This window comes from Rhinoraja longicauda, chromosome 1, assembly GCF_053455715.1.
Source record: "Rhinoraja longicauda isolate Sanriku21f chromosome 1, sRhiLon1.1, whole genome shotgun sequence".
Taxonomy (NCBI): domain Eukaryota; kingdom Metazoa; phylum Chordata; class Chondrichthyes; order Rajiformes; family Arhynchobatidae; genus Rhinoraja; species Rhinoraja longicauda.
In genome coordinates, this window is record NC_135953.1 from 14,467,981 (window position 1) to 14,540,069 (window position 72,089).

General features: G+C 48.0%; 1 protein-coding gene across 1 annotated transcript; it reads left to right on the forward strand.

Annotated features, from left to right (window-relative positions):
• The first annotated feature begins 5,286 nt into the window (after positions 1–5,286).
• On the forward strand, positions 5,287–40,573 carry adra1d (adrenoceptor alpha 1D). The gene is made up of 2 exons (XM_078407932.1): positions 5,287–6,301; positions 34,752–40,573. Exons 1-2 carry the CDS (start codon positions 5,347–5,349, stop codon positions 35,339–35,341), a joined length of 1,545 nt encoding a protein of 514 aa, XP_078264058.1. The 5' UTR covers positions 5,287–5,346; the 3' UTR covers positions 35,342–40,573.
• The last annotated feature ends 31,516 nt before the right edge of the window (positions 40,574–72,089 follow it).

Here is a 72,089-nt window from a genome sequence, read left to right on the forward strand (position 1 = left end):
GAGAGAGGGAGAGGAGAGAGGGGAGAGAGAGAGAGGGAGAGGGAATGAGAGAGGGAGAGGGAGGGAGGGAGAGAGAGAGGGAGAGGGAGAGGGAATGAGAGGAGGGAGAGGGAGAGGGAGGGAGAGGGAGGGGGAGAGGGATAGGGAGAGGGAACGAGAGAGGGAGAGGAGAGAGGGGGGGAGAGAGAGGGAGAGGGAGAGGGAGAGGGAGAGGGAGAGGGAGAGGGAGAGGGAGAGGGAGAGGGAGAGGGAGAGGGAGAGGGAGAGGGAACGAGAGAGGGAGAGGAGAGAGGGGGAGAGAGGGAGAGGGAGAGGGCGAGGGAATGAGAGAGGGAGAGGGAGGGAGGAGAGATAGAGGAGAGGGAGAGGGAATGAGAGAGGGAGAGGAGAGAGGGGGAGAAAGGGAGAGGGAGAGGGAGAGGGCGAGGGAATGAGAGAGGGAGAGGGAGGGAGGGAGAGGGAGAGGGAGAGGGAGAGGAATGAGAGAGGGAGAGAGGGAGAGGGAGAGGGCGAGGGCGAGGGAACGAGAGGGAGAAGGGGAGGGGGAGAGGAGAGAGGGAGAGGGGAGAGGGCGAGAGGGAGAGAGAGAGGGAGAGGGAGAGAGAGAAGGGAGAGAGGGGGCGGAGGGAGGAGAGAGAGAGAGAGAGAGAGAGAAAGACAGAAAATGTTCACACAAAGACGATGAGGAGGAATTTCTTTAGTCAGAGGATGGTGAGTCTGTGGAATTCATTGCCACAGACGGCTGTGGCTGCCAAGTCACTGGCGTTTTGTTTTAAACGGAGATTGATAGGTTCTTAATTAATAAGGGCGTCAAAGGTGACGTGGAGAAGGCAGGAGGGTGGGGTTGAGAAGGGAAATCGATCAGGTGTGATTGAATGGCGGAGTAAATTCGATGGGCCCAAATGGCTTAATTCTGCTCCTATGTCTTACGGTAACGCGGGCAGATGGGACTGGTCAGCATGGGAAAGTTTGGCCGAAAGTCCTGGTTCCTTCCTGTGTGACTATAAATAGGCAGGAGACTACTAAACACAATGTGCTGGTTTGGGGAGGGGATGAACAAGGCGACGTTACGGGTCGGGACGCTCACCTGTCTGAGACGCCGTCCGAAACATCTTCTGCCCACTCCCTGCACAGATGCTGCCTGACCCGCTGAGTTCCTCCAGCGCTTTGAATTTTGCTCAAGGTTCCAGCACCTGCAGTTCCTTGGGTCAGCAGGTTGCAAATCGCCGGGGTTGAGGCTGGGACAGGGGATAGAACAGAAAGAGCGGGTTAAACACTTGGAGAGGCGGCAGAGAGAAAAGCAGAGTAGAGAATCTCAGAAAGAAATCAAAGAGAAAACGCAGTCAAAGGAGGAGTATATTAAACAAAGATATAAAATTTCAACGAGATGATGGAAATACGGGGGGGGGGGGGGAGAAAGAAAGAAGGGGAGGACAAGCCAAATCGGTAGAGAAAATACAATTTTAGCAGGGCTATTTTATTACAAAGTTGGCACATTTTATCACTTGTTGCTATTAGCCCAATTGAAAGCACACGTACACATCGTTTTAAACAGTAAAGCTCCTCCGATTAAAAATACTGACCATGTGTTTCAGTTGGCGGGTGAGAATCTGTATTCCCCTAGTACACCGTTGCATTGAACATGGAACAGTACAGCACAGGAACGGGCCCTTCGGCCCACAATATTTGTGCTGAACATGATGCTGATCGGTCTCATCTGTCAGCAAGTGATCCGTATCCCCCCCATTCCAGGCAAATGAATGTGCCTCGGTAAAAGCTTCTTAAACGCCACTCTCGTACCTGCCTGCACCATCCCCGCCTCTGGCAATGCGATCCAGGCCTCCATCAACCTGTGTGTAAAAGAAAAACGCCCGCACATCTCCATTACATGTTCTCCCCTTTCACCATCTACCTGTGCCCTCTAGGGTTGAAGATTTCCACCCTGGAAATAAAAGGTTCTGACTGTCTGTCTTATCTACGCCTCTCATCATGTCTTGTGGTTATTGGTGATAGACAATAGACAATAGGTGCAGGAGGAGGCCATTCGGCCCTTCGAGCCAGCACCGCCATTCAATGTGATCATGGCTGATCATTCTCAATCAGTACCCCGTTGCTGCCTTCTCCCCATACCCCCTGACTCCGCTATCCTTAAGAGCTCTATCTCGCTCTCTCTTGAATGCGATATGGTCAAATCACATGTCGGAAAATAACTGCAGATGTTGGTACAAATCGAAGGTATCACAAAATGCTGGAGTAACTCAGCAGGTCAGGCAGCAATCTCAGGAGAGATGCCCTCTCTATCCTGAGATGCTGCCTGACCCGCTGAGTTACTCCAGCATTTTGTGATACCTTCGATATGGTCAAATCACATGATGCACAAGGAAATGCAGATTCTGGTTTACAAAAAAACACACACAAACTGCTGGGAGTGACTCAGCGGGTGAATGCTGCCCGAGTCGCTGACTTACTCCAGTACTTTGTGTGTTTTATTTCCTTTTCATCTTTGTAACGAGAGTCAGGCGTGTTTAGTTGTCATACATTACGGTAGCGCAGCGGTAGAGTTGCTGCTTTACAGCGAATGCAGCGCCGGAGACACAGGTTCGATCCTGACTACGGGTGCTGCACTGTAAGGAGTTTGTACGTTCTCCCCGTGACCTACGTGGGTTTTCTCCGAGATCTTCGGTTTCCTCCCACACTCCAAAGACGTACAGGTATGTAGGTTAATTGGCTGGGTAAATGTAAAAATTGTCCCTAGTGGGTGTAGGATAGTGTTAATGTGCGGGGATCACTGGGCGGCACGGACTTGGAGGGCCGAAAAGGCCTGTTTCCGGCTGTAGATATATGATATATGATATGATGATGATTTGCCATACAGTTGTCATACGTTTAATTGTCGACAAGGGAGCGATGGAATTCTTACCTGCATCAGCGCAACAGGTCTGTGAACGCAACACACGCACATTATATTATAATAAACGGAAACATATAATAACCTAATACTACAATATTAGTGCCAAAAAATCCGAAACTCTTAGTGTGTCCATCGAAGTTCATAGTTGAGGTTAGAATAATAGAAGGACGCGGGTGTTTCATGTTAACGTGTCACCATAGAAACTATCTGGTCGTCAACGTTTGACTGATACTTCACATTTTTTTAAATCAACGATTTTGTTTCCGCAATGTGTAAGAAGGAACCGCAGTTGATGGTTCACACCGAGATAAGACACAGAAATGCTGGAGTAACTCAGCGGGACAGGCAGCATCTCTGGAAAAAGGTCTGAAGAAGGGTCTCGACCCGAAACATCGCCCCCCATTCCCTCTATCATAGAAACATAGAAACATAGACAATAGGTGCAGGAGTAGGCCATTCGCCCCTTCGAGCCTGCACCGCCATTCAATATGATCATGGCTGATCATCCAACTCAGTATCCCGTACCTGCCTTCTCTCCATACCCCCTGATCCCTTTAGCCACAAGGGCCACATCTAACTCCCTCTTAAATATAGCCAATGAACTGGCCTCAACTACCTTCTGTGGCAGAGAATTCCACAGATTCGCCACTCTCTGTGTGAAAAAAACTTTTCTCATCTCGGTCCTAAAAGACCTTATCCTTAAACTGTGACCCCTTGTTCTGGACTTCCCCAACATCGGGAACAATCTTCCTGCATCTAGCCTGCCCAACCTCCTTAAGAATTTTGTAAGTTTCTATAAGATCCCCCCTCAATCTTCTAAATTCCAGCGAGTACAAGCCGAGTCTATCCAGTCTTTCTTCATATGAAAGTCCTGCCATCCCAGGGATCAATCTGGTGAACCTTCTCTGTACTCCCTCCATGCCAAGAATGTCTTTCCTCAGATTAGAAGACCAAAACTGTACGCAATACTCCAGGTGTGGTCTCACCAATGCCCGGGGATGCTTCCTGAGTCATATCTGTAAACAGGATCCCTTACTTCAGAGGGATTTTAACTATCCAATGGGGGAACCGAGGAATTGGGAGACACATGGAACTGCAGACGCTGGAATATTGAACTAAAGTGCTGGAGGAACTCAGTGGGTCAGGAAAATGGACGGACGGCGGTGCGGATATGAAGAAGGGTCCGGACTCGAAACGTCGCCTGTCCGTCCTCCCCCACAGATGCTGCCTGACCCTCTGAGTTCCTCCAGCCCGCTGTGTATTGATGAGTTTGATCATTCGCTTGTGAATTGCAGGGCGCTGAGTTGAACCCACTCGGGGCCAAACAGTTACAGCAACGCGTTTACAGTTGCTTCACACGATGAAAGAGTGAGCTGGCGAGTTAGCAAATAAACCACGAGCGGCAGAATAAAACAAAAGTCAATTTAACATCCTGAGAATGTATTAGAAACTCCAATAAGGAGGCGTCAGGTGTGAGGTGCGGGGGGGGGGGGGGGGAGGAGGAGGAGGGGGGGGAGGAGGGGGGGGGTCCAGTTACAGAAAGACAGGGGGGGGGGGGACAAATTATAGATAATACGAGGGGTTAATGATAAAAATAGAAACAAAAATAAATAAAATGAATGGAGTTGGTGGAAGAATTGAAATATGAGGACGTTTATAGACACCCAGAGATAGACATAGTGGTCAAATTTAAGTTGCTGATTTCCATTGGTCAGTTAAGTGCTGCAAGTGGGATACGTTCGCTGTGGCTTATTTATAATGCTCAATGCAATATACTTCTATAAATAAGATCAACTTCCATCTGATGTGGTTGACTGACCAGGGTCTCTCCACAGTCGGCTCTCTGCTGCCCTCTGACGGTGGCCGCCGCAAGCGCAAGGAGTCGGTGACGCGAGGACCATCCCGAGGAGGCGAGGTTTTGCAAGTGATTGAAAAGTGATCTTGGAGCTTCAGCACCCAACTAACTGCCTGAAGAGATTGTCAGCGGTGGTCAGCTTCGGCGGCACTTCTTGCCGGTGCATGAAATCGTGTGTGTGTGTAGTTGTGTGTGTGTGTGTGTGTGTTGGAGAGAGACAGAGAGAGAGAGAGAGGGGAATGATATTATCCCTGGACTCTGCAGATGCTGGGGATTGAAACTGCAGGGAGGGAAAGTTGCAAACGCGGTTGGATGGGAGCCGGCGAAGGACAGGGATGTCACCAGGGCGGAGGTGTCTAACGATGGAGCTGGAAATGCTGCGGAGGGGATATGATGTCCTGTCCCGGTCACCCCACCAGGCTGGGCCATGGGATTTGAATGTCCACCGCTGGGGCACCGGCAGCATCCGCGGCGTTGCACGGGAGTCTTTTTGACACATTGGCACGAAGCGAGGGCTCGAAGCGGCTGAAGTTGGCAAAAGCCCTTACTCGCATGGAGACTCGCAGACAGCCCTTCCACGATGACTTTTGCGGAGTTTACCAATGAGAGCTTGGACGGGAACTGTTCCAACTCATCGGTTCTGAGCTACGCCGTGTCCCCCAACGACTCGGTCACCTCCAACAGGTCTGGCCACTCGGTGGAGTTGGATGTCAGCCAGGCGGTGGCCGTGGGCGTTATCCTCGGCGCCTTCATCCTGTTCGCCATCGTGGGCAACATCATGGTCATTCTGTCTGTGGCTTGCAACCGGCACCTGCAGACTGTCACCAACTACTTCATCATCAACCTGGCCATCGCCGACCTCCTGCTCAGCACCATCATCTTGCCATTCTCGGCCAGCCTGGAGATCCTCGGCTACTGGGCTTTCGGGAGGATCTTCTGCGACGTGTGGGCTGCCGTGGACGTCTTGTGCTGCACGGCCTCCATCATGAGCCTCTGTGTCATCTCCATCGACCGCTACATCGGCGTGCGCTACTCTTTACGCTACCCGACCATCATGACCGAGGTGAAGGCTGTGTGGATCCTCATTGTGCTCTGGGTCACCTCCATCGTGGTTTCGGTGGGTCCTCTCCTGGGCTGGAAGGAGCCCGCCCCGGACGACGAGACCATGTGTAACATTACCGAGGAGCCGGGATACACCTTGTTCTCCTCTCTCTTCTCCTTCTACCTGCCTCTCATGGTCATCCTGGTCATGTACTTCCGAATCTACGTGGTAGCCAGGCGGACCACCAAGAGCCTGGAGGCCGGGGTGAAGAGGGAGAGGAGTAAGACCATGGAGGTGGTCCTGAGGATTCATTGCAAGAGTGTGTTGGGAGATTCCAACTCCAACTTCAAGAACAAGGGGCATCATTTGCGCAGCTCCCTCTCCATGAGGCTCCTCAAGTTCTCCCGGGAGAAGAAAGCAGCCCAAACTCTGGGCATCGTGGTCGGCGTCTTCATCCTTTGCTGGCTGCCATTTTTCACCATCTTACCACTGGGTAGGTAGACCAACACAGTGCATCGTGTCGTGTCGCTGTTAGCCTGGAACCCATGCACGGTCTCGTCCCTCTCAGCCCCAACCCTGTGGTTTGCGTTCAGTTTAATCCACATTGCTCTTAGCAGGGAAGAGTTAATCTAAACCTCAGCTGTTTATGTGGGATCTCACTGTGCGCGGTTCCAAATCCATTCCGTTCTTGGGTAGTTTTCTCAGCTTGTTTTCTATGGAATGCTGAAAGTTGAGCCTGTGGGAAGTATCTACAATTTGTGGGAGGCATAGATAGGGTAGATAGCCAGAACCTTGTGCTTAGATTGGAGAGGGTTGGAGAGGTCTAACGACAGGGTTGTGTTTTGGCGGCTGACAAAAGTATAAAGAATCATAAGAGGAATGGGAAGAGTAAACAGCCAAAACTTTTTTTCCCCGCCAGGGTGGAAATAACAAAGACTAGAGGGTATAGCTTTAAGGTGAAAGAGACAAAGTTTAGAGGCGATGTGCAGGCTAGGGTTTCACGTAAAGGATGGTGGGGGACTGGAACGCACTGCCAGGGGTGATGGTGGAGGCAGATACCGTAGTGGCATTTATGAGTTGTTTAGATAGGCGCATGTATATGGGGGGAATGGGTGTGGGGTGGGGGGTGGGGGGGTTATGGATCACACGCAGGCACATGAGATTAGTTTATCTTGACATCATGTTCGGCACAAACATTGGGGGCCGACGTGACTGTTCCCGTGCTGTACTGTTCTAGGCTCTATGCGCCCACCATACTTGAGTTTTGTGGCCAAATATTCCAGAGTTTGCCACCAGACGAGCTAGAAAAGGGCGCAGAGAGGATTTACGAGGAGGTTGCCAGGTGTCGGTGGCCTGCGCTCCAGGGAGAGTTGAGCAGGCGAGCATTTTATTCATTGGAAGGGCAGAGGGACGAGGAGTGATCTTACAGAGGTGATCTTACAGAACCTGAGGGGTATCGTTTTTTACACAAAGGGTGGTGGGTGTACGATCGAGCTGCGGGTGAGGTAGGTACTATCATAACGTTTAATAGATATTTGGGCAGGTACTTGTATACCACATGTTTAAAGGGTTGTGGTCCAAGCGCGGGCAGTGGAACGACTGTAGATGGGGCATTTTGGTCAACATGGGCAAGTTGGGCTGAAGGGCCTGTTTTCGCGCTGTCTGACTATGACTGGTCATTCGCTATCCAATCATTACTCTTGTAAGTTAATAAGTCCATAAGTCTCAGGAGCGGAATTCGGCCATTCGGACCATCGAGTCGTGGTTGGTCTACTTTCCCTCTCAACCCCATTCTCCTGCCTCCTTCCCATAACCGTTGGCACCATTACTCATCAAGAATCTGTCAATCCCCACTTGAAACATATCCAATGACTTGAACCCCATAACCTCTGTGACAGTGCATTCCCCCACGTTTCTGCTCGGTGTGCGCTCAGTTCCTTATTGTGACTCTGCAACTATTTGTTGTTTGTTAACTCTGCGGGACAGGCAGCATCTCTGGATAGAAAGGGATGGGTGACGTTTCGGGTGGAGGCTCTTCTTCAGACTAAAAAAAATACCCAAGATCGACACAAAACGCTGGGGTAACTCAGGGGGACAGGCAGCATCTCTGGAGAGGAGGAACGGGTGGCGTTTCAATAGACAATAGGTGCAGGAGGAGGCCATTCGGCCCTTCGAGCCAGCACCGCCATTCAATGTGATCATGGCTGATCATTCTCAATCAGTACCCCGTTCCTGCCTTCTCCCCATACCCCCTGACTCCGCTATCCTTAAGAGCTCTATCTAGCTCTCTCTTGAATGCATTCAGAGGATTGGCCTCCACTGCCTTCTGAGGCAGAGAATTCCACAGATTCACAACTCTCTGACTGAAAAAGTTTTTCCTCATCTCAGTTTCGGGTCGAGACCCTACTTCGGACCCAGAAAATACCCAGATCAAACTACCAGCGCAAGACACCTCTGCAGACAGGTGTATATATCCCGTCCATTCACGCGGCCACTCCCGCCCTCTCACCGCTACTATTATCGCCAGATCGCACCCTCTGGGTTTGGGACACGGATAGGCGGCTTAGGAGTTTCTGCCTGGCTATTTAGTTTTAATGGACTGGACTTCGGTTAATGCGGTTCTCAAGCAGGAGATGAAAGTGCCCCAGCAAGTACTGGCCTTCCAACTTTCCAAAACCACCCCCCCCTCCCCTCCCTTGCTCGACTTTCCCACACAAATCAAACGTTGGGAAATGTCTGACTTAGTGCTCTGGCGCTCGATGGACATGTTTTCGCCGCGGCGATGATCGGCGCTTCTTGAAATGGACAAGATAATGAGGCCATTCGCTTGAGAGGTCCTGCCGCCAAACTGTTAAATATACAACTGTACACAGCGCATGAAAGGGTTCATTAACCCACCGCTGCGCTGATCATAATGTTAGACGGATTAGTTAAACAAATCTATAAGAAAATAACTACAGATGCTGGTACAAATCGAAGGTATTTATTCACAAAATGCTGGAGTAGCTCAGCAGGTCAGGCAGCATCTCAGGAGAGAAGGAATGGGTTGCTGGTACAAATTGAAGGTATTTATTCACAAAATGCTGGGGTAACTCAGCAGGTAATCTCCTCTGTCTGTGAGTGGTCCATCTCCTTCCATTCCCTGCCTGTCCATGCGTCTGTGTAAAAGCATCATAAATATGATTCGCTATCATATATACTTTATCAGCTGTGTAAGAAGGAACTGCAGATGCTGGTTTACACCGAAGATAGACACAAAAGTGCTGGAGTAACTCAGCGGGTCAGGCAGCATCTCTGGAGAGAAGGAATGGGCGACGTTTCGGGTCGAGACCCTTCATCAGATTCGAATGAGTCTCGACCCGAAACGTCGCCTATTCCTTTTCTCCAGAGATGCTGACTGACCTGCTGAGTTACTCCAGCATTTTGTGTCTACATACTTCATCATTTGCCCTGCTAACTCTTACAGACAGCTATCGCTCTCTGTGTAAAAGAACTTGCCCGGTAAATCTTTACATTCTAAGCGTGTAGGAAGGAACCGCAGATGCTGGTTTAAACCGAAGACACGCACAAAATGCTGGAGTAACTCAGCGGGGCAGGCAGTATCTCTGGAGGGAAGGAATGGGTGACGATTCGCGTCGAGACTCTTTACATTCTAAGCGTCCGCCCTTTACCTTAAAGCTTTGCTCTTTTGCATTTGATATTTTCACCTTGGGAAAACTACCCTATCTATGCCTCTCGTAGTTTATAAACATCTATTAGGTATCCCCTCAGCCTCGGATCATCCAGAGAAAGGCAAGTTAGTCCAGCCTCTATTTACAGCTAGTATTCTCGACGCCCGGAACCGTCCTGATAAAATGTGTAGAAAGGAACCGCCGATATTGGTTTACACCGAAGATAGACACAAAGTGCCGGAGTAATGTTTTCAGTCAGAGAGTTGTGAATCTGTGGAATTCTCTGCCTCAGAAGGCAGTGGATGCCAATTCTCTGAATGCATTCAAGAGAGAGCTAGATAGAGCTCTTAAGGATAGCGGAGTCAGGGGGTATGGGGAGAAGGCAGGAACGGGGTACTGATTGAGAATGATCAGCCATGATCACATTGAATGGCGGTGCTGGCTCGAAGGGCCGCATGACCTCCTCCTGCACCTATTGTCTATTGAGTAACTCAGCGGTATAAGAAAATAACTGCAGATGCTGGTACAAATCGAAGGTATTTATTCACAAAATGCTGGAGTAACTCAGCAGGTCAGGCAGCATCTCTGGAGAAAAAGGATGGATGACATTTCGGGTCGAGACCCTTCTTCAGACTGAAAGTGGAAGGGGAGTGGAACTGGAGTAAGAAAAAGCCAGAACTAATCAGGGCCAGCGACAGATGACCAGGGAAGCGTGGAGCCCTGAATGACCGGTTGTTGGCGGGGGAAGAGGTGATAACGAATGGATACGGATGTAAATGCTGTCTAACCCGCCGAGTTACTCCAGCACTTTGTGTCTATCCATAGACAATAGACAACAGGTGCAGGAGGAGGCCATTCGGCCCTTCGAGCCAGCACCGCCATTCAATGTGACCATGGCTGATCATTCTCAATCAGTACCCCGTTCCTGCCTTCTCCTCATACCCCCTGACTCCGCTATCCTTAAGAGCTCTATCCACTATCTACTGTCCTGACAAGTCTCTTTTGCAGCCTCTCTCTCCAAAGCCTCCACAACCCGTCCCTGAACGCGGTGACCAAAACTGCACACAATTCTCCAAATGCGGCAGATCTAGATCTGTGCACTGAAACATGAGTTGAATGCAGCTGCACGATTTGGCACTCGCCGACCGACCCCCGTCGATTCTTCCCCCACAGTGAAGCGACAGACGACAGCGATGCAGTTTCGCTGTGACCTGGGTTCAATCCCGGGCTCCGACGCTGTGTGACAGACTTGCACGTCCCCTCTCTCTGGTCTTCTGTGTTTTCTCGCACGACGCAAGGAATTGGGCGGATCGTTAGGTTAATTGATCGCTGCCTCGAGTATGTTAGTGAGTGTTAGAATCTGGAGCGAGTTGAAGGGAATGCGAAGGATATTGATTACACAGTGAAAAGACGGTAAGTGGAGGGCACGGGGCTTGAAAGAGCATAAACTCGCTGGCCTTTTCTTTGGCAAAATGAAATAAACTAAAATATTTAAAACCGCAACTGAAAATTCAGCCTCTCTTTATTTGGCACCTTTTCAACATGAGAGGATAATCTTCCCCACCACTGATGTCAGACTAACTGGTCTATAATTTCCCGTTTTCTCTCTCCCTCCTTTCTTAAAAAGTGGGATAACATTAGCTACCCCCCAATCCACAGGAACTGATCCTGAATCTATAGAACATTGGAAAATGATCACCAATGCGGCCACAATTTCTAGAGCCACCTCCTTAAGTACCCTGGGATGCAGACCATCAGGCCCTGTGGATTTATCAGCCTTCAGTCCCATCAGTCTACCCAACACCATTTCCTGCCTAATGTGAATTTAATTGGCTTCTTTAGTCAGAGTGTGGCGAATCTGTGGAAGGCTGAGGAGGCCAAGTCAAGAGAGGTAGAGATAGATAGATTCTTGATTAGCACGGGTAACAGGGGGTTATGGGGAGAAGGCAGGAGAATGGCGTTAGGAGGGTGAGATAGATCAGCCATGATTGAATGGCGGAGTAGAATTGATGGGCTGAATGGCCTAATTCCCCTCCCATTATATATGAATTCCGGACTTACACTAAGGAAATGCCCAGCATCCACTGTCTCTTATCTCTCAACAATCCACCCATCCTATTTTGACTGTACAACATTGGAGTCTGTAGAAGGGTCTCTACCCGAAATGTTATCTACTCCCTTTTCTCCAGAGATGCTGCCTGACCCACTGAGTCACTTTAGCATTGTGTGTCCATCTTTGCTGCATTGGACCTGCTCTGTTTATGTGACTCCAGATCCACAACATCTTTACTGGAGGACAATAAGTTCATAAGATCATAAGATCAAAAGTGATAGGAACAGGATTGGGCCATTCGGCCCATCTAGTCTACTCCATCATTAATTCTTGGCTGATCTATCTGTCCCTCCTAACCCCATTCTCCTGCCTTCTCCCCATAACATTGCAGGTCTTCTCCAGGATACAATGGGGCTCTGTTCCTGAGAACTGTTGGTAACCCCATTTTTTTAAATGATCAAAAAATACTTCATTCGAGAAATAAATATATACAAACATGTTCCTTCCAAAACTCCACCCGACATCCAGAACAAGGGGCCACAGTTCCAGAACCAGGGGCCACAGTTTAAGAATAAGGGGTAGGCCATTTAGAACTGAGATGAGGAAAAACTTTATCAGTCAGAGAGTTGTGAATCTGTGGAATTCTCTGCCTCAGAAGGCAGTGGAGGCCAATTCTCTGAATGCATTCAAGAGAGAGCTAGATAGAGCTCTTAAGGATAGCGGAGTCAGGGGGTATGGGGAGAAGGCAGGAACGGGGTACTGATTGAGAATGATCAGCCATGATCACATTGAATGGCGGTGCTGGCTCGAAGGGCCGAATGGCCTCCTCCTGCACCTATTGTCTATTGTCTATTATCTATTCTCAGAGGCTGTACATACAACACCAACAAGCACCAAGACCAGGCTTGGCTGGTGGTGCAGGGATCCCTCCTAGTCTGATCCTTTCTGCACCGTCGGAACCTCACTACCAGCGCACGCTGCCCTCGGGACGGCTGCTATGGAGAGGAGATGGTTGCCCACCTCTTCACAGAGTGTGTGGATTTGCAAAGAGAGCCTGGAGAGGTTTGCAAGGGCCCCCGTCACGATTTATTCCAAACAGCTCCGTCACAGAGGACTCTGTGATTTACGGACTGTCCCCAGGGACGCATTCAGAGACTGGCATCGAGTGCTGCTGGAAGGTCATCAACTCGGTGAAAGATGCTCTTTGGCCTGCCGGAGCTTTGTTGACCTCCCAGCGGAGCGAGCTGTCCGTCAAGGAATGTTGCCGACTGGCCCGCTGCAGACTGCAGGAGTACGTGCTGAGGGACACACTGAAGCTCGGTACAGCCAACGCCAAGGCCCTGTGGGGGAGGACCACAGTCTAGGGGCCTTCCACTGCTGGACATGGGGGGCAGGGTGTGATGGAGAGAGACGCCCCTCAAAATAAGGGAAGGGATTCCACGCCAGAGGGCCACATTATTGGCAAGGGTGGGGGGTACATTTTTTGTAACTGGTGTATTCAATATCTGTTGGTAACCCATTACATATATAAGTTGGGAAATGTGGCAGACCTGTAGTGCTTTTTAAAAAAAATAATCACAATCCAACTATTGGCAATATACTGTTAAACTAAGGTGTTTAATTCACCATTCGGTTTTCTTTGCAAGATGTAATGATGTTGTAGTTTAGTTTAGAGATGCAGCAAGGAATTCCGAGTCCATGTCAGCCATATATCACCCGTTCACACTAGTTCCATGGTATCCCATTTTCCAATCCACTCCCTACACACTACTGATTGCAACGTTAAGAAACAATTGGACAGGTACATGGATAGGTCAGGTTTGGAGGGACATGTAAGAGGGTGGTGAATCTGTGGAATTTTTTGCCACGGAAAGCTGTGGAACCAAAGTCAGTGGATATTTTTAGAAACATAGAAACATAGAAAATAGGTGCAGGATGAGCCCATTCGGCCCTTCGAGCCAGCACCGCCATTCATTGTGATCATGGCTGATCGTCCCCAATCAATAACCCGTGCCTGCCTTCTCCCCATATCCCTTGATTCCACTAGCCCCTAGAGTATCTAACTCTCTCTTAAACCCATCTGGTGATTTGGCTTCCACTGCCCTCTGTGGCAGAGAATTCCACAAATTCACAACTCTCTGGGTGAAAAGATTTTTTCTCACCTCAGTTTTAAATGGCCTCCCCTTTATTCTAAGACTGTGGCCCTTGGTTCTGGACTCGCCCAACATTGGGAACATTTTTCCTGCATCTAGCTTGTCCAGTCTTTTCAATCTTTCCTCATATGTCAGTCCCGCCATCCCAGGGATCAATTTCGTGAACCTACGCTGCACTGCCTCAATTACAAGGATGTGCTTCCTCAAATTAGGAGACCAAAACTGTACACAATACTCCAGATGTGGTCTCACCAAGGCCCTATACAACTGCAGAAGGACTTCTTTGCTCCTATTCTCAAATCCTCTCGTTATGAAGGCCAACATGCCATTAGCTTTCTGCACTGCCTGCTGTACCTGCATGCTCACTTTCAGTGACTGGTGTTCAAGGACACCAAGGTCTCATTGCGTTTCCCCTTTACCTAATCTGACATCATTGAGATAATAATCTGCCTCCTTATTTTTGCCGCCAAAGTGGATAACCTCACATTTATATACATTATACTGCATCTGCCATGCATCTGCCCACTCACTCAACCTGTCCAGATCACCCTGCAACCTCCTAACATCCTCTTTGCAGTTCACACTGCCACCCAGCTTTGTGTCATCCGCAAACTTGCTGGTGTTACTTCTAATTCCATCATCCAAATCATTAATATATATTGTAAATAGTTGCGGCCCCAGCACCGAGCCTTGCGGCACTCCACTCGCCACTGCCTGCCATTCTGAAAAGGACCCGTTTATTCCTACTCTTTGCTTCCTGTCTGCCAATCAATTCTCTATCCATGTCAGCACCCTACCCCCAATACCATGTGCTCTAATTTTGCTCACCAACCTCCCGTGTGGGACCTTATCAAAGGCTTTCTGAAAGTCTAGATACACTACATCCACTGGCTTCCCTTCATCCATTTTACTTGTCACATCCTCAAAAAATTCCTGAAGATTAGTCAAGCAGGATTTCCCTTTCATAAATCCATGCTGACTTGGACCAATCCTTTTACCGCTATCCAAATGCGCTGTTATTACCTCTTTAATAATTGACTCCAGCATCTTCCCCACCACCGATGTCAGGCTAACTGGTCTATAATGCCCTGTTTTCTCTCTAGCTCCTTTCTTGAAAAGTGGGATAACATTAGCTACCCTCCAATATCACACAAGCAGTTAAAACACAAAGAATTTTATTGGAACAGGAGCAGGGCAGGAGTTGTGTTGTAAATTATGGCTGGTCTGTGTTCTATCTCCATCGACCTGTTTGATATCTCAATGGTTCAATGATTTCTTCATTAACAGTATTATTATTACTAACGTACAGTGGAATGTCTGCATACAGATCAGCATGACTATCACTATACAAAGGCACCATCCCCCAGTTGGTAGGGAATGTGTAGAACAGCGCACAGTCCACATGTACTGAGGTACAGTGACAAGCTTTTGTTGCATGCTTATCCAGTCAGCAGAAAGAGAGTTTGCTGCCTTACAGCGCCAGGGACCCGGGTTCGATCCTGACTACGGGTGCTTGTCTGTATGGAATTTGTACGTTCTCTCTGTGACCTCATGGGTTCTCTCCGGGAGCTCCGGTTTCCTCCCACACTCCGAAGACGTAGGTTTGTAGGCTAATTGGCTTGGTAAAACTGTAAATTGTCGGTGGTGTGCGTAGGATAGTGTTAGTGAGTGGGGATCGCTGGTTGACATGGACTCGGTGGGCCGAAGGGATAAACTAAACCAAACTAAAATACTGGAGTAACTCAGGTGGTATTTCGGGTCACCACCCTTCTTTAGACTGAAGAAGGGTCATGACCCAAAATCACACCTGAGTTACTCCAGTATTTTAGTTTAGTTTAGTTTAGTTTATCCCTTCAGACTGAAGGGATAAACTTAGCTTATCTTCTTCAGAGGCAAGAAGGGTCCCGACATGAAACATTATCCGTCTCCTTTACTCCAGAGATGCTGCCTGAACCCCTGAGTTACACCAGCACTTGGTGTCTTACCTCGTACACTGCTGGATTGTGGGTGTCAGAGGTTATGGTGTGAAGGTAGGAGAATGGGGTTAGGAGGGAGAGATGGATCAGCCATGATTGAATCGCAGAGTAGACTTGATGGGCCGAATGGCCTCATTCTGCTGCTATTACTTATGATCTTATGGATTCAGTTAACGCTGTTCTGCCAAGCTGATTAATCCTGTGGTGTAAATTGTTACTTTCCTCTCACTGTTAACCACACAGAACACTTCTATGCCATCTGCAAACTTCTTTGGTAAGCATATATTACAACAGCTCCATGAAACACATGGGGGACAAAAAAAATTTCACTGTGCGTTTGCAGATGTAACAATACAGCACCATTGACCATAAAGCACCATTGGACCAGCCATTCTGTTGCAGAAACAACACAAAACATCAAACAACACAAAGCATCAAACCTTACACAAAATGCTGGAGTAACTCAGCGGAACAGGCAGCATCTCTGGAGAGAAGGAACGGATGACGTTTTAGGTCGGGACCCTTCTTCAGAATGAGCGTTCAGGGTCTCGACCCAAAATGTCACCCATTCCTTCTCTCTAGAGGTGCTGCCTGTCCCGTTGAGTTGCTCCAGCTTTTTGTGTCTATCTTCGGTTAAACCAAGTCAAGTCAAGTCAAGTCAAATTTATTTGTCACATACACATACTCGATGTGCAGTGAAATGAAAGTGGCAATGCCTGCGGGTTGTGCACAAAAAGAATTACAGTTACAGCATATAAATAAAGTTAATAAGTTACTAAACATAGCACAAAAAGTGTCGACAAAAATTTAGTCTCTGGGGTTATCAAAGTTGACAGTCCTGATGGCCTGTGGGAAGAAGCTCCGTCTCATCCTCTCCGTTTTCACAGCGTGACAGCGGAGGCGTTTGCCTGACCGTAGCATCTGGAACAGTCCGTTACTGGGGTGGCAGGGGTCCCTCATGATCTTGCTTGCTCTGGATCTGCACCTCCTGATGTATAGGTCCTGCAGGGGGACGAGTGTAGTTCCCATGGTGCGTTCTGCCGAATGCACTACTCTCTGCAGGGCCATCCTGTCCTGGGCAGAGCTGTTCCCAAACCAGACTGTAATGTTGCCGGACAGGATGCTCTCTACAGCCCCAGAGTAGAAGCAATGAAGGATCCTCAGCGACACTCTGAATTTCCTCAGTTGTCTAAGGTGGTAAAGGCGCTGCTTAGCCTTACCCACCAGTGCGGCAATGTGCGTTGCCCACGTCAGATCCTCTGCGATCGGACTCCCAAGTATTTGAAACTGCTCACCCTATCCACAATAGACCCATTTATCTCCAGTGGCGTGTACGTCCTTGGATGTTTAGCCCTTCTGAAGTCCACAATCAGCTCCTTTGTTTTAGTGACATTCAAGAGGAGGCTATTGTCCTGACACCAGAGTGCCAGATCAGCCACCTCCTCCCGGTAGGCCTTCTCATCGTTGTTGGAGATCCGGCCCACCACCACAGTGTCATCAGCAAACTTGATGATGGAGTTTGAGCTGAACCTGGCCACACAGTCATGTGTGTACAGGGAGTACAGTAGGGGGCTAAGGACGCAGCCCTGTGGGGATCCTATGTTCAGGGTGAGGGAGCTAGATGTGTGTTCCCCCATCCTGACCACTTGGGGCCTGGCAGTGAGAAAGTCCAGGACCCAGGCACACAGAGGGGTGCTAAGCCCCAGTTCCAGCAGCTTCTCAACCAGTCTGCTGGGGACTATTGTGTTGAATGCTGAACTAAAGTCAATGAACAGCATCCTCACATAGCCCCCCTGGCTGTCCAGATGAGAGAGAGCGGTGTGTAGAACCTGGGAGACCGCATCATCCGTGGACCTGTTCGGACGGTATGCGAACTGTAGTGGGTCCATGTTGCGAGGAAGGAGGGCGCAGATGTGCTTCTTAACTAGCCTCTCCAAGCATTTCATGACAACCGAGGTGAGGGCCACCGGTCGGTAGTCATTTAAACACGCTGGAGAGGCATTCTTTGGCACCGGTACAATGATGGATCTTTTGAAGCATGCAGGGACCACGGACTTTGCCAAGGAGAGGTTGAATATTGTGGTGAGCACTGGAGCAATCTGAGTAGCACAAGACTTTAGTACTCGCCCAGATATACCATCTGGGCCTCCAGCTTTCCTCGTGTTCACACGCGTCAGAGCCCACCTCACCTCATGCTCGGACACCGAGAATGTGTGCACATCCCCGGCGGTGAATCCCCCTCCAGCCTCGCTAGCCAGCGCCCCTTCGGTGCTGTTTTTAGACGGCGAGCTGGTGGTGTTACCCGTCTCAAACCGTGCGTAAAAAGAGTTCAGGTCATCAGCTAAGGAGGAGCCGGCACTTCCGGTTGAGGGGGTGCTGGACCTGTAGCTAGTTATAGTCCGTAGCCCCTGCCAAAGGCGCCTGGTGTCCTGCTGCTCCATCTGTGACTCCATCTTGTCCCGGTACCTCTTTTTTGCATCCTTCACTGCCCTTCGCAGTCGGTAGGACTCTCCCTTGTAGTCGTCCATGTTGCCGGATGCCAGGCCGGAGTTGTAAGCAGCGGTGCGAGCATTCAAGGCCACGCGAATAGACCTGTCCACCCAGGGTTTTTGGTTAGGGAAGATACTGACCCTTACCGTGGGGATGATGGTATCGGCTATTGTGGCAATGAAGTCCGTAACCGCTTCCGCAAACTCATTTACGTCTCTGGAACTTTCTTGGAACATGTTCCAGTCGACTTTGCTCAGTGCATCCTGCAGCATGGCCTCTGAATGGTCAGCCCACCGCTTTACGTCCCTCGTCACTGTCGCTTCCCGTACTATCCGTTGTTTGTACTCCGGCAGCAGGAAAATGGCAGCGTGGTCAGATTTCCCAAAAGGAGGGAGAGAAACGGCCTTGTAGCCTTTCCTGAACGGCGTGTAGCAGTGGTCCAAAGTTCTTTCCCCCCTGGTGACACACGTGATGTGTTGGTAGAAGTTGGGCATGACCTTTTTGAGATTTCCCCTATTGAAGTCTCCAGCCACCAGCACGGCCGCATCAGGGTTCTTGTTTTGGTGTTGACACAACACATCGTGTAGGGTGGACAGTGCCACGTCGGTGTCCGCATGCGGTGGGATATAGACGGCTGTGATGATCACCGAGCTGAACTCCCGGGGTAGGTAGAATGGTCGGCATAGGATAGTTAGATGTTCCAGGTCCGGCGAGCAGGAACGAGAAAGCGTCTTAATATTCCCAGGATTACACCAGTTATTATTGGTCAAGAAGCAGACTCCTCTACCCTTGGATTTCCCGGATTCTTCCGTTCTGTCCGCCCGGAAACCAGCATCTGCAGTTCCTTCCTACATCAAACCTGACACTCCGCTACCTACTGCAGTCAGGTTTGGATCCAATTTTCCTTTCTTCCTTGCAGCACATGGACTTTTATTTTTCAATTAGTCTATCATGTGGAATGTGTTAAAAAGCGTTGCTAGAATCCATACATAGCCTTGAGCTGGACTCCTTGTAATGAATGCCCTCAATGAACTCAGTTAAGTTGGTCAGACTTCCCCAAACAAACCCATGCTGACTATCCCTAATTAATGTGTGCTTTTCTACATGAAAGTTTACATCGATTTTCGGTATCGATTCCAATAATTTGCCCATTAAAATTAACCAGCTAGTAATTATTAAAATTCAAGACTCCGCGGGTCAGGCAGCATCTCTGGAGAAAAGGAGTAGGAGACATTTCGGGTCCAGACTCTTCTTCAGAAACGTCACCTATTCCTTCTCTCCAGAGATGCTGACCTGTAGAGCTACTCTAGGTTTTTGTGTCTATCTCCGGAGTAAACCAGCATCTGTAGTTCCTTCCTACACATTATTAAATCCGTCTTTTTTTAAACAATGAGACAACAAAAGCAGTCCTTCAATTCTCCTTTAGCTGCCAAGAACAAGCTCAGAAACTATGATTACAATGTCCACAATTTCCTTCCTTGCTTCTTGTGGTATATCTCATTTAGCCTGACAATTTATCAACCTTCAAAGGTATGAACCCCTTAATACTCCCTCTGTTCCAATGCTTATCCCATGCATATTTCACATACCCTCCTCAACTACAGGAAGTATCAACCCCCATCTCATTTGTAATTATAGCTGTAATATATTTCACAAGAAATTTACCCACATCCTTCAGCACAACAGATAGATTACGTTTGTGGTCTTTAATGGGCATTATTCTTTCCTTGGTGATCGTCCCTCTTTAAAACATGTTTTGATTTTAATTGTTTGGCAGTTTTAGCATCTTCTCGTTTGTGTTTCCATAAAGTTCATAAATTCATGTTATAGGAGCCTCATCCTCCCACTGCCTTCTGTGGCAACGAATTCCACAGATTCACCACCCTCTGACTAATGAAATTCCTTGTCTTCTCTCTGGAAGTCCTTTTATTCTGAGGCGATGGCCTCTGGTCCAGAACTCTCCCACTAGTGGAAACATCCTCTCCATATCCACACTATCCAGGCCTTTCATTATTCAGTAAGTTTCAAAGAGGACCCCCCCCCCACGACCTTCTAAACTCCAGGGAGTACAAGCTCAGTGCTGTCCAACTCTTATCATTTGTTAACCCAATCATTCCTGCGGATTGTATAGTTTTCAAACCCTTCAATCATCAGCCGATACAAGCTAATGTATGTTGCCCTGCCTTCTATTTTACTTTGTCTTCCAGAAAGCTTAGATATGACAGTTCCTTCCTTCTTTGTGGGAACATTGTTACCGTGAACCCCTGGACTGCCTCGCGTTACCCTGATGCTGATTTATCTTCAATTAGACATTTCTGATTAACTTTTGCAAAATCAATTCTCAGCTTAGTAAAACTTAGAAAATAGGTGCAGGAGGAGACAATTTGGCCCTTCGAGCCAGCACCGCCATTCTTTTTGATAATGGCTGACCATCCACAATCATTAACCCGTGCCTGCCTTCTCCCCATATCCCTTGATTCCACTGGCCCCTAGAGCTCTATCTAATTCTCTTTTAAATTCATCAAGTGAATTGATTTTTCTACTGCCTTCCGTGGCAGAGAATTCCGCAAATTCACAACTCTCTGGGTGAAAAAGGTTTTTTCTCATTTCAATTTTAAATGGCCTCCCCTTTATTCTTAGACTGTGGCCCCTGGTTCTGGACTCCCCCAACATTGGGAACATTTTTCCTGCATCTAGCTTGTCCAGTCCTTTTATAATGTTATATGTTTCTATAAGATCCCCTCTCATCCTTCTAAATTCCAGTGAATACAAGCCCAGTCTTTCCAATCTTTCCCCATATGACTGTCCCGCCATTCCGGGGATTAACCTTGTGAACCTAAGCTGCACTGCCTCAATTACAAGGATGTCCTTCCTCATATTAGGAGACCAAAACTGCACACAATACTCCAGGGTCCTGTACAACTGCAGAAGGACCTCTTTATTCCTATACTCAAATCCTCTCGTTATGAAGGCCAACATGCCATTAGCGTTCTTCACTGCCTGCTGTATCTGCATGTTTACTTTCAGTGACTGGTGTGCAAGGACACCCAGGTCTCGTTGCACTTCCCTTTTTCCTAATCTGACACCATTGAGATAATAATCTGCATCCTTGTTCTTGCTGCCAAAGTGGATAACCTCACATTTATCTACATTATACTGCATCTGCCCACTCACTCAACCTGTCCAAGTCACCCTGCAACCTCCTGGCAACTTCTTCGGAGTTCACACTGCCACCCAGCTTTGTGTCATTTGCCAATTTGCTAGTGTTACTTTTAATCCCATCATCTAATATATATTGTAAATATATATTATCCACCCAGGCCCCAGCACCGAGCCTTGCGGCACTCCACTCACCGCCGCTTGCCATTCTGACAGGGACCCATTTATTCCTACTCTTTGTTTCATGTCTGCCAACCAATTCTCTTTCCATGTCAATACCCTACCCCCAATACCATGTGCTCTAATTTTGCCCACTAATCTCCTGTGTGGGACCTTGTCGAAGGCTTTCTGAAAGTCCAGATACACCACATCCACTGGCTCTCCTTCATCCATTTTACTTGTCACGTCTCAAAAATCCTGCCATGTCCTAGCTCAGAACCTTTGGGATGGCACAGTGGCGCAGTGGTACCTTTGTTGCCTGACAGCACCAGAGACGTGGGTTCGATCCTGACTATGGGTGCTGTCTGTATGGAGTTTGTACGATCTCCCTGTGACCTTGTAGGTTTTCCCAGACTGCTCCAGTTCCCTCCCACACTCCAAAGACACACAGGTTTGTAGGTTAATTGGCTGCAGTAAAATTGTAAATTATCCCTGGTCTGCAGGATAGTGCTATTGTACGGGGATTGTTGGTCAGTGCGGACTTGGTGGGCTGAAGGACCTGTTTCTGTGCTGGATCACTAAACAGAAACTAAACGAAACCTCAGCTAAATCGACCTGAATTGTTATTCACCCCCACGGTACCCTCCCACTGACACTCCTTCTACTTGCCTGGTTTCATTCAGTAAAACTAAATCCAGAAAATAAATTGCACACCCCTACTTCTTGCTAAACATTTGCTAAAGAGAAGTTCTCCTAAATGCAGTAAATGAATCCTGCATGCACTGTAACATTCACCCTGATTATCATGGTGGCACAGTGGCGCAGCGGTAGAGTTGCTGCCTTACAGCGCCAAAGACCCGAGTTCGATCCTGACTATGGGTGCTGTCTGTACGCAGTTTGTACTTTCTACCCTGACCTGCGTGGGTTTTCTCCGAGATCTTCCGTTCGGGAAAGGGGAAGTACAACGAGATCTGGGTAGCCTTGTACATCAGTCACTGAAAGTAAGCATGCAGGTACAGCAGGCTGTGAAGAAAGCTAATGGCATGTTGGCCTTTATAACAAGAGGAGTTGAGTATAGGAGCAAAGAGGTCCTTCTGCGGTTGCACAGGGCCCTAGTGAGACCGCACCTGGAGTACTGTGTGCAGTTTTGGTCTCCAAATTTGAGGAAGGACATTCTTGCTATCGAGGGCGTGCAGCGTAGGTTCACTAGGTTAATTCCCGGGATGACTGGGCTGTCATATGTTGAAAGAATGGAGCGCCTGGGCTTGTATACACTGGAACTTAGGATGAGAGGGGATCTTATTGAAACATAAAAGATTATTAAGGGATTGGACACGCTAGAGGCAGGAACATGTTCCCGATATTGGGGGAGTTCAGAACCAGGGGCCACAGTTTAAGAATAAGGGGTCGGCCATTTAGAACAGAGATGAGGAAAAACATTTTCACCCAGAGAGTTGAGAATCTGTGGAATACTCTGCCTCAGAAGGCAGTGGAGGCCAATTCTCTGGATGCTTTCAAGAGAGAGTTAGATAGAGCTCTTAAAGATAGCAGAGTCAAGGGATATGGGGAGAAGGCAGGAACGGGGTACTGATTGTGGATGATCAGCCATGATCACAGTGAATGGCGGTGCTGGCTCAAAGGGCCGAATGGCCGACTCCTGCACCTATTGTCTATTGTTTATTGTCTATTGTTTATTGTCTATTGCCTCCCACGCACCAAAGGCGTACAGGTTTATAGGTTAATTGGCTTGGTGTATGTGTAAATTGTCTCTAGTGTGTGTAGGACAGTGTTAATACGCAGGGATCGCTGGTCGGTGCAGACTCGGTTGGTCGAAGGGCCTGTTTCCGCGCTGTATCGCTAAACTAAACTAAACTATCACAGAATCATAGAGTTGCACAGCACAGCACAGAAACAGGTCCTTCTGCCCAACATATCCATGCTGGCCTTTTTCCTCCACTACCCTAATCCCACCCGTCCCATTTCCTTCTATGCCTTGCCAATTTAAGTGCCTGCCTAAATTTCTCATGAATGTAGTGATTGTCTCTGGCTCTACCTCCTCTGACAGCAACCACTCTTTACATAACCCCCTCAATTCCCCATTAAAACAACTTGCTCTCACCTTAACCCCATGTCTTCTTGGTTTTTATTCCCAGAGATAATGATTCTGACCTTTATCCCTATTTATCTATGCCTCTTCAGGAGTTATGGAATGAGCGTACCAGCTAGTTAATTCAAAAGGCCTCCAGTCTTCAAAGATTCTTAAGGTCTAGGAGCAGAATTTGGCCATTCAGCCCATCAGGTCTACTACGCCATTCAATCATGGCTGATCTATCTCTCCCTCCTCACCCCATTCTCCTGCCTTCTCCCCATTACCCCTGACACCCGTACTAATCAAGAATCTTCCAAGAGCGTAGAGCCCTCCAAGCATGCATCCAATTCTCCTCCGGGACTTAAAATCACATCTCCTTCCATCATCCTTTCAGGCCATGCATTCCGGTGCACTAAAGTATTATGTAGAAAATCTTTACTGCTTCGGGTGTACGGAATACCACTTTGGCAGAGGTCGAGCTTTGACAATAACAGGTGTGAAATCCCATAACACTGGAGAAGAGTAAAGTCCGAGGATGGTCAGTTGTTTGCACCACCCATGGAAAATGTTGACTGACTTTATTTTAGACTTTAGACTTTAGAGATACTGCGCTGAAACTGGCCCACCAAGTCCACGCCAACCAGTTCTCATTCCGTACACTAACACTATCCTACACACTAGGGACAATTTTTACAAGTTAAAATTCTCTGAGTGCCCAGAGAAACCCCACGTGGTCACAGGGGGAACATACAAACTCTGTACAGACAGCAACCGTAGTCAGGATCAAACCAGGGTCCCTGGTGCTATAAGGCAGCAACTCTATCGCTGTGTCACCGTACCAACTGTATTATGGAATATTGGAAAATACCTTTGTTAATTTATACTGAAATGTGTATCTATGTAGAACAATAGGGCTTTGATTCTTCCTCCCTGACGTGCACTTTCCCTAATGCTTCTACATTCAACTCTATGTACTTCCGTAGCTTCTCCCTCTTCGTCCCTCCCCCACCCAAGTGGTTCTACTAGGTTCAAAGTCGTCTTGCTGAGTCTCATTGTCTCTAACTCATTTTCACCTAGCCCTTAGCTAACAATGGCCTGTTTCATTTATCATCGTTGCTTTTGTGCATATCTTTCATTAATTTGTTCTATATCTCTCTACATCACCGTCTGTATCTCTCGTTTCCCTTTCCCCTGACTCTCAGTCTGAAGAAGGGTCTTGACCTGAAAGGTCACCTATTCCATTTCTCCAGAGATGCTGTCTGACCGCTGAGTTACTCCTGCGTTTTGTGTCTATCCTCTGTGGCACACACGGGTCGGGATGTTTTACGGTGTTCAAGGCACTATATAAATGATTTCGTTATTATCATATCATATCATATCATATATATATACAGCGCGGAAACAGGCCTTTTCGGCCCTCCAAGTCCGCGCCGCCCAGCGATCCCCGCACATTAACACTATCCTACACCCACTAGGGACAATTTTTACATTTACCCAGCCAATTAACCTACATACCTGTTGTTGACATCTGTTGCCATTCATGCTAAATCATGGTGAGAAATATCACCAAATTCTATATTTACCACAAAATCTCTACAAGCAATGAATAACTTCAAAAATTGCAATGGCAAATCCTGGACATATACTTTCCTGTATAAATTGAATCTATGGGCAACTGTAAAAATATATTTGCAGTCATCTTTCATACAGAACTAGTTTATTAAAATTGTTTTTATCTCGCTTGCTGTTTAGATTTAAAAAAAAAGATTTTAGAGACAGCGCAGAAACAGGCCCTTCGGCCCACCGGGTCCGCGCCGCCCAGCGATCCCCGCACACTAACACTATCCTACACCCACTAGGGACAATTTTTACATTTGCCCAGCCAATTAACCTACATACCTGTACGTCTTTGGAATTGTCGTGGATAATGGGACCATGCAAGGATAGGATATAGAACATAAAATAAAACAGCACAGGAACAAGCCCTTCGGCCCACAATGTCCATGGTGATCAGGATGTCAATTTAAACTCATCTCTGCCTGCATGTGATCCACATCCCTCCATTCCCTGCCAATCCATGTGCCCATCTAAAAGCCTCTTAAATGTCACAGTCACATCTGCCTCCATTACCACCCCTGGCACAATGTTCCAGGCTTCCATCACTCCCTATGTAAAATAACTTTGTCCCTCAGATCTTGTTTATACTTTGCCTGCCTCACCTTAAACCTATGTCCTTATGTCTTGAATATTTCAACCCTGGGTAAAAAATGACCTGACTGTCTTCCCTATCAAAGCCTCTCATAATTATATACACTTCCAACAGGTCTCCGCTCAACCTTTGGCATTGCAGAGAAAACAATCTCTCTTTCTTGTTAATACCCTCTAATCCAGGAAGCATTCTGGTAAACCTCTTCAATTTCTTCTCCAAAACCTCCGCGTCCTTCCTGTAATGGGGCGACCAGAACTGTACACAATACTCCACATGCAGCCGAACCAAAATCCTAAAAACCTGCAATGTAACTTCCTGACTCATATCCTCAGTGTTCCAACCATTGAAGCCAAGCATACCATAGCATAGAATATACCAAGGCTCGAGCCCAGGGGCCCTGGTGGAAGGTGGTGCAGTGGTAGAGATGCTGCCTTACGACGCTTCCAGCACCAGAGACTCGGGTTCGATCCTGACTATGGGTGCTGTCTGGACGGAGTTTGTACGTTCTCCCCGTGACCGCGTTGGTTAATTGGGTTGGTATAAATGTAAATTGTCCCCCATGTGTGCAGAGTAGTGTTAATGTGCGGGGATCATTGGTCGGTGCGGACTTGATGGGCCCACCTGTTTCCGTGCTGTATCTCTAATCTAAACTAATTAGATTAGATAAGATCAATTTATTATCATATACACTAAGGTGCAATGCAATTCCTCTTCCACACAAAGCACATGGAGTAAACTGTATACATACTGTACAGTGACTTTAGACTGTAGACTTTGGACTTTCGAGATACTGTGCAGAAACAGGCCCTTCGGTCCCCTGAGTACACATCACCCAGTTATCTTCCACATTAGGACACTAGCACTATCCAACACACTAGGGACAATTTACAATTTACTGAAGCCAATTAAACCTACAAACCGGAACATCTTTGGAGTGTGGGAAGAAACCAAAGCACCCGGAGGAAACCCACGTGGTCACTGGGAGAACGTACTAACACCATGCGTATAGTAGCTGCAGTCAGGATCAAACAGGGGTCTCTGGCGCTGTAAGGCAGCAACTCTACCGTGCCGCCCACGTGATGATAAATATAACAGGATGCAAAACGGAAGAATGGTGCAAGATTGTTCTGCAAAATCAGAGTAGTGCAAACAAATATGAAAGTAGAATAAGGGAATAACCTAACGTGGTAAAGTTAAGAGCGAGAACAAGTGGCAGTACCTCTGGGAAGGGGGGGGGGGGGGGGGGGTGTGAAAGAGGTGACTGGTTCAGAACTAGGCTAACATGGGAAATAAGATGTCCTTAAGTTTGGATGCACAATTTTCAGTGTGTCCTGCATCTTCTCCCGGAAGGTAGAAAAGAAATAAAAAGGGAACAGCCAGGGTGGCAGACATCCCTGACAATACATCCAGCCTTCCTGATGCAAAGCACCCTGAAGTTAGGCTGGATGAATGGGTGAGGAGCCGATGATGGGACTTCGCTGTGTCCACCACCCTCTGTGGGTTCAGGTGGTCAGAAGCAGTGCGGTTGCCATGCCAGGTTGAGATACATCCCATCAGAATACGTTCTCTGGCGCATCTGCAGAGGTGGTCTTTCTGAATCCTCTCAGATGCTTAAGAAAGTAAATACGCTCTTGATAGACAATAGACAATAGGTGCAGGAGTCGGCCATTCGGCCCCTCGAGCCAGCACCGCCATTCATGGCTGATCATTCTCAATCAGTACCCCGTTCCTGCCTTCTCCCCATACCCCCTGACTCCACTACCCTTAAGAGCTCTATCTAGCTCTCTCTCTCTCCCGAACTCTCTCTCTCTCTCTCTCTCTCTCTCTCTCGCACACTCTCCCTCTCTCAATAGACAATAGGTGCAGGAGGAGGCCATTCGGCCCTTTGTGCCAGCACCGCCATTCAATGTGATCATGGCTGATCATTCTCAATCAGTACCCCGTTCCTGCCTTCTCCCCATACCCCCTGACTCCACTATCCTTAAGAGCTCTATCTAGCTCTCTCTTGAATGCATTCAGAGAATTGGCCTCCACTGCCTTCTGAGGCAGAGAATTCCACAGATTCACAACTCTCTGACTGAAAAAGTTTTTCCTCATCTCAGTTCTAAATGGCCTGCCCCTTATTCTTAAACTGTGGCCCCTGGTTCTGGACTCCCCCAACATTGGGAACATGTTTCCTGCCTCTAACGTGTCCAACCCCTTAATAATCTTATACGTTTCGATAAGATCCCCTCTCATCCTTCTCAGTGCGATAACCTTATCAGTGCGAAGGGACCAGTTTAGTTTGCTGCTGATATGGATGCCTCGGAACTGGAAGCCGTCGACCATCACTACAGCAGCTTCGTCGATGCATCGTGGTAGTGCTCTGCTCCTCACCTCCTTGCCCAGTCCAGGCTAGGGCTCGTCCAGTCCAAATTCATGGTGCATTGCATCAGGAAGGCTGAAAATATTGTCAATGATGCCTGTGACGTTGATAGGCCAGAAATAGATGACATGCGGGCAAGATCTCTGTCCACTACAGTTTAGTTTAGTTTCCTTTAGCTTAGAGATACAGCGTGGAAACCAGCCATTTGGCCTAGCGAGTCCGCGCCGACCAGCGATCCCCGTACACTTGCACTATCCTACACGCACCAGTGACAATTTGCAATTATACCAAGCCAATTAGCCGACAAACCTGTATGTCCTGGGAGGGTATGGGGAGAAGGCAGGAACGGGGTACTGATTGAGAATGATCAACCATGATCACATTGAATGGCGGTGCTGGCTCGAAGGGCCGAATGGCCTCCTCCTGCACCTATTGTCTATTGTCTATTGAAACCGGGGATCCCAGAGAAAACCCACACAGTCACAGGGAGAACATACAAATCCATACAGACTGCATGCATAGTCCGCACTGTACCCAGATCTTTGGCGCTGTAAGGCAGCAACGCTACAGTTGCACCACCTGTAGTTGAAGGGAAGCAACAGTTCAGCAAGAAGGAAGATAGATCAGAGGTAAAAGGACAGGAGCATCTCAGCGGGTCAGGCAGCATCTCTGGATAACATGGAGGGGTGATGTTTCGGGCCAGAACCCTTCTTCAGATCTTTGTGTCCTTTTGTGTAAACCAGCTTCTGCTGTTCCTTGTCTCTACGTAAAACAGAAGCACTTGCGTGGGAAATTCAATGAACGGAGCAAAATGGGTCAGAAAGGAAGAAGGGTCCCGACCCGAAACGTTCCCGATGTTGGGAGAGTCCAGACACGGCGACACAGTTTAAGGATAAGGGGTAGGCCATTTAGAACTGAGATGAGGAAAAACTTTTTCACCCAGAGTGTTGTGAATCTGTGGAATTCTCTGCCACAGAAGGCAGTGGAGGCCAAATCATTGGATGTTTTCAAGAGAGAGTTAGATAGAGCTCTTAGGGGTAAAGGAATCAAGGCATATGAGGAAGAAGCAGGAACGGGGTAAGAAAATAACTGCAGATGCTGGTACGAATCGAAGGTATTTATTCACAAAATGCTGGAGTAACTCAGCAGGTCAGGCAGCATCTCAGGAGAGAAGGAATGGGTGACGTTTCGGGTCGAGACCCTTCTTCAGACTGATGTCAGGGGGGCGGGACAAAGGAAGGATATAGGTGGAGACAGGAAGATAGAGGGAGATCTGGGAAGGGGGAGGGGAAGAGAGGGACAGAGGAACTATCTAAAGTTGGAGAAGTCAATGTTCATACCGCTGGGCTGCAAGCTGCCCAGGCGAAATATGAGGTGCTGTTCCTCCAATTTCCAGTGGGCCTCACTATGGCACTGGAGGAGGCACTTTGTGCCTTTTTTTCCTGTCGATCAACATCTACTGTTCTGTGTTTTCTAAAAGATTTTCTCTCTTGAATCAGCTTAGAATAGTTATTCGACCTCATCCTCCCAGGTGAATGCTTGGCAGAACAAATGGTAAATCAACTGCAGAAATAAAATTTGCTCACTATTCATCCGTAGCCTGTATCCCGCAAAGTGATTGCAAGCCAAGAACTTAGACAAGACTTCAGCTCAGATTGCAAATTGCAATTGTGTCCAGGCAACCCAATTTTGTTGCTCCATTCACAATAAATCAATGTCAGTGGTGTCCATGCTGCCCATCAGCAATAATCAATGGTCGATTGCTGGGCTTTCCATCTGTGAAATATAACAGAAAACTAAAAGAACTGACAGGCAGTGTTGTGGTCTGAGGGCTAAAGGGGGGTGTGGAACATGTCACAAATAAACTGGCTTTCAAATTGTCATCACTCCCTCTCCTCCCCTCTCCCATCGGGCAAAAGGTAGAGAAGTGTGAAAACGCACACCTCCATATTTCAGGGACAGTTTCTTCCCAGCTGTTATCAGGCAACTGAGTCATCCTACAAAATGCTGTAGTAATTCAGTGGATCAGGCATCATTCCTGAAGAATATAGATACATCGAAAATAGGTGCAGGAGGAGGCCATTCGGCCCTTCGAGCCAGCACCGCCATTCATTGTGATCATGGTTGATCGTCCACAATCAATAACCCGTGCCTGCCTTCTCCCCATATCCCTTGATTCCACCAGCCCCTAGAGCTCTATCTAACTCTCTCTTCAATCCATCCAGTGATTTGGCCTCCACTGCCCTCTGTGGCAGAGAATTCCACAAATTCACAACTCTGGGTGAAAAAGTTCCTTCTCACCTCAGTTTTAAATGGCCTCCCCTTGATTCTAAGACCAAGAATATGGATAGATGATATTTCAGGTTCTTCAGACTGATCCCAACCTGAAGGGTCCTGATCATAAATGGTGCTATCCATGTTCTCCGGGGATGCTACATCCCCGGATTACTCCAGCACACAATACACCAGAGCAACAATAATACTATTGTATGTCAAGCTTTGCAGGTTCCATCACTTGACCTGGACGTGGTGACCACTGGTTGTCAGTGGTTAAAATGGCAGAGAAGTTTAAAGGGCCGAAGCAGAAGCATAAGCATCAAGGTCATCAATTATTGAAAAGCCGCAAGCTAAATGACTGTGTAGGAAGGAACTGCAGATGCTGATTTACACTGAAGAGACACAAAATACTGGAGTAACTCAATGAATGAGTGATACTTTATTGTCACACGTACCTCGGTGAAAAGGTTTGTTTTGCAAACAACCTGGGCGCATGTCGCCGAACATAAGTGCCGCCACATGTTGGCTCTGCCAAGGTTACAAAAGTACCGGACAGTCCTATCTACTGCCTGCCACCGCACATGGCAGCAGGCCCCCCAACTTCCCCCCACCCCCCGCCAGTTCCCCCATTGTTTTCGGCCGCCCCCTGACGACGCCGGTAACTCGAGGACGATTCAGTGATGGGTGAGTCGGGCCTGCTGGCCGGGAGTATCCCTCGGCTTGTATCTCTGGAGAAAAGGAATAGGTGACATTTCGGGTCAGAACCCTTCTTCAGCCTGAAAGATAGAGGTGACGGGGGCGGGGGATGGGGGGGAGGGGGGGTTGGGATGGAGGGGGGGTTGGGGGGGAGGGGGGAATAACCCCTAACTAAACAACCAAATAAATCCCCTAACTAAATAACTAAAGAAACATCCTCCTAACTAAATAACGAAAGAAACATCCCCTAACTAAATAACTGTGGTCATTTGGCAATTTCGGAATTATTAATGGTTGCCCTCTACTGCTCTCTAAGTTGATTGAAATATCTAATTGGTTCAAATTTTAAAAGTCTTTAAGCATAATTCAAACCAATTACTTATTACCAATTCAGTGTGATTTTCTAATTATTACAAATAATTTATCATGCAGTAATATTAATTTCATACACAGCTTAATTCCTTCCAACTGCACAGTGGTCAATAGAAAATGAAAATTAATTAAGCTTAAGTTGCTGGAGATTTGAAATATCAACAGAAGGTGCTGGAAACACTCAGTGGGTCAGTCAGGCCTTGTGAACAAAGACCATAGAAACAAAGAAAATAGGTGCAGGAGTAGGCCATTCGGCCCTTCGAGCCAGCACCGTTATTCAATACGATCATGGCTGATCATCCAAAATCAGTACCCCGCACACTAACACTATCCTACACCTACTAGTAAAATTACAATTATACCAAGCCAATTAACCTACAAACCTGTACGTCTTTAGAGTGTGGGAGGAAACGAGATCGCAGGTAATGGGGAGAACATACAAACTCCATACAGACAGCACCAGTGGTCAGGATTGAACCCGAGTCCTGTAAGGCAGCAACTCTACCGCTGCCCCTCTCCTGTTGTCACTCATGTGATCAATTTCCTTCTTGTTACTTTTGCAATTCTTGGCTAAATGCAGGCCAAGTCAAGATTAGAGGGCATGAAAGGCTACAGCTCTAATGCGGGTAAATAGGAGTAGCGGATGAAAGGTAGAATGGGTAGCGTGGACATGATGGGCCGAAGGGCCTGCTTCTGCGTTGTATGATTCTAAGATTCAGCTCCAAGGGAGGGCATCTAACTCTGCTCGTTTTGTTTCAGTAGTTCATGAAACCAGTCACAGCATTTGGAGCTCAAATATCATTCAATCTCCCAGGGTTTCTCTTGATTACGGGGTTGCAATGGAATTGTCTAATTCTCGCAGTTTGTTTTGGGCACACAGAAACCATGAGTTCAATAGAGTGGAAGTTTTCACTTACAAGGATCACACACGCAAGCGCGCCGACTATGATAATTTATTGACGTGTAACAGAGCAGTGCATCCCATAATTAGAAACCGTAAAGTTAATGAATCCTTCGATAGACCATCAATTAGTGCTTTAATTGAGAAACTGGTGAAGATCCAACACACAAACTGCTGGTTAAATTTGAAAAGAGAGTCTTGCTAAATGACACAATGAACTGGAATGGACATGATTGGCGGTGTGGGCAAGTTGGGCCGAAGGCCCTGTTTCCACACAGTATGAGTCTAACTCTGTGACTAAGTGCCCAGGAAATGCAAGGAACTGCATATGCATATCTTACATGGAGCATAAAGTCCTGGGATAGTTCAACGGGTCAGGCAGCATCTAGGGAGGATATGGATAGGCAAATAGACAACGTTTCGGGTTGGGACCCGACTTCAGATCCAAAACATCGCCTATCCATGTCCTCCAGACATGCAGCCTGACGCGTTGAGTTACTCCAGCACTTTTTGTCGACTGAGGTTTACTGAGATATTTTACAGCCACCTGAAGGAACAGACAGGAACTAGTCTGACACCTCACCTGAAAGACAACACCTCCCATCAGAGCAGCCTCCCCTCAATAGACAATAGACAATAGGTGCAGGAGGAGGCCATTCGGCCCTTCGAGCCAGCACCGCCATTCAATGTGATCATGGCTGATCATTCTCAATCAGTACCCCGTTCCTGCCTTCTCCCCATACCCCCTGACTCCGCTATCCTTAAGAGCTCTATCCAGCTCTCTCTCGAATGCATTCAGAGAGTTGGCCTCCACCGCCTTCTGAGGCAGAGAATTCCACAGATTCATGACTCTCTGACTGAAAAAGTTTTTCCTCATCTCAGTTCTAAATGGCCTACCCCTTATTCTTAAACCATGGCCCCTTGTTCTGGACTCCCCCAACATTGGGAACATGTTTCCTGCCTCTAACGTGTCCAACCCCTTAATAATCTTATACGTTTCGATAAGATACGTACAGCAGTACAGCAATGGATGAACCTGAGATTCCTCCACAGATGCTGCCTGATCCGAGACCCTCCAGCATTTTATGTTCTTATTTCAGACAAAGTCAGAGAAAGTTCACGTCGGGGATAAGCTTTAAACTCTAGGTTAAATGCTTTACCTTTCACCGTTTACATCCCTTAATCCCCTGTCTATATGTATTGTATTGTATTGCACTGTCTAATTGTATTGTACTGTATCGTATTGCACTGCACTGTCATCCCCTGTCTATATGTATTGCATCTGTATTGCACTATGGCCCCCGGAGGCACTCTGTTTCATCCCATTCGTTGCATGATCTGTAAGGAGTGGAATGACAAATAAACTCAACTAACTAACTAACTAAACTAACTAAGCACCATCGTAACTCAGCCTCGCCTTTCCCTGTGCAGAAACTTCCAGGAGAGGGAAACAGGCCCTTCAGTCCGACTTGCCCACACCGACCAACATGTCTCATCTACCCTAGTCCCACCTGCCTGCATTTGGCCCATACCCCACTAAACCTATCCCAAACATGCACCTGTCTAAATGTTTCTTAAATGTTGTGATAGTGCCTGCCTCAACTACCTTACCTGGCAGCCCATTCAATACATCCACCACCTTTTGTGTACAAAGGTCACCCCTCACATTCCTATTAGAGCTAGATAGAGCTCTTAAGGATAGCGGAGTCAGGGGGTATGGGGAGAAGGCAGGAATGAGGTACTGATTGAGAATGATCAGCCATGATCACATTGAATGGCGGTGCTGGCTCGAAAGGCCGAATGGCCTCCTCCTGCAACTATTGTCTATTGTCTATATTAAAATTTTGCCCACATACCTTAAACCTATGTCCTGTGATTCTCAATTCCCCAACTCTGGGTAGAAGACTCTGAGCATTTCCCCGATCTATTCCTCTCATTGTTTTGTACCCCTCTACAAGAGGCCTGAATTCCTAGCAACATCCTCGTAGCAGGCAGCACGTTGGCGCAACGGTAGAGTTGCTGCCTTGCAGCGCCAGAGACCCAGGTTCGATCCTGACCACGGGTGCCGTCTGTACGAGGTTTGTACGTTCTCCCTGGGACTTGCGTGGGTTTTCTCCGAGATCTTCGGTTTCCTCCCACGCTCCAAAGACGTACAGGTTTGCAGGTTAATTGGGTTGGAATAAATGTAAATGGTCCCTCGTTTGTGCAAGGTGGTGTTAATGTGCGGGGATCGCTGGTCGGTGCGGACCCGGTGGGCCAAAGAGCCTGTTCCCGCGCTGTATCTCTAAACTAAACTAAACCTTTTCTGTACCTTTTCCAGCTTGACAACGTCAAATGTTGATGAGATCCTTCCTTCCTTCCTTTGTCTTCCAGGTGCGTTCTTCCCATCGATCAAGCCCCCGGACGTGGTTTTCAAGGTGATTTTCTGGCTGGGCTACTTCAACAGCTGCATAAACCCCATCATCTACCCGTGCTTCAGCAAAGAGTTCAAGCGGGCCTTCACCAGGCTGCTGAAGTGCCAATGCCGCCGGAGGCGCCATCCTCCCTGGCGGGACTGGCAGGCCTCCTTCAACAGCTCCGAGCGCGGCTTCAACGGGGAGGCCAGCTGCCGCTCCATCGTCAGCCAGAAGACTCTGTCCGCCAACAGCCCCTCCGCGATGAGCCGCGGGCAGTGGGGGAGCAGCGAGCGAGCCGGCGTGGGCGGAGGGGCCAACCACGGTCACGGCTGGAGACTCTTCCCCTCCTTGTCCAACTCGCCCTTCCAACTCAGAGAGAAGATGAACAACCTCTCCAACAAGTTCAGGATGGGGCAGCACCAGCCGTGCGCTCCAGGCCAACCCAAGGTGGAGGCCACGCCAGTGGAGTCCATCTCCATCGGCCTGTGCCACGAGTTCAAGGAGCAAGCTGCTTATCAAATTTTCGACGTGACTGACTCCTTCGGGCTGAAAGAGACCGATATTTAAGGTGAAGGCCGCAGGACTTCTCCAGGACTGAGATGCATGTTCTGTAAACGTGTTCGTTCAAGGATCGTTGATGTTTTTCCGCATTTCCAATTTTGACCTGAGAAAGGATAATGGGTATAAAAAAAAACAAATGCACATGCCAGGAAATCCCTCAGGAGCTCTTCCGACGGTGTTCCCTGTAGGTTCCTTGGGATTTCTCCGGCTCATACTTCCACCCGTTTAGCATCATAGAGCCATGGACCATGGAAACAGGCCCCTCAGCCCAACTCAGCTGTGACCAAGATGCCCCATTTATGCTGGTCCCATTTGCTTTGCTTTGACCCATAGCCCTCTAAACCGCTCACAGAACATAGAGCATAGAACAGTACAAAACAGGAATGAGCCATTTGCCCCCCAATGCCCTGTTAAACGGTTGTCATCTGCCGGTGCATGGTCCATATCTTTCTATTCCCCACACATCCATTGCCTAACTAAAAGCCTCTCAAACGTCACCATCATATCTGCCTCCAATACCACCCCTGGCAATCCATTCCAGGCCCCCACTACTCCCTGTGTACCACACACGTGCGCCACGCATTGACATGTCCACCCTGGTAGAGGTGAGGGGAGGACTGCATGAATTGCCCCATTATTTTTTTTACCTGTTATTTGAATAGCTTTGTCAGCATTCGTTTACCTTCAAGGGCATGGAATCAAACCTAGCTCAGGAACGAGCTGGCATGGTGGCGCAGGGGTAGAGTTGCTGCCTGACAGCGCCAGAGACCCGGGTTCAATCCTGACTAAGCGTGCTGTCTGCACGGAGTTTGCACGTTCTCCCCGTGACCGCGTGGGTTTTCTCCGGGTCCAACGGGGTTTTCCTCCCACATTCCAAAGACGTGCAAGTTCGTAGCTTAATTGGCTTTTGTAAATTGTTCCTCGAGCGTAGGATAGAACGATGGCACGGGTGGGCGGCGGTCAGCGTGGGTCTCGGAGGGCCAAAGGACCTGTTTCCATGCTAGTATCTCTAAACACAACTAAAATAGCCCCACTGCTGATTGTGAGAGTTAAACCAAATAGAACTAGTTCAGGTCCATACAGCCGGGGAACATGGTTTGTTATCACTCCCACAGTGGGGACCGACCGGGTGTTTGGGGAACTGGAATGTCCTCGCACTGGGGTAGTAGTGCACTGCATTCCCAAAGGGAAATGACTGAGACAAGTTGTAGAGAGTCGGGATTCAAATTCGGAGAGTGGGTGTGGGGGAAGAGCTAGTCACTGGGCAGTGGACCTGGGAGAAAGATCCTGTCCACAGAACAGCCACAGAATGGCATCGAGAGGGAAAGATCGATCAGCCAAGATCGATTGGTGGAGTAGACCTGATGGGCCAAATGGCCTACCTCTTGCGCCTAGAACGTATGAAACTCCGCCCTGAAAATCATGAAAGGAACCAAGCAAAGATTTGTCCGTTGGATCATTGTGTTATGGGAGCTGAAAACCAGGTCTGGAGTGCCACATCCGGGCAACAGCCCAGAAATAAGGGTGTAGATAGGAACTGCAGGTGCTGTTTATACCGAGAAGGTAGACACAAAGTGCTGGAGTAACTCAGCGGGTCAGGCAGCATCTCTGGAGAAAAAGGATGTGTGACAATAGACAATAGACAATAGGCAATAGGTGCAGGAGTAGGCCATTCGGCCCTTCGTGACGTTTCGGGTCCTGACGCTTCTTCGTACTTGGGTCCCGGCTCACCCCTCCTTTTTCCCCAGAGATGCTGTCTGACCCACTGAGCTACCCCAGCTCAGAAATAAGAATGGTTTTGTTGTAAAAAAAAATGGTCTTTCAGGATTTTCACGGTATCAGATCGAAATTGTTCCCATTGTCAATAGCAGGTGTACTTTCAAAGTCTTGATGAACTATCTGCTAGCTTTAACTATTCAGTCAATAACACAGTCTGTCTAGATTTTCACACTGTAATGGGTAACACTAAACCGCATTCTCCTTTGGCAAGGAAATGAGCAGGAATTTTGTTAGCTTCGAAAGGAGATGAGAAGGAATTTCTTTAGTCAGATGGCGGTGAATGTATGGAATTCATTGCCACAGAGGCCAGTGGAGGCCAAGTCATTGGGTATTTTTAAGGCAGAGATTGAAAGATTCTTGGTTAGTAAGGGTGTCAGGGGTTATGGGCAGAAGAATGGGGTTGAGAGGGAAAGATGTGAAAGCCGTGAACAAGTTACCCCTGACAAGGCTCGGTCATGCAGTGCACAGAGCTGCTGCCTCACAGCATCAGTGACCCGGGTTCAATCCTCACCTCCGGTGCTGCCTGTGTGGAGATTGCATGCTCCCCCTGCCACTGTGACTGCGTGGGTTTGCTCCAGGGGCTACAGTATCCTCCCACTGTGACTGCGTGGGTTTGCTCCAGGGGCTACAGTATCCTCCCACTGTGACTGCGTGGGTTTGCTCCAGGGGCTACAGTATCCTCCCACATGCCAAAGGCATGCTGATTTATAGATTAGATGGCCACGATAAATTGCCCCATGGTGAGAGTGGGTGGAAGGACAGTCGAGGGGAGTTGATGAGTGTGCAAGAGAGCACCAGCATACGTAGGATGGGCCAAATGGCCTACATCTATGAGATAAAAGATGAGACATACACATACTCTGAAAAGCTCAAGGAGGCTGTTTATCCATTAACAGTCATTATTTGGGACCTAAATAATATTGGGAACACTTGGCATTATAGACACCGAGCGAACTGCCTGGACAATCCCAGAACTTAACTTTAAGAAGAGTTAGAATTGCATCTGCTTCAGACGATTCAAGTCCAAATCTTCCTGACATGTCCCTTTAGAACATAGAACATGGAACTGTGTAGCACAGGAACGGGCCCTTCGGCCCACAATGTTTGTGCCGAACATGATGCCAAATTAAAAGGATCTCATCTGCCTGCACATGATCCCTCTCCCTCAGTTCCCTGCACTTCCATGTGCCTGTCTAAAAGCCTCTTAAACACCACTTCGATGCCACTGATGGGAGTTGGTGGCAGGAGCAAGTTTATGATACTCAGACCATGTTTTCTCATTGACGGAGAACGGTAAATGCAATGTTCCAGTGGGCCCCAGTGGAAGTAACTCTGCAACAATATGCTGCAAAAGTTGGGCATTGCTTAGTTTTGGTGTGATTGTCAAATGGGAGCAGGGAGGTTCTGCTGCAGTTGTACAGGGCATTGGTGAGACCACACCTGGAGTATTGCGTACAGTTTTGGACTCCTAATCTGAGGAAAGACATTCTTGCCATAGAGGGAGTACAGAGAAGGTTCACCAGATTGATTCCTGGGATGGCAGGACTTTCATATGAAGAAAGATTGGATAGACTCGGCTTGTACTTTAGAAGATTGAGGGGGGATCTTATAGAAACTTACAAAATTCTTAAGGGGTTGGACAGGCTAGATGCAGGAAGATTGTTCCCGATGTTGGGGAAGTCCAGAACAAGGGGTCACAGTTTAAGGATAAGGGGGAAGTCTTTTAGGACTGAGATGAGAACGTTTTTTTTCACACAGAAAGTGGTGAATCTATGGAATTCTCTGCCACAGAAGGTAGTTGAGGCCAGTTCATTGGCTATATTTAAGAGGGAGTTAGATGTGGCCCTTGTGGCTAAAGGGATCAGGGGGTATGGAGAGAAGGCAGGTACAGGTTACTGAGTTGGATGATTAGCCATGATCATATTGAAGGCTCGAAGGGCCGAATGGCCTACTCCTGCACCTATTTTCTATGTTTCTATGTTTCTATGGGATATTCGATTCTCATCATTCGAAACCAAAATTGGCATGAGGAGTTACCTTAAGAAGTGCTGGTGTATAAACTCTTCCCCCAAACTCTATAATAAAGCAGGATGTGAAGTTTCACATTTGTACTGTTGTAATGTTTGCAGACAGGGACCTTTGGGTCTGAAGCATTATGAGAGGGGGGGATGATCATATCTCCGCGTTTAGTCGTTATCCTGTTTCTGTGTTTGTCATGTCTCCACCGTACAGATTTTAGTCAGCGGAGATACAATTTGCTCTGGTCACCATATCTAGCATCACTGAAAATGCTTTGGCGAAGATTCCTTGTGCATTGTCTCCTTGTAGATAGGAGACAATTTTGATCCCTCTTGGGTTGCTGGGGAAACAGAACATAAAACCCATTTACAATGTACGCAGGCAAATGTACAGTATGTATACAAACTCCTTAAATGATATTGTTATTCAGTGTCTGCTCTTTTTGTGTCACCAAACGCCACATTTGATGTTAAATTATATTTTGGTTATTTCCTAAATGTCTTCAAAATAAACCGCACAGTGATTAATTTGCATGATCTTCTCCTTTTGGGATGAAAGAGCATTTTGATCTTCTACCAATGAAAGGGAATCAGTTGTTTAACAGGACTTGTGATGTTGAAATTCGATTCGGCCATGACCAATGTGTAATCATAGGGTCATAAAACTTGGAAACAGGCCCTTCGGCCCAACTTGCTCATGCCGACCAACATGCCCCATCTACACTAGTCCCACCTGCCTGCATTTGGCCCATGTCCCTCGAAACCTTTCCTATCCGTGTACCTGTCTAAATGTTTCTTAAACGTTGCGATAGTACCTATCTCAAATACCACCATTTGTGTAAAAAAGTTACCTCTCAGTTTTCTGTTCAATCTTTCCTTCCTCACCTTAAACCTATGTCTTCTGGTTCTAGATTTCCCTACTCTGGGCAAGGGACTCTGTACATTCTCTCTCTCTCCGTCCCTCCCCCACCCTAGTTCCCTGACTAGTTTCGCTGTCCTTCCGATTAATTTTACTGATTGTATGCTTCGTTGTCACCTTCCCCTCAGCCAACAATGTACCATTCTACATTTCCGTGATCACCGTCTGCTTTGATCTGTCGTTTTCACACCTTACCCTTCCACAACTCTAGCCTCCCTCTCCCCTGACTCTCAGTCTGAAGAAGGGTCTCGACCTGAAACGTCACCCATTCCTTCTCTCCAGAGATGCTGCCTGACCCGCTGAGTTACTCCAGCATTTTGTGTCTATCTTCGGTTCCAAACCCAGCTGCGATGTTCCAGGCATGCCCCCTGTTGGTGTTCTGCGGTAAGGCCAGTCCTACCTTTGACCAGGGCTGAACCACTCAGACCGGAGTGTGGCTCTGCGCCTCACCCTGTATTGCTTTGGAAACACCAAAACTCAGTCCGGCTGGACTTACTTGCATATTTATTTCCACAAGCACTACGGAACTTAATAAATTGTGATAAATGAACTGGCTTGTTTGATTATTACACCAGTGATCTGCCTTTTGGGGCATGCTGGACAAATGGACGTTACAGGAAGGGGAATGGAAAGGGGAGATAGCTCCCCCCATAGGCAGAGAAGAAGAGGAAAGCAGACTGTTGTATGGTTTTCGGGAGTGAGGCATCCACAGCATTGGCAATTTACATGTTCATCCAATGCCTTTAACAATGTTAAAGGTCTCAGTGGCTTCAGTGGAATCGATTTCAGAGGCGAAGCATATCATGCAATCACTAGGAAAAGTTATAAGAGTCATAGAATGATTCACTGGAGTTTAGAAGGATGAGAGGTGATCTTATAGAGACGTATAAAATTATAAAAGGACTGGACAAGCTAGATGCAGGAAAAATGTTCCCAATGTTGGGCGAGTCCAGAACCAGGGGCCACAGTCTTAGAATAAAGGGGAGGCCATTTAAAACTGAGGTGAGAAGGAACTTTTTCACCCAGAGAGTTGTGAATTTGTGGAATTCTCTTCCACAGAGGGCAGTGGAGGCCAAATCACTGGATGAATTTAAGAGAGAGTTAGATAGAGCTCTGGGGGCTAGTGGAATCAAGGGATATGGGGAAACGTTGGGCACAGGGTATTGATTGGGGACGATCAGCCATGATCACAATGAATGGCGGTGCTAGCTCGAAGGGCCGAATGGCCTCCTCCTGCACCTATTTTTTTGGGGATCAAAAAATAGGTGCCTATTGTCTATTGACTAACACTATCCTACGCACTAAGGACAACTTACAATTTCACCAAGCCAAATTAACCTACAAACCTTCACGTCTTTGGAGTGTTGGAAGAAACCGGAGCACCCAGAGAAAACCCACGCAGGTCATTGTAAGTTGATAGTGTTAGTGTGTGGGGATCGTTGGTCGGTACGGACTCTAAACTAAACTAAACCAAATAGAGGGAGTGCAGCACACACTTCATTGAGCTAATTTTTAGGGTTTGTTGAACGAGTGATGAAAGATGAAGTAGATTGACCTATGTACCCTGTCAAGGTCAAGTCATAAAGAATAGAAGTTGCAATTAAGCCATTTGGCCGATCAAGGCTACTCCGCCATTCAATCATGGCTGATCTATCTCTCCCTCCTAACCCCATTCTCCTGCCTTCTCCCTATAACCTCTGACAACTGTACTAATCAAGAATCTATCTATCTCTACCTTAAAAATATCCACTGACTTGACCTCCACAGCCATCTGTGGCAAAGAATTCCACGGATTCACCACCCTATGGCTAAAGATATTTCTCGTCATCTCCTTCCTAAAAGAATGTCTTTTAATCCTGAGGCTATGAACTCTGGTCCTAGACTCTCCCACTAGTGGAAACATCCTCTCCACATCCACTCTATCCAAGCATTTCACTATTCTGTACGTTTCAATGAGTTCCTCCCTCATTCTTCTAAACTCCAGCGAGTACAGGCCCAGTGCCGACAAACACTCATCATAGGTTAACCTACTCATTCCTGGAATAATTCTTGTAAACCTCCTCTGGACCCTCTCCAGAGCCAGCACATCCCTCCTCAGAAATGGTGCCCAAAATTGCTCACAACATTCCAAATGCTGCCTCACCAGCACCTTATAGAGCCCCAATATTACATCCCATTACATTAAGTTGATAAGAGAGAGAGATGATCTCATGAAAATACAGTACCCACACGGCTTGACAGACCAGAAGCAGAGTTGACGGGTTCCCTCCCTAGGAGGTATCTGGAACCAAGGGCTACATTCTTAAAATAAGGGGATGGTCATTCGAGACTGGGATGAAAAGAAATTCCTTCACTTAGTGTCAGGGGTATGGGGAGAAGACTGGAGAATTGGGTTGAAAGGGAACCAATAGATCAGTCATGATTGAATGATGGAGTAGACTTGATGGGCCAAATGGCTTAAATCTGCTCTTAGAATTTATGAACATTAGAGTTGAGTATAGGAGCAAAGATGTCCTTCTGCAGTTGTACAGGGCCCTAGTGAGACCGCACCTGGAGTACTGTGTGCAGTTTTGGTCTCCAAATTTGAGGAAGCATATTCTTGTTATTGAGGGCGTGCAGCGTAGGTTTACTAGGTTAATTCCCGGAATGGCGGGACTGTCATATGTTGAAAGACTGGAGCGACTAGGCTTGTATACACTGGAATTTAGAAGGATGAGAGGAGATCTTATCGAAACGTATAAGATTATTAAGGGGTTGGACACGTTAGAGGCAGGAAACATGTTCCCAATGTTGGGGGAGTCCAGAACAAGGGGCCACAGTTTAAGAATAAGGGGTAGGCCATTTAGAACTGAGATGAGGGAAAACTTTTTCAGTCAGAGAGTTGTGAATCTGTGGAATTCTCTGCCTCAGAAGGCAGTGGAGGCCAATTCTCTGAATGCATTCAAGAGAGTGCTAGATAGAGCTCTTAAGGATAGCGGAGTCAGGGGGTATGGGGAGAAGGCAGGAACGGGGTACTGATTGAGAATGATCAGCCATGATCACATTGAATGGCGGTGCTGGCTCGAAGGGCCGAATGGCCTCCTGCACCTATTGTCTATTGTCTATTGTCTATTGTCTATTGTCTATTGTCTATTGTCTATTGTCTATTGTCTAGAGCAGAGTGAAACTTTGGAATGTTCTACTCAGCAAGAAGGTGATGGGCCACTCATTCAGAAATTCAGGACATTGAGTCATAAAGTGATACAGTGTGGTAATAGTCCCTGCAGCCTAACTTGCCCACACTGGCCAACATGTCCCAGCTACACTAGTCCCACCTGCCCGCGTTTGGTCCATATCCCTCCAAACCTGCCCTATTCGTGTACCTGTCGAACTGCTTCTTAAATGTTGGGATAGTTCAATATCAATAGTCAATAGTCAATAGTCGTTTATTTGTTACATACACATAAATGTGTAGTAAAATGAAACATTACCCGCAGTTGAACAATAAGACCAATAAGATTTATCAATAAAAATGCAATAACACATACAATCACAACTAACACCAAACAAAAAGAAACATCCATCACAGTGAGTCTCCTCCAGTCCCTCCTCACTGTGATGGAAGGCCAGAATGTCTTTTTCTCTTCCCTGCCGTCTTGTTCCAGCCTCAACTATCTCCTCTGGCAGCTTGTTCCATACACCCACCACCATTTGTTTGAAATAGTTACCGCACAGATTCCTATTAAATTTCTTCCCTTTCACCTTAAACCTATGCCCCCTGGTCCACGATTCACTTACTCTGAGCAAGAGACTGTGCACCTCATATCATATCATATCATATATCTACAGCCGGAAACAGGCCTTTTTGGCCCACCAAGTCCGTGCCGCCCAGTGATCCCCGTACATTAACACTATCCTACACCCACTAGGGACAATTTTTACATTTACCCAGCCAATTAACCTACATACCTGTACGTCTTTGGAGTGTGGGAGGAAACCGAAGATCTCGGAGAAAACCCACGCAGGTCACGGGGAGAACGTACAAACTCCTTACAGTGCAGCACCCGTAGTCAGGATCGAACCTGAGTCTCCGGCGCTGCATTCGCTGTAAAGCAGCAACTCTACCGCTGCGCTACCGTGCCGCCTACCCGATCTATTCCTCTCATGATTTTATATTTATAGTATTAAGGGATCAAGCTATATGGGATTCCAGCAGAATAGCGGTGGTCTCATAAAAGGTCAATCACAACTGTATTGAATGGCATAATAGTCACAAGAGGATAATGACCTACTGATGCTGTATTTCTAATGTGGTAATCATCATTGGTATATGTGACAATAAACTGATCTTGAAACCTTGAAACCTAGATTTGTAGGAGGTAACTGCAGATGCTCGTTTAAACCAAAGATAGACACAAAAAGCTGGTGTAACTCAGCGGGTCAGGCAGCATCTCTGGAGAAAAGTAATAGGTGATGGTTTGGGTCGAGACCCTTCTTCAGACTGCAATCAGTCTAGGATAGCTTGCCGGTTCATGTTGAATCCCAGTCTATCACACTTCAACGTGAGTGAGGAGTTTTAAAGGGGATTTGAGGGGAATGTTTTTTTCGACACGTGGATTGGTTGATATCTGGAATGTGATGACAGGAAATGGAGGATTAGTCAACTGCAATCATTTTGTTTAAGAGACATTTAGACAGGTACCGAAACAGGCAACTCAGCGGGTCAGGCAACACCACTGGAGAAAAGGATTAGGTGACTAATCTGGTTGAGACCCTTCTTCAGACTGAGAGTCAGGGGAGAAGGAAAGAAGAGATATGAAAAGGTATAGAACAAAGGTATGAAAAGGACAATGAGTCTGGGTTAAAACGTAATCGTAAAGTCAGAGAGCAGGACGAAACATAGAGGGGGGAGCAGCGAGATTAGGCAATGGAGCAAGGCAAAATGTGTAGGAAGGAATTGCAGATGGTGGTTTACACCAAAAATAGACACAAAATGCTGGAGTAACTCAGCGGATAGTCAGCATCTGTAGGAAGGAACTGCATTACTGAGTTACTCCAGCATTTTGTGTCTATCTTCGGTGTAAACCAGCATCTGCAATCCTTCCTACCGCTAAATAGGCAAGGCTTATCAGGATACAGACCTGGTGTGGACAAATGGGATCAGTGTAGATGGACACAAACATTGGCACGGAGCTGTTGGGCTGAAGGGCCTATTTCTGTACTGTATAGATACTATATAGATACTTTGTTTAAAATACTTTTAGGTAGACATTTAGATTTAGATTTTTTTTTTAGATTTAGAGATACAGCGCGGAAACAGGCCCTTCGGCCCACCGGGTCCGTGCCGCCCAGCGATCCCTGCACATTAACACTATCCTACACACACTAGGGACAATTTTTTTACATTTGCCCAGCCAATTAACCTACATACCTGTACGTTTTTGGAGTGTGGGAGGAATCCGAAGATCTCGGAGAAAACCCACGCAGGTCACGGGGAGAACGTACAAACTCTGTACAGACGGCGCCCGTAGTCAGGATCGAACCTGTGTCTCCGGCGCTGCATTCGCTGTAAGGCAGCAACTCTACCGCTGCGCCACCGTGCCGCAATGGACATTTAAACAGGAAAATACAGGAAAAATGTTCCCAATGTTGGAGGAGACCAGAACCAGGGGCCACAGTCTAAGAATAAAGTCCATTTAAAACTGAGGTGAGAAAATACCTTTTTCCCAGAGAATTGTGAATCTGTGGAATTCTCTGCCACAGAAGGCAGTGGAAGCCAAATCACTGCATGAATTTAAAAGAGTGTTAGATAGAGCTCTAGGGTCTAGCGAAATCAAGGGATATGGGGAGAAGGCAGGCACAGGTTACTGATTGTGGATGATCAGCCATGATCACAATGAATGGCGGAGGTGGCTCGAAGGGCCAAATGACCTCCTCCTGCACCTATTTTCTATGTTTCTATGTTAACAAACTGCAGATGCAGGTTTACACTGAAGATAGATACAAAATGCTGGAGTAACTCAGTGTGTCAGGCTGCTTCTCTGGAGAAAAGGAATAGGTTGTAGTGGCCTGGCGGAGGCCAGAGAAAAGGCAGGACGCCAGGCAGTTTTAGATAAAGGTCTTTATTAGGTTGTGAGCTCCTGCTCACAGCATAGTCCACCTAGGGATGAGCCACGCCTCCCCACGGGCTGGCTTTTAACCCCTTACGCCTGTCCGTCAAGTGACGAGGGGGCTGACCCAAGGAGTGGCCTGATCCCCAGGGACCATCACAGGACCCCCCCCATCAGACTGATGAAGGGACCCGACCAGAAATGTCACCTATTCATAAGTTCGTAAGTGATAGGAGCAAAATTAGGCCATTTGGCCCATCAAGTCTATTCCGCCATTCAATCATGGCTGATCTATCTTTCCCTATCTTAACCCCATTCTTCTGCCTTCTCCCCTTAACCCTTGACACCTGCTCTAATCCAGAGATGCTGCCTGACCCACTGAGTTTCTCCAGAACTTTGTGTCTATCTGTCTATTGACCCAATGGACTATTGTGACAAACAGATATGTTGGTTAGGGTGGCTGCTGATTAGAGAGTGGTGAATCTGTGGAATTCTTTGCCACAGAAGGCTGTGGAGGCAAAACCAGTGGTATATTTAAGGCAGAGATAGATAGATTCTTGATTAGTAAGGGTGTCAGAGGTTATGGGGAATTGGCAGGAGAATGGGGTTAGAAGAGAGAGATAGACAATAGACAATAGACAACGGATGTGGATAGAGTGGATGCGAAGCGGATGTTTCCACCAGTGAGAGAGTCTAGGTTCAGAGGCCATAGTCTTAGAATTAAAGGATATGCCTTTGAAAAGAAATGAGGAGGAATTGCTTTATTCAGAGGGTGGTGAATCTGCGGAACGCATTAGACAATAGACAATAGGCAATAGACAATATGTGCAGGAGGAGGCCATTCGGCCCTTCGAGCCAGCACCACCATTCAATGTGATCATGGCTGATCATTCTCAATCAGTACCCCGTTCCTGCCTTCTCCCCATACCCACTGGCTCCGCTATCCTTAAGAGCTCTATCCAGCTCTCTCTTGAATTCATTTAGAGAATTGGCCTCCACTGCCTTCTGAGGCAGAGAATTCCACAGATTCACAACTCTCTGACTGAAAAAGATTTTCCTCATCTCAGTTCTAAATGGCCTACCCCTTATTCTTATACTGTGGCCCCTTGTTCTGGACTCCCCCAACATTGGGAACATGTTTCCTGCCTCTAACGTGCCCAACCCCTTAATAATCTTATACGTTTCGATAAGATCCCCTCTCATCCTTCTAAATTCCAGTGTATACAAGCCTAGTCGCTCCAGTCTTTCAACATATGATAGACCCGCCATTCCGGGAATTAACCTAAACATAGCACAAAAAGTAAGGAAATTTGTGTTTGGTAGATTATTTCTTTGTTGTAACAATGCTTCTTGGCAATAAATCTTATACCGTTGGAAAGCCTGTTTATTTCCCTTTTAAATGGTGCCACATTTGTAAGGAACATGCATTTGTGGGATGAGCAGCAGAGCTGAGTATATGGGTTGTGCCCATGAAAAATTTGCCAAATCTTCTCTGCCACTGCCAAACAGCTTATTCTGCTGTTGCTATTGACTCTTGTTTTGAGCTTCTGGTACCCCCAGAATCGGCATGCCACGTTTGACTGATCTGGCAGCCTTATGAGACCGGAGATCGGCTGCGTGCAGTCTGTTCCGAATTGTCTGGGCAGAGAGCCGTCGGCCATATCATCCTGCAAACCTTGACTGCAAATCTGTAGAAGACAGCCTACGGTTCCTAAGTGCTGACAGGGTGAGGAAACAGTCTTCTTCGGGTGTCGTCTTCTTGGGACGCCCACTTCGCGGCCTGTCTCTGACATCCCCCGTTATATGGAACTTGGCCTTCACTTTGGAGATGGTACTAGGGCTCACTCCAAATAATGCCGCAACTTGGTTTTGCGGAACACCAGCTTGAAGTTGCCCTATCGCACGGGCCCTATCCAGATCAGTCAATGGTGGCATGCCGATTCTTGGAGCAGACACCTACTGACCGCTGTAGCAGGGCCCATGCTCACAGATGCTGCCAATCAGGTGCCAATCAGGCACCTGATTGTCAGCACCTGGGGGTACCAGAAGCTCAAAACAAGAGTCAATAGCAACAGCAGAATAAGCTGTTTGGCATTGGCAGAGAAGATTTGGCAAATTTTTCATGGGCGCAACCCATATACTCAGCTCTGCTGCTCATCCCACAAATGCACGTTCCTTACAAATGTGGCACCATTTAAAAGGGAAATAAACAGGCTTTCCAACGGTATAAGATTTATTGCCAAGAAGCATTGTTACAACAAAGAAATAATCTACCAAACACAAATTTCCTTACTTTTTGTGCTATGTTTAGTAGAGAGATCAGCCATTATTGAATGGCAGAGTAGACGATGGGCCAAATGGCCTAATTCTACTCCTATCACTTATGATCTCATGATCTCCATCTTGGGAAGGTCAGAGAACTCTTCGGTGTGATAGCTGAGGCTTCCACTACAAATTCCTTTGCTGATAGTTTGCATTCCTGGTGAGTTTGTTAACTGAAGTGCAGCCAGAGACCGCAGCACGCTGTCTGATCTGCCCCATTCTTCTCATCCGGCTTACTGCTGTTAGTCGTGTCCCGTAGTGGGCTCAGTTCCAAGCTGCTGTTGACGCCTTGAGGTTGACTATGACTGAGCATCCCTGGATGTGTTCCAGCCATTTACACTTGGCTCATGGCCACAGAAGGGTAATCATCTACAGTAATTTGACCTTTCCCAGACAAGCTGCTCAGAAATTCCACGGACATTGGATGAATCGGAAAATAAAAATAAAGCTTAGATCTGTGCGAGCTTCCTCACAAAACTTGGAGGTGTTTATTCATAAAATGCTGGAGTAACTCAGCAGGTCAGGCAGCATCTCAGGAGAGAACCCTTCTTCAGACTGATGTCAGGGGGGGCGGGACAAAGGAAGGATATAGGTGGAGACAGGAAGATAGAGGGAGATCTGGGAAGGGGAGGGGAAGAGAGGGACAGAGGAACTATCTAAAGTGGGAGAAGTCGATGTTCATACCACTGGGCTGCAAGCTACCCAGGCGAAATATGAGGTGCAGTTCCTCCAATTTCGGGTGGGCCTCACTATGGCACTGGAGGAGGCCCATGACAGAAAGGTCAGACTGGGAATGGGAGGGGGAGTTGAAGTGCTCAGCCACCGGGAGACCAGTTTGGCCAACGCGGACCGAGCGCAGGTGTTGAGCGAAGCGATCGCCGAGCCTGCGCTTGGTTTCGCCGATGTAAATAAGTTGACATCTGGTCACAAAACTAGTCGGGATAAAACGCTGTGGTTTTATTATTGATTTTTGGATGAACAATTCCGCCTTGAGGGAAACAGCTAATTCAAACCAAGTACACATATTACCATTAAAATATTGACTAGAATTTCACCTGATGGAATAGTGGGTTGCCAATTCCCATCAGGTGTTAACGTCTTCAATTTTGAGTTACGAGGACATGGTTCAAACATCAGTTTAATACACAAGGCTCCAATCGAGGCAGCGTCTCTGGAGAAAAAGGATGGGTGATGTTTTGGGTCACAATCCGTCTACAGACTGTGGTTTCTTCACGCACAAATGTAAATGTGGCGAATAACCACTATATCATATCATATCATATCTATACAGCGCGGAAACAGGCCTTTTCGGCCCACCAAGTCCGCGCCGCCCAGCGATCCCCGCACATTAACACTATCCTACACCCACTAGGGACAATTTTTACATTTACCCAGCCAATTAACCTACATACCTGTACGTCTTTGGAGTGTGGGAGAAAACCGAAGATCTCGGAGAAAACCTACGCAGGTCACGGGGAGAACGTACAAAACTCCTTACAGTGCAGCACCCGTAGTCAGGATCGAACCTATGTCTCCGGCGCTGCATTCGCTGTAAAGCAGCAACTCTACCGCTGCGCTACCGTGCCACTATGTTAGTTTAGTTTAGTTTATTGTCACGTGTACCAAGGTACAGTAAAAAACTTTTGTGAGAATTTGTGAGAATTGTGTGCATTTACTCCCACAAGGTCAGCATCCCTTATCTGTCTCTTATTAGACCACAGAACATATAAGATCATAAGTGATGGAAGTGGAATTAGACCATTCGGCCCATCAAGTCTACTCCGCCATTCAATCCGATAAGATCCCGTCTCATCCTTCTAAATTCCAGTGTATACAAGCCTAGTCGCTCCAGTCTTTCAACATATGACAGTCCCGCCATTCCGGGAATTAACCTAGTAAACCTACACTGCACGCCCTCAATAGCAAGAATATCCTTCCTCAGATGAAACACAGTGGCACGATCCTGCATTAGCCCAGTACTTGCATCTCTCTGAAAGAACACAGGGGATCTCAGTTCAACATCTCTCCTGAAAGGTGACACCTATGATGGAGCAGTAATCCCTCAGCACCACACCTCAATAGGTTCATGAGTTCATAAGTTTAATTCGTGATAGGAGCAGAATTAGGCCATTCTGCCCATCAAGTCTACTCCTCCTTTCAATCATAGCTGATCTATCTTTCCCTCCTAACCCCATTCTCCTGCATTCTCCTCATAACCCCTGCCACCTGTACCAATCAAGAATCTATCGATCTCGGTCTTAAAAATATCTATTGACTTGGCCTCCTCAGCTTTCTGTGGCAAAGAATTCCACAAATTCACCACCCTCTGACTAAAGTCAGATATTGTTGGGTGTTCTTGTCACTTGAACCTATAAACCTGAAACCTTTGGATTCAGGTATGAATACTACCACCGAGCCAAGACAAAAGCCTGGCAACACTGGTGTTTGGAATCAATCCATTGATAACATCCAATATTGGTTTACGAGAACATTAATGTGTCTTATTTGGTTAAGAACATACATGGCACTATTTGCAAGTTTGCAGATGACACAAAAGTGGGTGGTATTGTAGATAGTGAAGGTGGTAGCCAAAAATTGCAGCAGCATCTAGATCTGTTGGCCAGGTGGGCTGAGGAATGGTTGGTGGAATTTAATACAGAGAAATGTGTGGTGTTGGATTTTAGGATATCTAATATGAACAGTGTTGCAGAGCAGAGGGATCGAGGATTGCAGGCACATAATTCCTTGAAAGTGGTGTCACAGTACAAGTGTATGGTTCCGTGAACATCAAGTTGCAGGTAGATAGGGTGGTCAAAAAGGCTTTTGGCACATTGGCCTTCATCAGTCAGAGTATTGAGTATGGAGGTTGGAGGTCATGATAGACAATAGACAATAGATAATAGGTGCACGAATAGGCCATTCAGCTCTTTGAGCCAGCACTGTCATTCATTGCGATCATGGCTGATCATCCATAATCAGTGCCCCGTTCCTGCCTTCTCCCCATATCTGCTATCTTTAAGAGCTCTATCTAACTCTCTCTTGAAAGCATCCAGAGAATCGGCCTCCACTGCCTTCTTTGGCAGAGAAATCCACAGATTCACAACTCTCTGGGTGAAAATGTTTTTCTTCATCTCTGTTCTAAATGGCCCCTGGTTCTGCACTCCCCCAACATCAGGAACATGTTTCCTGCCTCTAACATGTCCAATCCCTTAATAATCTTATATGTTTCAATAAGAGCCTCTCTCATCCTTCTAAATTCCAGTGTATACAAGCCCAATCGCTCCATTATTTCAACATATGACAGTCCCGCCATCCCGGGAATTAACCTCGTGAACCTACACTGCACTCCCTCAATAGCAAGAATGTCCTTCCTCAAATTTGGAGACCAAAACTGCACACAATACTCCAGGTGTGGTCTCACCAGGGCTCCGTACAACTGCAGAAGGACATCTTTGTTCCCATACTCAACTCCTCTTGTTATGAAGGCCAACATGCCATTAGCTTTCTTCATTGTCTGCTGTACCTGCATGCTTACTTTCAGTGACTGAAGTACAAGGACACCCAGATCTCATTGTACTTCCCCTTTTCCGAACTTGACACAATTCAGATAATAATCTGCCTTCCTGTACTTGCCACCTCACATTTATCCACATTAAACCTCACATTTATCCACATTAAACTGCATCTGCCATGCATCTGCCCACTCACACAACCTGTACCCTCCTCACAGTTCACACTGCCACCTAGCTTTGTGTCATCTGCAAATTTGCTAATGTTACTTTTCATCCATTCATCTAAATCATTAATGTTTATTGTAAATAGCTGCAGTCCCAACACTGAGCCTTGCAGAACCCCACTAGTCACTGCCTGCCATTCTGAAAGGGACTCGTTAATCCCTACTTTTTGTTTCCTGTCTGCCAACCAATTTTCTATCCATGTCAGTAACCTACCCCCAATACCATGTGCTCTAATTTTGCCCAATAATCTCCTATGTGGGACCTTATCAAAGGCTTTCTGAAAGTCCAGTACACTACATCCACTGGCTCTCCCTTGTCCATTTTCCTAGTTACATCCTCAATACATTCTAGAAGATTAGTCAAGCATGATTTTCCCTTCGTAAATCCATGCATTATATAAGACGTTGGTAAGGCCACATTTAGCATATTGTGTTCCGTTCTGGGCGCCATGCTATAAGGAAGATGGTGTCAAGCCGGAAAGGGCAAAGAAGATTTATGAGGATGTTGCCAGGGTTTGAGAGCCTGAATTATAGGAAGTGTTTGAGCAGCCTAGGACTCTACTTCTTGGAAGGCAGGAGGATGACGGGTGCTCTTATCAAGGTGTTCAAAATCATGAGAGGAAAAGATTAGGTAGATGCACACTCTTGCCCAGAGTAGGGGAATCGAGGACCAGAGGGCATAGGTTTAAAGTGAGGGGGGACAGATTTAATAGGAACCTGAGGGATACATTTTTCACACAAATGGTGGTGGGTGAATGGAAGGGAGATGTCGGAGGAGGTAGTTGAGGCAGGTACTATCGTAAAACTTAAGAAGCATTTCGACAGGTACGTAGGTAGGATAGGTTTAAAGGGATATGGGCCAAACGCAGGCCGATGGGACTAGTGTAGATGGGACATGTTGTTCAATGTGGGCAAGTTGGGCCTGTTTCCACGCTGTATGACTCTATAACTACATGTATGAAATTTCTCCCTGGTGCATTTGATCAAAGGGAGTAATCTGTTTAATGCATCTTTGTCGGTAAACATTTAAGTCTCCGCGCGCACTTGGTTACGGTCATGTTAACTTTAGGTCAAGACACAAAATGCTGGAGTAACTCAGCGGGTCAGGCAACGTCTCTGGAAGGCATTGTTTCGGGTTTCTGCGTGAAGAATGTTTCAGCTCCAGTGGGAACACAGAATGGATCTCACGCACTGTGCAGTTTTCCTTTCCACTTACGTCAGTCCATCTGAATAAACAGTCCATTAGACTCGAGCAACATAGTGGCGCAGCGGTAGAGTTGCTGCCCTCCAGCGACAGAGACCCCAGTTCGGGTGTTCTCTGTACAGAGTTTGTACGTTCTCCTCGTGACCTCGTGACGTTTTCTCCAGGTTCCACCCACACTGCAAAGACGTACAGGTTTTTCAGGTTAATTGTCTTCGGTAAAGATTAGATAATTGTTCCCAGTGTGTGTGTGGGATAGTGTTAATGTGCAGAGATTGCTGGTCGGAGTGAATGGGTCGAAGGGCCTGTTTCCGCGCTGTATCTCTAAACAAAACGTAACTAAACTAAGCATTTCTTGATTAGTACGAATGTCAGGAGTTATGGGGAGAAAGCAGGAGAATGGGGGTAGGAGGGAAAGATAGATCAGCCATCATTGAATGGTGGAGTAGACTTGATGGGCCGAATGGCCCTAATTCTGCTCCTATCACTTATGACATGACAAGATTAAAGCAATCCAGCAAGGGTTCATTTTGTGTCTGTGTCACTGAACACTTTGGGTTGTGAAAGATTTCACGTCAAAGGCACTTCTCGGAAAGTGATAAACAGGGGCAGAGGCTAACAGCAACTACACCGGATGAGTGTAATCAGCGTCGATTACCATCAAGTCACTGAAATAAGCAGCGGATTCAGCGCAAGGCCATGGGTGGCTCAGTGGCAGGAATTGTCCACTGCCCATTCAACTTTTAAACTGTAGGAAAATTACAAGCTGTGGGAATCTGAAATGATAACAGGAAATGCTGGAAATTCTCAGCTAGGCCAGTCACTGATGGAAAGAGAACAATCGGATTTTTAAAGTGCTGCATCTCGTCAGATCTTTCACAGTGACTCAGGAGCAACACCTCCATGACATCTGTCACAGTCAGAGAGTACCAGAGTCACACGGCATGAAAACAGGCCCTTCAGGCCCATTTTGCCCACACCAGCCAAAGTATCCAATCTACACTTAGTCCCACCTGCCTGCATTTGGCCCATCTATATACTAAAACTCTTGTTTGTTTGTTTGTTTGTTTGTTTGTTTGTTCCTGAACTACAGCCTAAACAGTACACGATAGCGTGACAATTTTAGGCCCACCTTATTCACCGTTGTCCCTTTGGTGCTAATGGAAGACGTTTCATTGAAATCGGTGTTATATTTTTAAAGTGATTCACATTTTGAAGTTTAAATCTATCTCCGAGGGAGGGGGGAAGGGAGGGAGGGAGGGAGGGAGGGAGGGATGGGAAGGAGGGAGGGAGGGTGTTGTCTGTGCGGAGTTTGTTATTTTCTCCCCGTGACCGCATAGCTTTTCACCGAGACCTTCAGTTTCCTCCCACAATCCAAAGACCTACAGGTTTGTAGGTGGATTGGCTTTGTAAAAATGTAAATTGTCCCTAGTGTGTGTGGGATAGTGTAAATATGCGGGGATCGCTGGTCGGTGCGGACTCAGTGGGCCGAAGGGCCTGTTTCTGCGTTGTGTCTCTAAAACTAAAACAACAAAAAATTTAACACTACAACCTCTATAAATTACTGTTAGGTGATAGAATTGGTGGGGTGGGGTGTGAAGTTGACAAGGCTGTGGGGAGGATTAACAACATTTGTAGGATTGATGTAAATAGAGAATTAACAATTGGTGTAATTCCGTGGGCCAAAGTGCCTCTCCATCCTCACTTGCCCTCTCTCTCACCCTAAGTCCCTCTCTATCCTCACTTGCCCTCACTCTCAACCTTCAACTCAATTCCTAAATCTGACTTGCAATTAAAATTGGGAAGAACCAGACTGTTCCATCACCTATCTGGAATCTGACTCCGTGCAGTGACAAAAATAACCTTATAATGTTGGAGTAACTCAGCGGTAGGTGGATAGGTGACCTTTTTTGTTGTAAACCAACATCCTTGCGTTTCATCATGGTGACATGGGTGCTGCAAAGATGCAATATCGCCACAGGGTGGCAGTGTTGATCTGTGACTGCTGATGCTGTAAGGAGATGCTCACAGACATTAAAGTTTAGGATACGTAGACATAGAAAACATAGGAAATAGGTGCAGGAGGAGGCCATTCGGCCCATCGAGCCAGCACCGCCATTCGTTGTGATCATGCCTGATCATCCACAATCAGTAACCTGTGCCCAACTTCTCCCCATATCCCTTGATTCCACTAGCCCCTAGAGCTCCATCTAACTCTGTCTTAAATTTATCCAGTGATTTGGCCTCCACTGCCCTCTGTGGCAGAGAATTCCACAAATTCACAACTCTCTGGGTGAAAAAGTTCCTTCTCACCTCAGTTTTAAATGGCCTCCCCTTTATTCTAAGACTGTGGCCCCTGGTTCTGGACTCGCCCAACATTGGGGAACATTTTCCTGCATCTAGCTTGTCCAGTCCTTTTATAATTTTATATGTTTCTATAAGATCCCCTCTCATCCTTCTAAACTCCAGTGAATACAAGCCTAGTCTTTTCAATCTTTCCTCATATGACAGACTCGCCATCGCAGGGATCAATCTCGTGAACCTACGCTGCACTGCCTCAATTACAAGGATGTCCTTCCTCAAATTAGGAGAACAAAACTGTACACAATACTCCAGATGTGGTCTTACCAGGGCCCTATACAATTGCAGAAGAACCTTTTTATTCTTATACTCAAATCCTCTCGTTATGAAGGCCAACATGCAATTAGCTTTCTTCACTGCCTGCTGTACCTGCACGCCAACTTTCAGTGACTGGTGTACAAGGACACACAGGTCTCGCTGCACTTCCCCCTTACCTAACCTGACACCACTGAGATAAATAATCTGCCTCCTTGCTTTTGCCGCCAAAGTGGATAACCTCACATTTATCTACATTATACTGCATCTGCCACGCATCTGCCCACTCACTCAACCTGTCCAGGTCACCCTGCAACCTCCTAACATCCTCTGCGCAGTTCACACTGCCACCCAGCTTTGTGTCATCCGCAAACTTGCTAGTGTTGCTTCTAATTCCTTCATCCAATTAGAAGTAACACTAGCAAGTTTGCCGATGACAAAGCTGGGTGGCAGTGTGAACTGCGAAGAAGATGTTAGGAGGTTGCAGGGTGACCTGGATAGGTTGAGAATTATTTATTTTACTTAAATAAATCAGTCAAATCGAACTGAAGACAGAATTCCATGCAGGAATGTAACGGGGGTACTGATTGAGAATGATCAGCCATGATCACATTGAATGGTGGTGCTGGCTCGAAGGGCTGAATGGCCTCCTCCTGCACCTATTGTCTATTGTCTATAACTCTGATGGCTCTCGGAGGGTCTGCGTGAGTACTGAACATCGTATGCCTGTCCTGAACCCTGCGTTATACATGCAGAAATAAAGAACTACGGACCCTGGCTTACAAAAGAAGACACAAAGTGCTGGAGTAACTCAGCGGGTTAAGCAGCATCTTTATATCTTTAGCATCATTTAAGCAGCATTAAGCAGCATCTTTAGACTTTAGAGATACAGCGTAGAAACAGGCCCTTCAGCCCACTGGGTCCGCACCAACCAGCGATCACCCCGTATTTCAGTCAGAGAGTTGTGAATCTGTGGAATTCTCTGCCACAGAAGGCAGTGGAGGCCAATTCTCTGAATGCATTCAAGAGAGAGCTAGATAGAGCTCTTAAGGATAGCGGAGTCAGGGGGTATGGGGAGAAGGCAGGAACGGGGTATTGATTGTGGATGATCAGCCATGATCACATTGAATGGCGGTGCTGGCTCGAAGGGCCGAATGGCCTCCTCCTGCACCTATTGTCTATTGTCTATTGTCTATATTAGCACTATCCGACACACTGGGGACATTTTACAATTTACAGGAGCCAATTAACCTACACGACTGTATGTCTTTGGAGTGTGGGAGTCAACCGAAGCACCCGGAGAAAACCCATGCAGTCACAGGGATAACATACAGACTCCATACAGACAGCACCCGCAGTCAGGATCAAACCTGGGTCTCTGGCGCTGTAAGGCAGCAACTCTACCGCTGTGCCGCTGTGCTGCCCGAGAATCTCTGGGGAACACGGATAGGTGACGTTTCGGGCCCCCACCTTTCTCCAGACCTCACACATGGTTTTCATCTATAAAACAGAAGATCAAATCTGGAGCGTCATTTCCCTTAGATGAGGCTTGCGTATCCCGATAGCCAACCAAAAAATTCATGCCCGACGTGAGTCTCTGTGTAATGTGAGTCCAACGTCACACGTGGTTTTTTGGATGACTACTGGGATACTCAATCCTCTCCTGAGGGAAACGATGCCCCAGTTTTGATCTTCAGCTACCCAATTCTATTCCTGAATACACTTGCACTGATTTGAAGATTACGCCTCTTTCTTTCTTTCGTATGTCAACTACAACAATCAAAAGTGGCTATTGGTGCTTCAGGGTACCATAGTTGACACTTTGCTGCAAATTTTGCCAGTTCCGTAGAATTACCCCGGGAGAATTCTTGCTATTGAGGGCGTGCAGCGTAGGTTTACTAGGTTAATTCCCGGAATGGCGGGACTATCATATGTTGAAAGACTGGAGCGACTAGGCTTGTATACACGGGAATTTAGAAGGATGAGAGGGGATCTTATCGAAACGTATAAGATTATTAAGGGGTTGGACACGTTAGAGGCAGGAAACATGTTCCCAATGTTGGGGGAGTCCAGAACAAGGGGCCAAGTCAAGTCAAGTCAAGTCAAGTTTATTTGTCACATACACATACACGTTGTGCAGTGAAATGAATAAGGGGTAGGCCATTTAGAACTGAGATGAGGAAAAACATTTTCAGTCAGAGAGTTGTGAATCTGTGGAATTCTCTGCCTCAGAAGGCAGTGGAGGCCAATTCTCTAAATGCATTCAAGAGAGAGCTAGATAGAGCTCTTAAGGATAGCGGAGTCAGGGGGTATGGGGAGAAGGCAGGAACGGGGTACTGATGGAGAATGATCAGCCATGATCACATTGAATGGCGGTGCTGGCTCGAAGGGCCGAATGGCCTCCTCCTGCACCTATTGTCTATGAGGACGTAAAGCAGCTCCCACCCCTTACGTCCCTTTGTTCTGGAGGAAATAATCTCTCCGCATCTCGATTATCAAATCATCATATCATATCATATATATACAGCCGGAAACAGGCCTTTTCGGCCCTCCAAGTCCGTGCCGCCCAGCGATCCCCGTACATTAACACTATCCTACACCCACTAGGGACAATTTTTACATTTACCCAGCCAATTAACCTACATACCTGTACGTCTTTGGATCCTTCTAACATTTTAAGCACATGGTGCGCAGCTCTGTGGCACAGTAGGTAGAGCTGCTGCCTTACAGCGCCAGAGAACCGGGCTTGCTCCCGACTAGGGGTGCTGTATGTACAGAGTTTGTGCATTCCCTCCGTGACCACTGTGTGTTTTCTTCGGGTGCTCCGGTTTCCTCCCACGCTCCAAAGACGTTCAGGTTTGTAGGTGAATTGGCTTCTGCAAAACTGTCCCTAGATAGAAGCAGTGTACAGGTGATAACTGGTCAGCACGGACTCACTGGGCCGAAGAGTAGATCCCCATGTTGTATTTCTAAAACTCAAACTAAAGTTAAACCTCAATGAGACCAAACACAAAAGGCAGGGAGACAATGTTCTTCCTCATCCTTGTGAGTTGGCCATGATGACGCAGGCAATGTAAACAGTCCCAGGTCATTGTATCCTGGATCGATGTGACTCAGCCCGGGAGAGGTTCTTGAATAGAATTGTTAGATATAACTCTTAGGGCTAACGGAATCAAGGGATATGGGGAGAAAGCAGGAACGGGATACTGATTTTGGATGATCAGCCATGATCATACTGAATGTAAGGTTACAAATCCCCCCCCCCTCCCGCCGCGCGTCCCCCTTTGTTCTTCCTAATCGGCATCTGCAATTCCTTCCTACACTCCTCCCCATAACCAGCCTATCATGGTCATAGCATGGAAATGGGCCCCATCGTCCCAACTTGCCCACACCGACCAACATGTCCCATCTACACTGGTCCCACCTGTCTGCTCTTGGCCCATATCCCCCTAAACATACCCTATCCATGTACCTTTCTAAATGTTTTTCCAATGTTGTGAGAGTCCCTACCTCAACCACCTTCTTCGGCAGCTCATTCCATACACCCACCACCCTTTCTGTAAAAGAGTTACAGCTCAGGATCCCATTAAATCTTTCCCTTCTCACCTTAAACCTATGTCCTCTGGTTCTCGATTCCCTTACTGCACAGAGCGGCACGGTGGCGCAGCGGTAGAGTTGCTGCCTTACAGCGCTTGCAGCGCCGGAGGCCCGTGTTCCATCCCGACTACAGTTGCTGTCTGTATGGAGTTTGTACGTTCTCCCCGTGACCGCGTTGGTTTTCTCCGAGATCTTCGGTATCCTCCCACACTCCAAAGACGTGCAGGTATGTAGGTTAATTGGCTTGGTGTATGCGTAAAATGATCCCCAGTGTGTGTAGGACAGTGTTAATGTGCAGGGTGATCACTGGTCCGTGCCGACTCGGCGGGCCGAAGGGCCTGTTTCCGTGCTGTATCTCTGAACTAAACTACTCTGGGCAAAAGACTGTGCATTACCCGATATACTGTATACCTCTCATGATTTTATACACCTCTATAAGATCATCCCTCACCCTCCTGCGCTCCAAGGAATAGAGTCCCAGCCCACTCAACCTCTCCCTATCGCTCAGTACCTCGAGTCCTGGCAACAACCTGGTAGACCTTCTCTGAAGCCTTTCCAGCTTGACAACGTCTTTCCTATAACACTGAAGGAGAGATTGATATCTCCCAGCTCATAAACCTGAGTACGATCATAGTGGACAATGGCAGTAATGTGCAGGCAACGATGTAACAGTACTGGCGACACTACTGATTGTGTGCGCACACATGTGTGAGCATGCTTGTGTGTGTGTGTGTGTGTGTGCATGTGCGTGTGTGTGTGTGTGTGTGTGAGTGTGTGTGTGTGTGTGAGTGTGTGTGTGTGTGTGTGTGTGTGCGCGTGTGCGTGTGCACACATTTGTGAGCATGGTTGTGTGCGTGTGTGCGTGCGTGCACGCGTGTGTGTGTGTGTGTGTGTGTGTGTGTGCATGTGTGTGCGTGTGCATGTGTGTGTGTGTGTGCGTGTGTGTGTGCACACATGTGTGAGCATGCTTGTGTGTGTGTGTGTGTGTGTGTGTGTGTGTGTGCATGTGCGTGCGTGTGTGTGTGTATGTGCGTGTGCGTGTGTGTGTGCGCACACATGTGTGAGCATGGTTGTGTGCATGTGTGCGCACGTGTGTGTGTGCATGTGTGTGTGTGCATGTGCATGTGTGTGTGTGAGCGTATGTTGTTACACTGAATTACATCCGATGCAAAACACAGTGAAAACATGCATTAATGATACTACCCTGATATCAAATTACCTGTAATCAGACAGTGTGGCTTTACAACAATTACCTCCTCGTCTGTGCATTGGGAATAATTATGGAGTCCCTCTTATTAATTATAGTGCTCGCTCCCCACGGCTTCTCACCACAAGTGTTCCCCACGGCTCTCCCCACGGGTCTCCCCACGGCTCTCCCCACGGCTCTCCCCACGGGAGCTCCCCACGGCTCTCCCCACGGGTCTCCCCACGGGTCTCCCCACAGGTGCTCCCCACGGGTCTCCCCACGGCTCTCCCCACGGCTCTCCCCACGGCTCTCCCCACGGCTCTCCCCACGGCTCTCCCCATGGCTCTCCCCATGGGAGCTCCCCACGGCTCTCCCCACGGCTCTCCCCACGGCTTCTCACCACAAGTGTTCCCCACGGCTCTCCCCACGGGTCTCCCCACGGGAGCTCCCCACGGGTCTCCCCACGGCTTCTCACCACAAGTGCTCCCCATGGGTCTCCCCACGGCTCTCCCCACGGGTGCCCACCACAGGTGCTCTCCAAGGGTTGGTGCAATGACAAGGGAGCTGGAACTAATAAAAGTGCTCCCTAAATAAATTAATTTTAATGCAAGACATCAAAGACATTAGGCATTTCATGTTCATGTCCATAGGTTCGAGGAGCAGAATTAGGCCATTCGGCCCATCAAGTCTACTCCACCATTCAATCATGGCTGATCTATCTCTCCCTCCTAACCCCATTCTCCTGCCTTCTCCCCACAACCCCTGACACCCGTACTAATCAAGAATATATCTAGCTCTGCCTTAAATATATCCACTGACTTTGCCTCCATAGCCTTCTATGGCAAAGAATTTCACAGATTCACCACCTTCTGATGAAAGAAATTCCTCCTCATCTCCTTCCTGAAAAAATGTCCTTTAATTTTGAGGCTATGACCTCTAGTCCTAGACTCTCCCACTAGTGGAAACATCCTCGCCACATCCACATCCACATCCACTCTATCTGAGCCTTTCGCTATGCTATACGTTTCAACGAGGTCCCCCCTCATTCTTCTAAACTCCAATAAATACAGGCCCAGTGCCGTCAAACGCCTTGGGTTTAGTTTAATTTAGTTTAGTTTAATTTAGTTTAGAGATACAGCACAGAAGCAGGCCCTTCAGCCCACCAAATCCATGCCGACCAGCGATCCCGCACACGTTGGGAGGTCACGTTGCAGTTGTATAAGACGTTGGTGAGACCGCATTTACAATATTGTGTTCAGTTCTGGGCACCATGTTATAGGAAAGATATTGTCAAGCTTGAAAAGGTTCAGAGAGGTTTCACGAAGATGTTGCCAGGACTAGAGGGTGTGAGCTATAGGGAGAGGTTGAGTAGGCTGGGTCTCTATTCCTTGGAGCGCAGGAGGATGAGGGGTGATCTTATAGAAGCGTACAAAATCATGAGAGGAATAGATCGGGTAGATGCACAAAGTCTCGCCCTGAGTTGCGGAATCGAGGACCAGACATAGGTTCAAGGTGAAGGGGAAAAGATTTAATAGGAATCTGAGGGGTAACTTTTTCACACAAAGGGTGGTGGGTGTATGGAACAAGCTGCCAGAGAGGGTGGTTGAGGCTGGGACCATCCCAACGTTTAAAAAACAGTTAGACAGGTTCATGGATAGGACAGGTTTGGAGGGATATGGACCAAGCGCAAGCAAGTGGGACTAGTGTAACTGGGACATGTTGGCCGGTGTGGGCAATTTGGGCTGAAGGGCCTGCTTCCATACTGTATCACTCTATGACTTTATGACTAACACTATCCTACACACACAAGCGATGATTTACAATTATAACTTCAGATAGTTCCTCTGTCCCTCTCTTACCCCTCCCCTTCCCAGTTCTCCCACTAGTCTTCCTGTCACCTACTACATCCTATTTTTGTCCCGCCCCCTGACATCAGACTGAAGAAGGGTCTCAACCCGAAACGTCACCCATTCCTTCTCTCTTGAGATGCTGCCCGACCCGCTGAGTTACTCCAGCATTTTATGTCTACCTTCGATTTGAACCAGCATCTGCAGTTATTTTCCTACACAATTTTTTACAAAGTCAATTAGCCTACAAACCTGTATGCCTTTGGCGTGCGGAAAGAAACTGTGCAGGCACTTATTAATGTAACGTAAAGGGCTTCAATTTTCACCCAACCAGCACTAATGACCAAATCGTGGGTCAATCTGTCCACTTCTCAGCAAGCTCCAGGCTCCTGAGGCCAGGCTGGAGTGATAGCTTCTGCCACAGCCCCAGCATGTGGCCTCCAGCCCTGTGTTGGTGGATCCTTCATGGAAACCAAAGGAGCTGCACAGACCACATCATAGACTTCATCAGTCTGAAGCAGGGTCTCGACCCCAAACGTCACCCGTTCCTCCTCCCCAGAGATGCTGCTGCCTGTCCCCACTGAGTTACTCCAGCATTTTGTGTGTGTCTTCGAGCAGCACTGACCTGCAGTTGTCCCAGCTGCCAGGGAGCTGCAGGACTCCAATTGCCTTCGAAATCCAACCTTATCCGGGCAGCACGGTGGAGTTGCAGCGGTAGAGTAGCTGCCTTACTGCACCCACCAGGAATTGGTGCAGCGGTAGAGTTGCTGCCTTACTGCACCCACTTGCAACGTCGGAGACCCAGGTTCGATCCCGACCATGGGCGCTTGCCTGTACGGAGTTTGTACGTTCTCCCCGTAACCGCGTGGGTTTTCTCTGAGATCTTCACACACTCTTCCCACACTCCAAAGACATACAGGTTTGTAGGTTAATTGACTTGGTATAAGTGTAAATTGTTCCTGGTGGGTGTAGGATGGTGTTAATGCGCGGGAACGCTGGTCGGCACAGACTTGATGGGCCGAAGAGCCTGTTTCTGCGCTGAATCGCTGAAGACAATAGACAATAGACAATAGGTGTAGGAGGAGGCCATTCGGCCTTTCGAGCCAGTACCGCCATTCAATGTGATCACGGCTGATCATTCTCCATCAGTACCCCGTTCCTGCCTTCTCCCCATACCCCCTGACTCCGCTATCCTTAAGAGCTCTATCCAGCTCTCTCTTGAATGCATTCAGAGAATTGGCCTCCACTGCCTTCTGAGGCAGAGAATTCCACAGATTCACAACTCTCTGACTGAAAAAGTTTTTCCTCATCTCAGTTCTAAATGGCCTACCCCTTATTCTTTAACTGAAGGCTAAAGTAGCCACAGAGTTGAGCCATGCTGGCATAAGATTTCCGGCTCCTTAACAAAAACATTTCCACTCCCCTCAAAGGAATTATTGCTGGCCAAATGTGGGATGCCAATTAAACGTCATTAGGTCAATTACCTCATGGTTCCGGTTCGTTATCAGCTTCCCCTATCATCCGAAACCAGCTGCTTTTGCCTAATAAAAGGTTCCAGCTTCATGTTACAGACATCATCACTCAACTTCATTCCAAGTGACTGGCAGCAAACAAATTGTTCAGTTAAGTGATACAGTCTGGAAACATCACACCAATTCCATGTATCGCATCCACTCCCTGCACACTGGAAACTATTTTAGAGCATCCGATTAACCTACAAACCTGCATGTCTTTGGGATTTGGGAGGAAAGCAGAGCACTCAGGGGAAACCCATGCGGTCACAAAGAGAGCATGCAAACTCCACACAGACAGCACCTAAGTTCAGGGTTGATGACGGGGTCTCTGGCGCTGTGAGGCAGCAGCTCTTTTACTGGACTTTACCTGATACTCAACGTTACTCCCTTTGGCACGCTTCTGTAGATGGTGTACAGCTCGATTGTAATCATGCACAGGTGCTCCTTAACTTATGATGGTGTTACGTTCCGATAAACCCATCGTAAACCGAAAATATCGTGAGTCGAAATACATTTAATACACCTGATCATGTGGCCGGAAGCGAGCTGCGGCCTGCTGTGGCCTGCTGCGGCTCTCTGCGGCTCGCTGCTGATCTCTGCGGCTCTCTGCGGCTCGATGCTGATCTCTGCGGCTCGATGCTGATCTCTGCGGCTCGCTGCTGATCGCTGCTGATCGGTGCTGATCGTTACGGCTATCTGCGGCCTACTGCGGCTCGCTGCGGCTCGCTGCTGATCTCTGTGGCCTACTGTGGCTCGCTGCGGCTCGCTGCTGATCTCTGCGGCTCGCTGCTGATCGCTGCTGATCTCTGTGGCCTACTGCGGCTCGCTGCTGATCTCTGTGGCCTACTGCGGCTCGCTGCGGCTCGCTGCTGATCGCTGCTGATCTCTGTGGCCTACTGCGGCTCGCTGCGGCTCGCTGCTGATCGCTGCTGATATCTGCTGATCGCTGCTGATCGCTGCTGATCGCGGCGGCTCGCTGCTGATATCTGCTGATCGCTGATGATCGCTGCGGCTCGCTGCTGATTGCTGCTGATCGCTGCTGATCACTGCGGCTCTCTGCGGCTCGCTGCTGATCGCTGCGGCTCTCTGCGGATCGCTGCTGATATCTGCTGATCGCTGATGATCGCTGCTGATCGCTGCGGCCTACTGCGGCTCTCTGCGTCTCTCTGCTGATCGCTGGTGATCGCTGATGATCGCTGTTGATCGCTGCGGCTCGCTGCTGATCGTAGTGGCTCGTAGTGGCTCACTGCGGGTCGCTACGTCTCGCTACGTCTTGCTGCGGCCTGCTGCGGCCTGCTGCGGCCTGCTGCGGCCTGCTATGGCTCGCTGCGGATCTCTGCGGCTCACTGCTGATCGTTGCCAATCGCTGCCGATCGCTGCCGATTGCTGCCGATCGCTGCTGATCGCTGCCGATCTCTGCGGCTCGCTGCTGATCACAGCTGCTCGCTGCTGATCGCTGCGGCTCGCTACTGATCTATGCGGCTCGCTGCTGATCGTTGCGTCTCGCTGCGGCCTGCTGCGGCCTGTTGCGGCTCGCTGCTGATCGCAGTGGCTCCCTGCGGCTCACTACGTCTAGCTGCGGCTTGCTGCGGCCTGCTGCGGCCTGTTGCGGCTCGCTGCTGATCGCTGCGGCTCGCAGTTGCTCGCAGTGGATCACTGCGGCTCGCTGCGGCTCGCTGCTGATCGCAGTGGCTCACTGAGGCTCGCTGAGGCTCGCTGCCGTCGCCCAGCTTTTGCACCATCGTAAAGTCGAAATATCGGACGTCGAGGCATCGTAAGTCAGGGATCATCTGTGTTGTCTTTCTGCTCCACTGGTCAGCATGTAACAACAGCTTTTCACTGTACCTCAGTACACGTGACAATAAACTAAACTGAACTGTACCAACTGCGCTAGTGTGGGCAGATGTTCACCAATGGCAGAAGGACTGTGGCTCATTGTATAAAGCATTATACTGTGGAGTGGGGATACCCATAGGCTGTTGGAAGGGCGGACGATCCCCAAGGACTCCATCGTGCGGAACTCCTGTCGTGCCAGGCGTAGCTTCTCAGGCGGCAGTCGGCGTGCTCGTGTGTGGAGGGGTGGGCCGGTAGACGTTATATAATGGAACACCCCATGCTTGGGGGTCGATGACCGGAATTGCGTGGCCATAATATCTGGAAACTCCGCCAGAACCCGAGTGAAATGGGAGTCCACGGACGACAGCGGGCGTATAATGGGCTCATTCAGCCGCAGCGCAATGGGCTCCATCGTGGCGGAGTGGACCAAGCGCTGCTGCCTGACGTCCACCAGGAGAGAATGAGCCCGCAGAAAGTCAGCCCCGAGCAACGGCTGGGAGACGTCGGCGATAGTAAACTGCCACGTGAAATGACTGGCGCCGAAAACGATGTGGACCGTGCGGACGCCATAAGTCCGAATGTGGCTCCCGTTTGCAGCGGTGAGGATGGGCCCTTGCTTCCCAGAACTAATGTCCAGCAGCGAAGGGGGCAGGACGCTCAGCTCCGCCCCGGTATCCACGAGGAAGCGGCCCCCGGAGCGCCGATCCCAGGCGAAGAGGCGGTGAATCTGGCCAGCCGCCGCGGGGACTATTGGCAGCCGGCCCCGGCGTTTCCCGGGAACGTGCACGGCTGGCGGCATTGTCGGGCTGCAGCACCCAAGCGCTGGTGGTAATAACACCAGTACCTCCTGCTGGTGCTGGCTGGAGCCTGCTGGTGTGGGACTGCAGGTGCATATGCGGGTGCAGGACCCGCAATGGCCACCGGGGGCAATCTCGCAGGCCTCCGGGGCATAGCTGTTACTCCTTCCACAGCTCCCCCGCCCGACCGGAGAAAATCGGGCGCTACTTGAGTGACATTTAGCGCACTGACGTCATCACGGCACGCCGCCCACAGCGCATCCGCGCGCCTGCCGAGGGCCCGGGTGTCTGCAAAGGAGGCGTCGGTGAGCTGCAGGCGAATGTCGACCAGAGGCACGAAGCGCTCTGGTGGTCACACAACCCGACCGGACCGCGTACGGTAATCAGTCGACAGAGGGGCCGGCGGAGGCACAGGTGGTGGGACCCGCAAAGCCGGCCAACTTAGACATTGACCAACCGGTGCGGGTTGCCCAGCCTCGGCCACAAGGTCGCCCACCTTTGCGGGTCCCACCACCAGTGCCTCCGCCGGCCCCTCTGTCGACTGATTACCGTACGCGGTCCAGTCGGGTTGTGCGACCACCAGTGCGTTTCGTGCCTCTGGTTCTGGGGGGGGGGGTCCTGTGGCGGCTCCCAAGGGTCGAGCCATACCACTACCGACCCCTCGGCACGGAAATGGACCAGTCCAGGAGGGCGGTCCGGACTACATATATAAGGACAAGGTTTTGGGCGCGAAGTCATTCCGGCAGACTCGACCCGTCTGATAATCGCGTATTAAAACCATAACGCCCCCCAAAATACCTGACTCCTTGCCTTTATTTCGGGCCTCTACTGACGCGCCACAATACAAGGGTAACACACACAGCCCATTCATACAGACCAACCCTTAATGTACAATCAGCTCCAGCTATTAAATCACAAGCAGTTACTTACTAATCCTGGATGTCAATGAAAGTCTAAAATAGCTCCTGTTGTTTACTAAAGAACGCTCTTGAGATGACCCCTCACAAACTGGAGTTAACTCCTCGATGCCAATACTTTGTGGGTTCATCGTGTTCTGCAGAGTTGCCGAGAAACTCGGTCGAAGGAAGGAGTCTAACTTCTAATTCAGGAAGACTTACAAGATGGTGGTGGTGATGTTTAGTTTAGTTTAGTTTCGTTTAGAGATACAGCACGGAAACTGGCCCTTCGGCCCACCGAGTCCGTGCCGACCAGCGAACCCCGCACATTAACACTAACTATCCTACAATGTCCTCGGGACAATTTACAATTATATTAAAGCCAATAAACCTACAAAGATATAGAGCAGAGATAGATAGATTCTTGGTTAGTACGGGTGTCAGGGGTTATGGGGAGAAGGCAGGAGAATGGGGTTAGGTGGGAAAGATAGATCACCCATGATTGAATGGCAGAGTAGGTTTGATGGACCGAATGGCCTAATTCTGCTCCTATTATTTGTGACCTTATGAACTTAAAGCTGAGATAAACACAAAACGCTGGAGTAACTCAGCGGGACAGGCAGCATCTCTGGAGAGAAGGAGTGGGTGACATTTCGGGTTGAGACCCTTCTTCAGGTTTAAACCGGCATGTGCAGTTCTTTCCTAAACCTACAAACCTGTACATCTTTGGGTTGTGGGAGGAAACCGGATGTCCTGGAGAAAACCCACGCAGGTCAAGGGGGGGGGGAACGTACAAACTCCGTACAGACGAGCACCCCGTAGTCAGGATCGAACCCAGGTCTCTGGAGCAACTCTGCCGAGGAAAGTGCCAGCGAGCGGGCAGGGAGGCCTCTCCTGTCGCACCCTCTGAGATTCTCTGGTGGTGACCATGTCGGCTGCGGGAGGTGTCCCAGGACAGGGAGGCTGAGCGTTGGTCATGTGAGGTGAGGTGAGGTGAGGGAAGGTTGTGGTCGATATGCTAGAGGAGTGGGCCACCACTGGAGGCGCTAAAGTAGCCTGGGACACCATTGACTCAGACGGCTCTCCAAGGGGCCCGGGGCCCGTGGCAGCACAGAGCGGCGGAGCAATGGTGGAGGGGATTAACAACATGGCCTGGCCAAGCCGACCCCTGAAACCAGTGCTGCCAAGCAGGATGACGGGCCTTTATGGCCAAGTTGGAACACTCCAACATTTGACCGACCTTGAACGAAGGACGCAAGAGTTAGATTTAGCTCTCAGGGTTAACGGAATCATGTATTGTCTTTCCGCTGACTGGATCGCACGCGATTTTTCTCTGTATCGTATCTCCGTCCTCACTGCGGCCTAACATCGAGGAGTTGGCGGCCTTTCCTGGAGACCGGCCCGGCGCTTCATGCCGTGGGCGCGGCGCGGACGTTAACATTGTGGAGCTGCGATCCTTTGCCGAGGATCGACTGTGGAGAGCTCTAACCGTGGGGCCTGTGGACTTTAACATCGTGAAGCCTGCGGTCTCTGGTAAGAAGAGGCCGACCCGGGAGCTCCATGCGGCGGAGAGTGTTTCAACCGTCCCAACGCTGGGAGTTTCGATCATCCCGACTCAAGGGCCTCAGACAGTCGGTAGCGGCGACTGCGGATGGTTTAACAGCCCTGACCGCGGGTGAACAAAGAGGAAGACGATTGAACTTTATTACCTTCCTGCACAGTGAGGAATGTGGAATCCGCTGTGGTGGATGTTTATGTTAAACTTTATTGTATGTGGCTGTGTGTCTTGTTGCTTTTTTACTAAGTATGGCTGTGTGGTAACTCAAATTTCACTGTACCTTAATTGGTACTTGTGACAATAAATTGATCTTGAAATCTTGAAATCTTGAAATCTTCTTCTGAACTCCAGCGAGTACAGGCCCGGTGCTGACAAACGCTCATCATATGTTGTTGTACTCATTCCTGGGATCATTCTTGTAAACCTCTTCTGGACCCTCTCCAGAGCCAGCACATTCTTTCTCTGATATGGTGCCAAAAATTGCGCACAATATTCCAAATGTGTCCCGACCAGTGCCTAATAGAGCCTCAGCATTACAGCCCTGTCTTTGTATACGAGCCGACCCGAAATAAATGCTAGCATTGCGTTGGATTTCTTTATTACCGATTTGACTTGCTGAATAACAATAGACAATAGACAATAGACAATAGGTGCAGGAGGAGGCCATTCGGCCCTTCGAGCCAGCACCGCCATTCAATGTGATCATGGCTGATCATTCTCAATCAGTACCCCGTTCCTGCCTTCTCCCCATACCCCCTGACTCCGCTATCCTTAAGAGCTCTATCCAGCTCTCTCTTGAATGCATTCAGAGAATTGGCCTCCACTGTCTTCTGAGGCAGAGAATTCCACAGATTCACAACTCTCTGACTGAAAAAGTTTTTCCTCATCTCAGTTCTAAATGGCCTACCCCTTATTCTTAAACTGTGGCCCCTTGTTCTGGACTCCCCCAACATTGGGAACATGTTTCCTGCCTCTAACGTGTCCAACCCCTTAATAATCTTATACGTTTCGATAAGATCTCCTCTCATCCTTCTAAATTCCAGTGTATACAAGCCTAGTCGCTCCAGTCTTTCAACATATGACAGTACTGCCATTCCGGGAATTAACCTAGTAAACCTACGCTGCACGCCCCCAATAGCAAGAATATCCTTCCTCAAATTTGGAGACCAAAACGGCACACAGTACTCCAGGTGCGGTCTCACTAGGGCCCTGTACAACTGCAGAAGGACCTCTTTGTTCCTATACTCAACTCCTCTTGTTATGAAGGCCAACATTACATTGGCTTTCTTCACTGCCTGCTGTACCTGCATGCTTCCTTTCAGTTACTGATGCACTAGGACACCCAGATCTCGTTGGGAATCCTGCACCCCCACTCATATATCCTTTTGCACCTCCAATTTCTGTATCCTCTCCCCATTTAGAAAATAATCTGCGCCTTTATTCCTACCACCAAAATGCATGACCCCACACTTTGCTTAAAACGCTTTAAATCTCTCAGCAACTTCTCTCACTTTAATCAGCTTCAACTACCCTCAGCCCTATCACATATCCACTAGAGTGGAGATACAATCTGTAGAAGAAATCAGTCCCAACCTGAAACATCACCGATCCATGTTCTCCAGAGCTGCTGCCTGACCCGCTGAGTTACTCCAGCACTGTGTGTCTTTCTTTTGGTAAACCAGCATCTGCAGTTCCTTGTGCCTACGTCACCTATTCATGTTCTCCAGAGATCCTGCCTGACCCATTGTTACTCCAGCACTTTGTGTCTTTTTTTATACTCTAGAAATGATTATAACTTTTCTTGAACTCAACCTAATTGCATTTAAGATGTCTGAATAAGTTTTGCAAGGAGTAATTTAGCACAGAGGGCTTAATCAGTGCAAGGCAGGGGAATTAAAACCTTTAAAGCAATATAATCTATGATATTGGAATAAGTTTATTGCAGGAGTACATTATTCATGAAGGAATAAATTTGAGTCATTTCTGTCTTGTTCGAATTGTAGAATTAAAGAATGACTATCGGGCTAAGCTGGTTTTCTGTAGAAACAAATTCAGTTACTTCCTTTCGCCAAGGTCTAGTCCTGTGATTATGCAGCTCTAAACCCAGGACTGATTCTGATTTCAGGCCAAACATCCCAAGACAAGACTGCTGACTACTTGAAGTCAACTTCTTTGATCATGGAATCAAAGGGCATGAAACTGATTCTTTGGTCCAAATCGTCCATGCCAACCAAGATGCTCCATCTAAGCTCGACCCAATTGCCCACACTTAGCCCATATCCCTCTAAACCATTCCTATTCATGTACCTGTCCAAATGACTTTTAGTTTAGTTTAGTAATACAGCATGGGAACAGACGCTTCGGCCCACCGAGTCCACGCTGACTAGCAATCACCCATACATTAGTTCTATCCTGCAGACTAGGGGCATGTTACAGAAGCCAGTTAACCTGTAAACTTGCATGTCTTTAGAATGTGGCCGGAAACTGGAGCACCTTGCGAAATCCCACAAGGCCACAGGGAGAATGCATAAAACTTTGTACAGAGAGCATCCATAGTCAGGATCGAACCCGAGTCTCTGGTGCTATAAGACAGCAACTCTATCGCCGACCCATTGTGCCGCCACTGTTATTATTGTACCTGCCAAAAACTCCTTCCTCTGGCATCTTATTCCAAATACATACCATCCTCTGAGTGAAAAAGTTGCCCCTCGGGCTCCTATTAAATCTTTCCTCTGTTATGCTAAACATTTGGGACCAGCGCTAATGGCCAGGGCTTATCGGCGGTTATTTCAACGGCTGATTTCTTAACTGTATAAAGGCAAGCGCCAGTAGGCCAGGAGTTT

Coding starts and splice junctions, on each gene's coding strand:
- adra1d (XM_078407932.1), top strand. CDS start 5,347: ATGACTTTTGCGGAGTTTACCAATGAGAGCTTGGACGGGAACTGTTCC. Junction 6,302..34,751: donor TTTCACCATCTTACCACTGG/GTAGGTAGACCA, acceptor TTTGTCTTCCAG/GTGCGTTCTTCCCATCGATC.